Genomic DNA, 55,586 nt, shown 5'->3' on the forward strand with positions numbered 1-55,586 from the left:
GTGTTCAATGCAATCTCCTGGGAGAATACGATGTCAGGACTGTTCAGTGCACCCCCAAACCAACGAGAACGATGCATGTGGCTCATTACTGCTCCTCGATGGATCCTGCACATCTTGGGAAGCTGACTTCGAACAGGTGGAGCTGGTAAAAACCATCTCACAAGTGCCATGTAGTCAACTCCTCACCTGTGACGGGTCACAAACTGGGAAAGTGGTTAAAAAGAAGTTATTTTAGCCAATTAAATTTAATTTTTAAAATTATTTTGTATTTTTGGTTTTATCATTTATTTGAAGGAATAGAGCCCCTGGGTTCCAAAGGCACAGAGCTGTTGACTTCTCTGGTACAACACGTATTCACTGTGCACCTACCTTAAAATCTGAGGGAATATTAATCAAAATTAAGTAAAGATGCTGTGATTCCAGGAATGGATAGGTAAGGGAATACCACAGAGGAAATTAAAAGGTACTATAAACATTATTTATTTGCATCAGTCATCAGACAATATTAACTGAAAACAGAGTCTTGTTATTAGATGTAATTTACCATTCATAGTAAAAGAGAATTTCTGTCCAAAACCCTCACAATCTGAAGAGGTGAAAAAGGCAGAAAAAGAAAGTGACACAAGACAGGACACATAACTACTACAATAGAGAAAGGGTGTTGAAGAGATAAGAGAACTTGCTGCAGGTTGCAAGCAAAGTGCACAGCAGGTCCCACTCAGTCGCAAAAGCCAAGTTCTTTTCTGGATGAAATCAGTGTGGAGGGAAAAGCCCACCTGAGTTCTGCCAGAACCTGCCAAACCCAACACTGAACGCTCAGCTCCAACCTTGTGGTTAAGAAAAGTAAAAAACATCTTAAACTAATGTGTTTGAAGTTTAAGTAAGAAATTAAAATGTCAGGGGTAATTTATGACTGTGTCTAGTGCCTGACAAAGGAAAATACAACAGTCCTTCGACAGCAAAGTGTATCAGCTGGAAGTATCTCCAAAGTGCATGCACAAAGCATGAAAGACTGAATACCGATTGGCCATGTGTTTTTCTGAGAAGCCCAACCTCTGAGGGCATGAAGATAAAGGACTTTGTACGGAAAGTGAGGTGAGATGAGAGACCATGAGAAATGAGAGACCATCTGCACAGGTAGTTTCATGAGAAATAGAATTTATGATTACATCCTTAGTCTCGTGTTAACACCAGACCCAAATGCTTCAACACAGGTTTCCTAATTGCCCACATTACTCATACTTTGGTTGCTTCTAATCTTTGCAGGAGAGGGAAAGCTGGTTCTCCCATCAGAGAAGCACAGGCAGAAGGGGGAAAGGCTCCTACCTCCAATTTGCCATGTCTACCTTAGGCCTCATACCATGGCAATGGATGATGCTCACCACCATAAGCAAGGACAGCTCTGATGTGTCCCACATGGAGCTCCCCAGCCTTGGTTTCTAGTGTCTAAGGGAGTGGCTGAAGTGATGCTACCAATTTCCTGCCAGTGGAAATGCTTATTTTTGTCTCTCTTCTCTACCACATCGTCAGGAATTAACTTGAACACAAAACTTATCCATTAGGTGAAGTTTGAGGAAAGAATGAAATGAACACAATTTGTTATGGGGTGACTGACAGACACAGGGCACAGCCACCTTCACTTCACTGCCAGAGGAAACCAGGTTAAAAAAATAATCTTCACAGACAAAACATAAAGCAAGGTTTTGCTGTGCTCAGTACAACTTCTGTAATACTAGGAGTTGTATTTATTATTTCATTAAACTTCAATAACACAACTACAATAACACACATGCCATGACTTATTCTGTAACTTGATCACATGGGAAGAAGTCCACTATACTGTGGCATATCTGTGGATCATGCAGGGTCTATGTTTGTGGCACATTTGTCCCTAAACATTGAAAAAAAAATAAATTAAAAAATCAGCAGCCAATTGCTAAACAGGTTTAAAATGAAAGTGTCAATTAGGAATGGAATAAGAGTAAATTTTAGCTCCTTTCCATTCCTCAGTTGATGCTAATATTCATTTTCTGTTCTCCAGTAGATCCATTGGTGCTTGGGCTTTTTTCTGCTTCTTGCACCAGGGAAGTGTCAGCAGAGGTCATCTGTCACTGCTGTGAACAGGCTGCAGCACTCGGGTCCTGTGGGACCTGCTCTGCAGTGGGATGCCCTCGATCAAACAGATCCAAAACCCTTCTCCAAATATGTAAATATTGAAGAAAACTGGACTCAGCAGAGCCAAAGGCCATGATTCACCAGCTACCATAAGTAACTGATCCCCACTAACAGACTTCTTTTCACAGGGAGGCTGCCTCAGCTGACACGTATTTACAGTATCATCTTCTGTGAACATTTAAAAACATTCTTAACGACTTTGTCACTGATGAACTATTTAATGTCTGGAGATTGCTGATTACCTGTTATTTCTTCATTCTCAACCACAAGATTGCCACTACTCTCTCTTGTGGCACTGTCATACGAAGGAGGAAGGGATACTGAGGACAAAGTTTCAGACTTGTTAGGACTCCTACCATAGTTTGCAGCCATCATAGATGCAATAAGTCCCTCATTCTCTGGAGCAGCCTCTCCCAGAGTGTCAGCACTGCAAGTTCTACGGTGGTACAGGTAAGAAGCCTGTTTTAAGGAGCGTAGGAGCAGGTGACTCCTGTAGGCACGTTGGATGACTGTGGCACAGGCTTCCTCCTGTCTGTGCCTGAGTGTGGTGGATATTGGCTCATAGGACTGTTTTGATGGGTTGGCAGCCATGAACTTCTCCTCCATTTGTACTTTTAGAGTATCCAACTCCCCAGAATCTCCCAACACTCTCTTGGTAAATGCAAACAAGATATCCAAGCAGTGTATCTTGTCCCCACTGACCAGAGGCAGGTCCATGGCTGTGAGTTCAACTTTGTTTGGTTTTGGTACACGTAAAGGTTCAGCCAGAGCATCTGCGAAATCTGAAAGCGCAGAGAAAGTTATAAATTGAGTTGCCTCAGGATCAAACTTCTCCCAGATTTCATAAAAGATGTCAAAGTCATCTTCCCCTAAAGGCTCTGTACTTTCCTCAGTAGCAACATTGAAGTTCTCCAGAATAACAGCTATATACATGTTTACAACAATGAGAAATGATATAATGATGTAACTTACAAAATATATAATACCTGTGGCAGGTTTACCACATTCACCTACAGTACCATGTATGCTTGGATCACAGTATGGTGGCCCAGTGTTTAAAATAGGACTGAGAAGAAGATCCCAGCCAGCTGATGTGGTGATTTGGAAGAGACAGAGCATGCTGTTAGCGAAGGTTTGGAAGTTGAACATGTCATCAATGCCATCGTCCATCTTCACATAGGCAAAGTTAGCCATGCCAAAAATGGCATAGATGAACATGACCAAGAAAAGCAAGAGGCCAATGTTGAACAGAGCGGGCAGGGACATCATTAAGGCAAAAAGCAGAGTCCGAATTCCTCTGGCAGCCCGGATGAGTCTCAGTATTCGTCCAATCCGAGCCAAGCGAATGACCCTGAAGAGTGTGGGTGGTAAGATATGCTCAAATGCTCTGCCGATGCTAGAAAGCAGCAGGGCTAAAATGGAAAGGATAACAACTGGTTAGAACATCACATTTCTGCTTAAGTGGTAAGTGGGATGGAATGACAGTATCTCCACAGTTGGAAAATATCTGAGGTGTGCGTGCTGAGACCCTGCCAGAACAACCTTTACCAGCAGTTGAGTTGAAAATATAGTTGTAGAAATCAGCAATTGAGAACTACATTTCTCAGCCATCAGAAGATCCTTTGCACTAAGGATTGCAAGCACCTTTCTATGCACAACTTAAAATATCAGTTGATGCTTGATGACTGATGGTTTTCTTTGGCACTGATTGCATGAATACATCAGCAGGTGCAGGTTATGTTCTTACTTTCTATATTTGACTCCCAATACTGGCACTATACAGTTGAACTAAGAAAACAAGATATAATACAATGTCATGGTCATCATTTAGATAATATAGGCAAGATATGTATAAGCAAACACAGTGATGAACACAGAAGTTGTGCGTGCCACTCTACAATGGCTTTTAATTCATTCCAGGACATAGCTACACATGGATGTTATTTTTTTTCCTTGTTTGATTGAAAAAAATTACATCTAGTAGCACTAGAAGAGATTTGGCTTTTCTAGGTTTACCTGTTTTGGGTACATTTTTCTGGATTCCTTCTCAGAAACTTAATTTCTCAAGAAAGAGCCATAGTCTTACTGGAATTTTGCTTACCCAAAACATAAGTCATACTAAAGAAACAATTTCTTTTTCTTTCCCTAGATGCCTTCTGCTACTAGGCAGTACTGGCCTTAGGAATAAGTTAAATTGGCAGAAAGGTCAAATTGGCAAAAGAGCTCTTTTTCTTATTTGTCTATTGCAATTCCTTCAAATAAAAGCTAACACATTTTTGGTCATCTTTTCTGTGCTGTTTAACAGTATGAACCTTTGTTTTCAGTCAATGATGCCTGAGTTGGTAGAAACTGAATTCAATAGTCTATAATTTAATTCCAGTCTTCCTATTCTCTATATATTTCAGTTGTCTGCCACAAACAAACATGAAAAAAACCAGCAATTTGATCTACTTGAAGATTTCTTAGTTGGCATTAAGTCTGTATCAATGGAATTATCACATAATGTGATACTGCTATGGTGGGTTTTTCATTCTATCTTTCAGACTAGGGAGAAAAAACAACCTAAAGAACCATTATGAAAGATTTAGTGTAAGAGTTGTCTTTTATATATATATATATATGTAAAAAATAGGGGATGAGTGGGATTGGTTTTTTTTTCTTAAGTCTTTTCATTATGACTTACATTTTAATGTCCATTTGAAGTTGATAAATTTTACCTATTTTTTTCCGTAAGTAGTAATAATTGATTCAGTAAAGAATTTGCCAGACAATTTTACTTACCAACAAGTGACATAATAACAACCACTAAATCAAATATGTTCCAGGCATTTGAGAAATAGTATTGCCTCAGAGCCACCAATTTCAGGACACACTCTGCAGTAAAGATGACAACGAAGAGTATATTGATTTTGTTCAGGACAATCGTCTTCGTTTCACTTTGCTCATAGGTTTCCACCATCATCATGATCATATTAAGGCAGATGAGAACCATGATGACAACATCAAAGGTTTGGCATGTTACAATGTCAAAAAGGAACCCTTGGTATTTGTTCTAGAGGAAAAAAAAGATATATCTGACATCAGTTATGGAAGTAGGGAGTACTCATCTGTACAGGTTTCCAGCAGCTTCAGGTTTTATGTCACAAAGTCACTCAACTACAGTGAAGTCAGGAGAGATTTGAGAAAGGCAGAACATAAAAATGACATTAAAATTCCCTTTTCATCCTGAAGTTTAATCAGTTCCAAGGTGAATGTAAAACCTAACAATATTTATGCAGAGAACTTAATAAATATTTAACCTGTAAAATAATTCAGTCAACTTTTTGGTGTGGAATTGACTTTAGAGCACTGTGTGAGTATCAATGTAAAGACAGTATAAATAATTTACATGCAATATACGAACACATGCACTTTTCAGTGAATTAAATTGCACTTTTGCAGTACATTTTCCTTTTGAAGAACACTGTCTTACCAGTGGTCTCGGAATGGGTTTTTGAGGTTTCTTGGATCCCAACTTTTTCATTGCATTGTAGTATTTTTTCTGTTCTTCTGTCATAAAGATATCTTCCCCACCTAAGTATACAAAGAAATGTCACTGTTATTTGGTGAGAAAGCGGCACTATTGTTAGTTGCAAAGTCTAAAATTCAAAACACAACCAATATACTTATCTTTTTCTTTTGTTGGTTGAAGTTGTCAATAATAACACCAACAAAGAGGTTCAGGGTAAAAAAAGATCCAAAGACGATGAAGACCACAAAGTAGAGATACATGTACAGATTGTGCTCCATCTCTGGCTGGTCATCTTTCTGAAAGAATAAGAAGCAACTTGAAAAATAACCAATAACAACATGGGCCTAATTCAAAACAATCTTCATATTGCTGATCCTCTCTCAAATTGATTCCAGGAGGAACTACAATTTATAATCTTACTGCTAATTCTGATAAAATTGGTATGGTTTAAAACTACCAATAGTGCATAACACCAAATTTTACTTGTATATGACAGTTTTGAAAGGGGACAAAACTAACAATCATACTGTGACTACTGGATGAATCAGAATTCTAGGACCTTATAGGAACATTATTGCTCAGATGCTGACTACTACCCTGTTTGAATTCAACTTGAACTTTATGAAATCATACACCAAGCAAAACACCTGAGACGTAACTAACCAGAAAATACATCTGGAAATAATAGTACTACAAAGTGTTTTTGCTGTGAAAACTTGTTAACTTGACTTCTTTTACAGTGTTTGTTTATGTAGTTTCTGGCTAAAGCATTGTAGAACACAAAAATTTCATTATTATTGAATATATTTCCACTGAAAAAGTTGTAGAGCATGACCTAGTCTTTGATTAAGAGTAAATTAGGTTTACTTTCATTTATTTTCTATTTTCACAGAAACTAATTGTTGTGGATTTTGTTCTGTTTTCTTTTCAAACCTGACCTAAATTTCCACCACTTGCAATTGATTGAGGTCCTAATAAAAGCAGTAGAAAAAGTTACTGAATTAAATATTCTTGCCATAATTTTCACTAACATTTCAGAAGCTCCTTCCAATAAGAACAGGAGTTGTAAATTGCTCAGCACTTGAAAAATCAAGCGAACTATTTAGAAGTCAATTTCCAAGCTCTTGCCATTAAAAATCTTGTCCTAGTTATGTTGTTGGTTTTTTTCTTTCTTAGCCAAAACTTCTGTGATGGTTATTATGAATAAAAACAAAATCAGAAGAAAAATAAATTTTCATATTGAAGCACAAAGAAAAAAAAATTGAAACACAGCCAAAACCATTTTAATATATGGTTACTTTTAAAATTCTTTGATTCCTTTGAACTCATGATGAAATTAAAAATAGCCTCTTCATTTCAAATTCTTTGCTTCCAAAGACATATCACTTTCTTGTGTGTAACATTGGATGATACTTTTGATAAGACAACAAACATGTCTGGCAATATAAAAGGTAGGCAAAATAGTGCTATCGATGTCTCAGAATGTATTTCAAATGGCTGCTTAGCCACAATAGTTTGATCCTTGAGGAAGTTTGGGGTTGTGTTTTGAAGTGGACTTTAAACCATGTCAGTGTAAAACATTCAGGTTTACTCCAAGCTTGAGATTCATAAAAGATGTTTAAAAGTGGCTGGCAAGAAACTCAGCTCCCCTCTAGCTGATGGACATCCAGTTATTAGCAGAGTAAATGTAGCATAAAGTGGTGCTCATCTGAACAATATAAATATCCAAGGTGAGTTGAAATGTTCTCTAGATCCCTCTGAGCATATCAATTAGATCTCCATTTACCACACAGGGCAGTTGGAGAGGAACTTACACGGAAACTTTACACTAGAGGAACTATATTTAGGTGGTTGGATCTGAGCTGAAACCCTGCCCCCATTACAACAGAGGAGCTTTAGGATTCTGTGATTCATTTGCAGATTAAATGTTTACATCAACTGATAATAAATAATTACTGGAAAGATTTAGCACAGACAACCAGCAGTCGTAGAAGTGCAAAACTAATAATGCATTTGCAGGAAGCAGTGGCATCAACAAAAAACATGATTTGAGTACAATGACTGACCTCTCGTGAATCTACTGCTGCATACATGATGTCCATCCAACCTTTGAATGTTGCCTAGAGTGAGAGATTATGAAAAATGTGTTGAACCTTGACCACAAAAGTTTTCACATAATTTGCAATATCCAAATGATGCTGACTGGAGCATGAGCTTTTGGTATGATCACACACAAAGAGCACCGAGGTCAGGCCGCTGCTTTATGTGGGGCATTCTCAGCCTCATTAGGAGATGAAAGCTGGCAAGGGTGGGACAGAACATGGTGTTCTAGGATGCTGAGAGAGCAAAATGTCATTAGCATGGTACTAAAGGCCTTGCAACCCTCATTGCTGAACAAATCCATATTTCAACGGAACAGGTCAATATTTGCCCCAGATTTTCTTCTGAGATTGACTCCATTTCTCAGGATCGTGAACCTGCTGGAGGTTGAAACAGCCCTTGCCCACCAGATGCTTACTTTGTCATCTGCAAAATCACAGCAGGGTCTCATTTGTGCCCCTTTTCCCATTTGTGTGCCTGAACAGCCAGTTACATAGAAAGGGCAATCTGTATTATATTTCACTCCTTGCATCACCCACAGAGATAAATTAGGAGCTGACAGAAGGTCAAGCCCATCTGACATGGTGCTGGCTACTGAAGGCAAGCAGCACTTACCACCTGAAGAAGGGCCAGGTAGCCAGAGCCAACGTTATCAAAGTTGACTTTGACATTGACCCAGAATATTTTTCCCGTGTTATTGTAATTCTCACAGTCTGATTTGTTTTTGATCATGTCATTTAATGTGGAATCTTCTTCTGTCAGGTTGACACATTTCCCAAACTTCCCAGCAAAGAGGTTCACTCCCATGATGCTAAAGATGAGCCAGAAGATGAGGCAGACAAGCAGAACATTCATGATGGAAGGGATGGCTCCCAGGAGGGCATTGACAACCACCTTAGATGAAATGGGAGAGGAAAAAACATGCTTCAAAAAAGATGGGCTCAGGTATCAACGATAAGCAGTCAGTCATCTCTGCAAACAAAAACTGATGTTTGCCATGTCATTACTAGTCACAACTGGCAGGGGGATCTTGAACAGTGTCCATAGTACCTCTTAGGCTTTAAAATGGATAATTGACACTTTTTGGTTTGCTGTGAGCCCCTACTACGTAAGTATGCTAAAATGTGAGTCCATCCTCTTTTTTTTTTACTTTCCCTTGGTTCTGGAGTGGGGGATAGTCCATTGGCTTCTTTGTTTTAAACTTTAATAAGATTAAATTTCTGAAGTATTCATCCATAAGCACTAGTGCAAAGGACTGTATTATTAAGACTGTCAAAAGTAGTTTTTAAAAGGACCAGTAATAACTCTCCACTAGAATTTTGTTGCATCTATTATTTTTAGCGGATTAGGATTGTGTTTGGGATCTATAGTCATGGGCTAGGTACTTTTTCTGTGCTAGGTGCTGTACAACTACAGAAAATGTCCATGTAGATTTTAAAAGCAAGCTAGGATATGACAGATTGCTTTATAAAATAGGACAGTATAAGGAAATTATGAGAATATACATTTGAGTTACACAGTGAAGGCAGTGAACTCAGCTGTCAGGCAGCAAAGAACAACTTGATGGACCAGCAGAAAAATTAAAAAGCTTTGTGAAGGTTTTGGAGACCATGTCACACACATTCTGCATGGCAAGACAGAAAGTATGATGTCATCTGTTTCAAAATTGACTCCAGACATGGAAATTTTGATACTTTCTGTTAATTAATTTAATGCCATTTCTCTCTGTCTTTACAGTGACATGATTGCAAGAAGAAAGCTTTCAGTCTCACTTCCAGAAAATATCCAAAAGCAATATGACTCAGCTGCCTTGAGTCTGCATTCCATTGCATGGATTGGGCTGGAAGGCACCTTAAAGCCCATCCAGTCCCACCCCTCTGCCATGGGCAGGGACACCTTCCACTAGCCCAGGTTGCTCCAAGCCTCGTCCAACCTGTCCTTGAACACTTCCAGGGATGGGGCAGCCACAGCTTCTCTGGGCAACCTGTGCCAGGGCCTCACAGGAAACAACTGCTTCCTAAAATCTATTTTCAATCTCTGAGTTTAAAACCATTCCCTATGTACACGCGTGACAGTGATGCCATATGTATTTCTATCATCTGTTTTCATGTGCCAGAGCACATTCTGTAGACCAGACTTTTACCCTAAATACCACTGTGGTTGTCCTACTGTTTCCCATTGCAGTGTACAGATGTGTTTTATCATATGACAATGGGAATCCCTCTGCATTTGCACAATGGTAGATCTGTAAGCAAATGTAATTAATGTCCAGCAGCATCACACTGTTCCAGGTGCTCCTTTGATGGAAAAAAAACCCCATCAAATATTCTACATACTAGCACTTAATTTGTGAAACAAGTCTATTTGAAACAATAATTTGAGCAAAGCACCTTCTAATAGTCTTAAGTGTTTGTAAATCAATCCAGTAAAAACTTGTAGAAGGGAAGTGACTCTTTCCTCTGAGTTAGCTTTCCATCAGACTTCAGAAATGAGAATAGTGCTCATAGTTCTTTATCTCTACTTGATTTTTGCTTATCTTAGTAAGACAGGAACACAAGAATGACTAAGCAGCAATGGAACAAAATTCCATCTGGGCTAGTTTTAGTTTCAACAGGACTTAGGATCCATCACTCCAGAAAAGTGCATAAGGAACATCCAAGTACAGAAGAGCACAAGCAAGGGCCTCTTTAAAAATTCATTTTACAGTTCCTATATGGAACTCAGGGTAGACATGTGAACTTCATAAAGACACAGCCATGAGTAACAAACCTGTTGTGTTTGTTATCTGAAAAGCTCTGAAGGTCTAACTTTTAATCAGTCTTACCCTCATTCCCTCAAACCGTGACAATGCTCTTAAGGGTCTCAGAGCTCGGAGAGTCCTAAGAGATTTCATTGGGCCAAACGAACTGCCAAAGAGATTTATCAAAGAGACCTGAGTAGGAGGACAAAAGAAAATATTAACAATGTCCTGTCATCTGTTTCCTTTATTTTCAATTTAAAAAAAAAAACCCAACAAACAAAACCAAATCTCCCCGCAGTTTCCATGCTTGGAGTGCAATATCCTGACACCATCACTACAGGAAGTAAGAGTAGTGTCTGAAATTTACATCCAGAAAATAATCAGGCACCAAAAGCAAAACTTACATCTACAATAAGAAAGTCCAGCCAGCACCAGGCATTGGTGAAATACTTCTTGAAGCCATAAGCCACCCATTTCAGAAGCATCTCCAGAACAAAGATGTAAGTGAACATTTTGTCAAGAAATGCCAGTATCATTTGAATTCTGACTCTCTTTGGTAAATGGATGTCTTCAAATGCCTTAAATCATAATATATAGACAAATGGTAGAAGTCGGAAATGAACCTTATAGAATCAAAGTCAAGCAACATTAAGACCTCTTTATCATTCAATATGTTTCAACACAGATCTAAACACCATGTGTTAGTCATATGTCAGATGATAAAAGTATAATTCTCCATGCCCCTTCTCTTTCTTTTTCTCTGTATAGTACAACCCTGTGGATGCACCCATCATGCACAATGAAAGCCTGGGACAGTAAATATTTTTAGAAATTTAATAAAAAATTTATATGTTTAAGAGAACTAAGTACTTTTTTCCCCCCAAGTATTAAGAGTCACTTGTTTGTTTTAATGGTATGAAAACTCCTTAATATTTCACAAATGTGACATAACTTCCTGAGAAAAATCCAATATACAGCCAGAATAGAAACAGCTTCTGAGATTTATGTATTTTTAGCTTTGCTCATGCTCTCTTATAATTTTTAATAATATGAATAATAGATTTGCAATAATTAAAATAGTGAATGACTGCTGTTGAAGCCTCTTCTGTTTTCTCCTTATGAATTCAAAGATATTCACTGCATTTGTTACTAAAAACATCTCTGATTAAAGCCAGAAATCCTTCTAAATAGATACACGAGACTGAGCTGAAATGCACGAAACGTGAAACACTTACCAGGGCTCCACTGCTCAGAAGAATCATGAATATGATAAAGGATTCAAACCAAGAGTGTTCGACAATCTGGTAGCAGGTTTTCCTCAGGTTCCACCATTTTTCTCCTCCAAAGTTTGCAGCACTACCCACATAACAACGAAAGTGTCGAGCGCAACCTGAAAGTGAGACAGCAATGAGCATGTGGAAGGAATGTACATGAATGTGAAGGGTTGCTCAAGAAAACTTCTGTCAACAGCCACAGTAACTGCATCGTTGTTTGTTGTTTTCCCTGGTTTTCCATGAAAAGAAAAAAATTAGGAGATGTAGTTTAACTTGCCTTGTAGCTCCTACTTATACATCCATAAAGTAGGTGGAGCCTCTTTGGACAACTTCCCATTATTTCAAGATATTTCTGAGACACTGGACAGGCTCTCACTGATCTGCAGTTTGGGTACACAAAACTTCAGGGCCACAGGAAGAGTCTTGATGTTAAAAAAAGCCCCTCTCACTTTCTGCACACTGTTCGGAAAGCAGAGATGAGATGCCCCAGAACAAAAAGGATTGGAAACAGAGGGGGTAAACAGTTGTCTTCAATATTGCAGCCTTATACCATGCCTTGAGAGGTCTATTCATCTATTCATTTACTTCCAAATGTATGGAGTGGTTGATTTTATATAATATAACCTGCAAATATATGTTATATTCTAGCTGATACATAGGCTTCATAAAAGGACACCTCTCCTTTCCAGCTCACCAGATTCCTTCTCACAGCAGACAATGATGCCAGGGCCGCCTAATATTTCCTGATCACCTCTTTATAAAATCCTGGGTTTGATTACTTATTAGTTTTTCCAGGAATCTACTCACTTTGGCTAATTTTTTCCTTTCCGCATTCTCTGCATTAATTCATGTTTTCACTATGGCAAATGTCAGTCAGAAGGCTTCTGTCATTTCCAAACACAGTAAAAATAATATATACATGTGTCATATTTATATATAAAATCTTATACACATAGTCTTAACATCGCATATATAACTCATGTATATTATAGGCCATAATACACGTAAAAAATTCTGATTATTTTTATTTCAATAATCCCCAGTAATGTGGATCTGGAGTGTGAGATGAGGCAGGGAATAGCACTTGCACAAGATAAGGACTGTGGGGAGGGGTGAAATCTGTGTAAGGTTCAGACTTGCTGCACCTTCAGTTGACTTCTCTAGTGGTTTGGCCACTGCAGGCACATTCCAGCTGGGAACCTCAGAGGACAAAACAAGGCATTTCACATTTCTTCTCTGGAGCAGGGCAAGAAAATATAGAATCTTTATTTCTTTTTTTTTTTTCTAACAGGCATGATATTATGAAAGCTACATACAATTATGTGTTAGGGTAGGAAGAAATCATAAAAGTACTGAACACATCCAGTGCGAAGCGTGATGTTGTGTGATGATTTGAGAAGAGATTCTCAGTTTATTGAATGATCTTTAAGGACCCTTCCAACCCAAACCATTATTATCCCTGTGGCCACTGCCAGGTGAGACCTGATCACATACACTTCTCTTTCATTAAACCCCCAGAGTGACTCGGTTGCTGTCCAACAAAGTGAAATTCATCACACCTCACTATAATAATCCTATTTTTTGGAATGGAGTCTATGCCATTGTCCAAGTCCCCTTTGGAAGCAATTTGCTTTAAGGGGAAAGGGTTTTAGTTTTCAGGTCTCTCAATCACTGTGTTGAATAGAAAGGGACAACTATTTAACCACTTTCCAGATAACTAAAATTAACTAAAATTAAACAGGCTCAGCATCATTAGAGAAACATATTGGGTGTTAATCCTCCTCACTTTTCAGCAGTGAAGCCACAGGAATCTTACCTTCTGGAAAACATTGTTCTGGAGTCTTGAAGTCTTCAGAAAATTCTGGAATCTGCCTCAAAACATCCTCAGGATTTTTCAGATCCACTGTGCTGCCTTCAGAAGAGCTGACACTGTCAAACTACCAAACGAAGTAATATCAGATATTGTTTCTGTCTACGTTCAGCTTCAAATGAATAAATTCATCCATGAACAAATAAAACTCAGAATGAAAACCTGGCTATGTACTAATATTACAAGAAGTGTTGGTAATGGAATAAACTTTGTGATTTTAAAAGCATATGAGCTTAGAAGTACCAATAGGTGCATCTAAATAGAGGCCAAAGCTTTATAATTACAATATCTATCTACATGAACCAGAGGTAACTGCCTAATCAGCTGGTAAATTGAAAAGCTTTTAGATTGCATATTAGGGCATGGAGTCCTCAAAGCAGGATAAACTACTTGGACTGAACCCATGAAATCATAGAAAGATGCATTCAAACAGGAGAATCAGATAAACATATCTGCTATTGTGTCAGGCACTGAGCACCCAAGGCAGCATTTATGAAGTAGGAACCTGAAATCATACCCTATGTTTTCAGTTATAAAGCTTTTTACCATCCCATTATCTCATACACAATGTTTGATGAGCCAGCAGTTTGTTACAAATTACTTTATGCTTTTTTTCTTTCATGTTTGCATAATGCTGTTTTTTACCTCTTTGAATGTATTCTATATTCCAAATTACTCCAAAAATATTGTAAATTAATAACTACCATCTTCAATGACATAGAGAGAAACTCATTTCAATCATTATATTTCTGGAAACAGTTACTTAGGACACAGGTAGACTTGATGGAATTTCCCACTTGCAAGCTTATCTCTCTTTTAATACCTTTTTTTTTTTAAATCCTCGTCTTCTTTTTTTTGTGGACTCAGACTTTAATAAATGGAAAGTAGCAGAGAGAATGTTATAAATTATTTACAATTACTACAAAACAATTTTGCAGCTCAGAGTTGCTTCTGGCACTATTCTCCACTCCAGTAAATCCTTGAACAGGAACATTCCTGTGCTTGACCAGTATTGGAAAGTCAAGTTGAGAAACAATTTCTACCTCTTTTTCTTCTGGTGATGGTGGTTCACCCTTCCTGTCTTTTCCTGGGTAAAGCACACTGAACTCCTCAGAGGAAAATCCTGATCCTTTGCTCCAGCTGCCTGAATTTTTTGCTCTTTCTCCCCTTTGTCTCAGGTGATTTTCATCCTGAAAATAATCTGTGGATTAGAGGGAGTTTCTTTCCATTTTTAGGAGGGGGACAAGTCAGAGGGGAAAGAAAGATAAGATATGCATTGCTCTTAAAGTGGGACTCTCCAGACAAAAGTCATAATATAGGATCATTTTGAGTCTGATAGAGAAAGGGAAATTTTTCCCAACAGACATGCAGCAAATTAAGGAATTTTAGTGATCTATTCAGAAGTTAAGTGAGAATATTTGCATAGGAATTAAGATGGAAACTTAAGGTGGGAAATCTTGAGACCAGGATGGCAATTATGGTTAAAATAGAACTGAAAAATCCATAGAGCACAAAGAAATAGGGTAATACATGCTGTCATATCAGAAATATGACCTTAGTAGAATTACTCCATACTTAATCTTAGTAATTTCTGATAATTACTATACACAGCGAGGACAAATACCAAGTAAGGACCAGAGCTATAAATTAATATTATGAGTCCATGATCATGTTCTTTATGCAGAATATGTACTTTTGCTCTTTTATGTACATAATACCAAAACAGTTGACATTATTCACATAATTTTTTATATGAAAAAGTCCAAGTTCACCAAGGACTGCCACAATTACCTATGGGTTATGTAAGTACCTGTGTGCACCATAACATCGCTTAGGAATTGCTGCAGCACACTCAACAATTTATGCTCTTTATTTTAAGAACATGAAAGAATCTTGGTTTTTAAGAGGCTCCTAGTGGTGATTTACCCCCACTCTAAATATTTGTACTTTTGGTTCTAGTTCAAAATTTTGTAACTCTCTGGAAAAGGATTAACATATCCCACCCTGTTCTGCTAGAGACCATCTTCTACCATGTGTGCATCCCTCTTTCTCTGTATAGATATATATACACAATTCTACTGTTCCAACACAAATATAGGAATTCCTTACCTGTTTGCTGTATTCTGTGTCCGCAAATGAGCTCAGTTTATCATCATCCTCAAAACCCTCACTAGTGTTCTCCTCCTCAGCAATAGGGACACAAACAACTATGTTGGGATTGTTAACAAAATCTTCAGGACCTGAGCATTTGTCTCCATTTTTCTCAATCCATTCATTGTTGTAATTCTCTTTACGGTTTTTTATTTCTTCAGCCTTGAACCCAAGTGATTTCTGTGCAGTCAATTTGATTTTCTTCCTCTGTGCTTTCTTTAAATGCCTGAGCTTTGCACAACAGGTGTCCCACGTCTTGCTCTTGACAAAGTGAAATCCCTTGTGGATCCGAGCGAAGGCAATCCGGAGATTGTTCATCTCTCCATCATCCTCTGTTGTCTGGAGACTGTCAGCACTGAAGGAACTCAGCAGTAGGGCAATGAAAAGGTTGAGAACCTGAAAGTCATTAATTAAAAAAATTAAAATTCTGGAGAGTAGAATTCAGATTTCTGAATTCTAACTTTGAAGAACACAGATACTACCAAAGGTCAGTTATACTGAGCAAATCAAAACAAGGTCACAAGGAAATGACAATGACAGATCACACTGTGTTTGATGAAATCAAATTCTCTTTCAGAAATGTCAGTTCCCATGCCCCTCTTTCCCAAAAGAGTTATTTAACATACAAGAGAAAACAGATCTGTGCATGCCAAATGCATTATGTGGCCAAAGCAACTTTTCAAAGGTTAAAATAGTAACACAGACCATTGTTATGGCTTGTCAGCTTAATAACTGTTTCTTCATTCTTCAAATTCGAATTAAATCAGGCCTCTGTGGAGTTACTTAAAAATTATGTGGGATCCAGCTCAGGCCCAGAAGTTCCATCAAATCTGCCACACTATCACAAAAATCAAAACCAAGAGAAGCTTGAAGAGGCGTTTCCTTCCCATTTTTGAGTACACTTAAAGAGAAGAATTTATAAACCTCGGTTGGTTTTATGTTTGGTTTTAAGGGAATGTAAGAATTTAATTTTTTCCCTAATGTTCTTTATTTCCCTAATGTACCTTAATTTTTATCATTTCAGAGCTGGTAGATGGCACCCCTGAATTACCCAAAGACCACAGGCAGTGGAGGATATTAGCCCTTCAGAGATCAGTTCATCCCATCTGTCTTAGTTATCGACCTTAGGCTGGAATAAATTTCATTGTTGGATACCTTTCTGTTCCCTGGGACAAAAAAGACAGCCTAGACAAAAAGTGCAGGCTAAACAATTCATTGCTTCACACTTAACGTTATGTGGTATGAATATCACTCATTTCATCACCGATATCAATCCTTGCAGTGTGGAACACATGGGATATTAAACCCAGATATTTGTGATTCAGCCACAGAACAGATATTTCCCATAAAGGGCTGCCTAAAATTAATTATTTTTAGCAATTTTTTTTCTAATTAAGAGAATTTTGGTATATGATGATACTAAGAAGGACATGAAAAACAAAGCTGCTACAATAAGGTATTTATGATTTGGACATTAAGAAATTACAACAGGACCAGGAAGGCAGGCTGTCCCTCATGCCCCAGCACAGTGTGTGAGGCTGTGTAGGTTTGCCATAGCACAATCTAGCTCTTGGGTATAAACATACTTGGAAGTGACTAAGAAAATCCTGATTTCAGTGGTAGGAGTGTAGATTCTGCCACTTGCTGATAAAGAATTCAAGACTTGCATGAGCTCTTACTAAAAAAAAAATTAAAATTGATTTACAGAGGGGTTTAAGCACTTGGCTTAATTAATTCAAGCAGGTAAGCCATAAGCCTCACTGATTATTTACATCCAAATCCCAAGATGTGAAGAAACACATTATAGCCTGTATTATATTTACTGCAAAGATATTCCTCCTCACATTGCCACATGAAAAGGTCAAGTGATGCTGTGTGCAAAGCACACAAAATGGGAAAATATAGACAATGGCTCAAAGGTGAAAGGCAAAGGAGGCTTTTGCAGACTACAACACACAGGTAACTTTTACACCTGTGTTTAGGGAAGCTACCTTTTGTTGACAAAACAGCAGCTACGTAGATTCTACCATAAGCAGGATGAAGAGAAGAAAATACTGGAAAACTTACCACTAAATTTCCTATCACCATGACCAGCAGAAAGACAAAAAGACACAGTGGTGGTTCAGCAACCACCATGCAGCCCCACATGGTCTCAATCCATTCTCCACACAAAATTCGGAAAACGACGAGGAATGAGTGGAAAACGTCCATCATGTGCCAACGTGGCTTGCAATCTTCACTTATTCTAGTGCAGTTGAGCCTATAACTTTTCCCAAAAAGTTGCACCCCTACTATGGCAAAAATGAAAATGATGATTCCCAGGACGAGGGTCAGATTACTCAGCGCTCCCAGGGAGTTACAAATTATTTTGATTAGAGTGTTTAAAGTTGGCCAGGACTTTGCCAGTTTGAAGACCCTTAGCTGTGTAGCAACATAAAACATAGTGTTAGACATTGGTAGAGATAACCCATCATTACACCATGCAAATCCTGCAACGACCAAATTACAGGTATTCTGAAATATTCTAGCAGTGCAATATTTGTGGCAAATGTGACATTAATATTTCTAAAAAGCATTTATAGATCTTTTTTTTTCTACTGCGCAACAATGCAAACATAAATTAATCACCCCATAAAGGACCAGGCACACTTGAGTCCCTAATAAGTGTTTGGCCCACACAGGTAGGTGTCCATACAATGCTCTTGATGTAGAATATGGTGCCTAACTTACATGTAACAGAAAGGACTAAAAGTTGGGGGTCTGGCTGCTGTAGCACTATGAGTCTGTCTTTTGGTAAAGCAATTTAAATCCATCCATGGTACATGATATGGATACCTTAATATCCTTTCACATCTATCTTTGTATATTGGTTTTTTTCTATTTGTTCTCTTGACACTCTTTTCCTAATTTCTTACGCTTGTTTTAATATTTTTACAACAGTTTTATAACACATCCTCTCTGGAATACCTTTTCATTTGAGTATTTCTTAGTATATTCAAAAGAAGCACATATATCCTTAAACTCTGACTCTAACATCACAAGGAGTTTAAGAATGGGTTTCTTATTCTTCATGGCAAGAGAGAAAAAAAAATTAATTGTAAAAAAGTAAAATTCTTGTCTCCTAACTGCAGACAACAGAAAGTGTTCTCTATTAAATACACAAAATTAAGTGTCATACAAGTGAGCAAGTGTGAAGCATTACCAGTCTGAAGGATCGTAAAACTGACAGGGTTCCTCCTCTTCGCTTTTCCCTCTGGTTTTTGCTTCTGGGCAAACTCAGTTCAATTAAACTCAATGTGACAATTACACTGTCAAAAATATTCCAGGGCTGCTGAAAATAATAATAGGGATCTAGAGCGATGATTTTTAAGATCATTTCTGCCGTGAAGATTCCTGTAAAAACCTGTGACAAAGAAACAGCAGCATCAGCCTAAAAGTAGCCACGACTTTATCTTATCTTTAGTTTATTTTTCCCTCAAATAATATTCATGGATGGGTTAATAAAACCCATTTTTATGAAGTCCTAATGCGCTTTTAAGTAAAACGAGAGGGTTGTTTTCTGCCTTCTTGGGATCATGTCAAACTGCATAAATAAAAAAAATAAAATCAGGGAATTGTCTATATTAGAAACAAAGCTTATAAATGCAAAGTTTGCTAATTTTTACTGTTGCTCTTTAAGTCTCAAGGGAAAACAACCATCAATCAATTAATTAATCCTATAAAATGTTGCGTAGCTGAGAAATTACTTACCAAGTTGCCTACTTTAAGCATGAATTTAAAAGTATGTGACATATCATTGTGCTCCAGTGCCATGAACAAAGTGTTCATCACAATGCAAACAGTGATAGCGAGATCAAAAAAAGGATCCTTTATGAAAGCAGCCACTCTTTTCTTGATTCTCAACCAAAGTGGACAACAGTCCCAAATCAGATACTTTAAAGCAAGTTTCTTTAGGCGTGGTGGGCATCTCTGCTGAGCTTCTTCATGTTCTAAATGCAAAAGAAAACCCCACCATCATTAAATAGTTACCACTGAGCAAGATGGTGAAATAACAAAGCATTCAAAAGACCAGAGAAGAAGAAGTAAACCTCTCAACTCTCACAGAGCCCAGAGCTTCCCTGCACTTTCTGGCATTCATTTAATCACTACATCAGCTGATAAATGTGAAGATAAATATTCAGAGAAAATCGGATTCCAAATGCATTCATGAGCACTTCCTTCAAAAGCCTTTGGAAGGGGTTTTATTTGTCTTAGACTCAGACTGGTACTACAATCACCTGACTAAATGCAGACTTTTGTGATGCAGAGGCTTCTCACTCTCTTGTAGGTCAGTAGCGTGGCTACAGCACTTCCCACCTTGTCCTCACGGAGATGTCTGGGACATCAGCTGTGTCACACCCAACAACACTTTGTCTCCTTTGACTCTCGAGGGAGTTTTGAGAGTCTATGGCAGACAAAAGAATCCTGACTGTAGGTGAGGCAAATCCAAGCTATGGTGCCTGAAATTTGGCTTTAGGCCACTTCTGTAGGAAAGGTCACACTTACGATTTTCCACACCTCTCCGTTTTCCATAAATAAAACTTGGAACAGAAGCTGTTCTGTCCTTGTCACTTGCATCTTTTTGATCAAATATAAGTCTAATAGCCTTTCCTTCTTCATCATCAGTATTAACGAAGTCCTTCAAAACACTTTTGACCCTTAAGTCTTTTGCAAATTCATTGAAAAACTGGAGCTGATTTAATGCAAGCCCAGTAGGAATTAGTAATCCAGTTTTCAAGGACCTGAAAACTTTTCAGCTATCAAATGAACAGGATTTGACTGATATCCTTTTCTTAGTTTGACCTGTCCTTTTTTCTTCCCTCTGTTTAGTTTTCATTCCTTCTCTAGGCTCAAGTCCCAGATTCTACCCTACCCTGCTTATTCCAGTTTGATCACCTTTGCTCAGCCTTCACTCCAGGTCTAGCTCATCTTCCATTTTCCTGCATCACTTGACTTTTTCTTTATGAATACGTTGTGGATGCAGCAGAACTGGTGTTTAGGTCCCAGCAAAGATCCTTTCTGATGCCTGTTCTCAGGTTAATATGTAGCCACTTAGAGCTGTAAGTCCTGTTGCATCCCAGTTCACAGCTGAAACTGTGCAACAAAACCCAGATCTCTGGTGAATTACACTGCAAAGCAAAACTCAACTGGATGTGTTGCAGCTGTGATTCTCCTGAGAAAATGTTTTTAAAAAAATTAAGAAAAGAGACCTCCCTGCCACAGGGTACCCCCCTGCTAAATCCCATACTTGTGGTCCAAGAGCTGGTGGTAGAGCTCCTCAACAGGGACAAAACAGAACAAAACAAAACACCATCCTGATCAACTTGAACTGAAATTTTTCGGGAAGATCTGCAACAAAACCATCGGTCATCAAAATTACTGTCATTGATTAACCCCCTCCACAAAAAAAAAAAAAATCACATGGAAAGGTAAGTTAAAGGAATAAAAAAAATTGTGAGGTGAGACATTAGAAATTTGGGAATTGCCACAACTAATTTTAATTGCATAATCTTATTAATTTCTGGATTCTGTATGTCTGTGTGTTTGCTAGTGACACAGCAGAAATCACCGGAGGAAAAACTAGTGTCCCAGTCCTGCAGGTCAGATGCTAAACAAAATTCTTACACCTGCTCTCACTCCAACCCCCTTCACAGTCTGTCCTACAAAATGAACTTTTACTATGGGCAAAGGATATGTTCCAGTACATAAAGGCTGTGTGATAATGCACACTTTTTTCTGAAAAGGAGCCAGATTAACAATGAAATTCCTCACCACACGCCTACAGTTCTCTGTTAACCTTTAAGGAATATATTTTTTTCTTTCATGGCGGCATTACTTCAGGATTGAAATAAACGTTTTGAGGAACCACTTACCCTCCAAGACACTGGTAATTATGCTGACTACACTTGCTGCCCTCTGTCTCTGAAGAGCCTCATTAAAGTACTCCACTGACAGATGAGGAGGTAAATGCATCATGCTGCTCTCATCATGCACAGCTGGCTGCTCAAAGAAGTAAACATGATTAGGGAGATACCACAGGAATGAAATGAAGTAGGAGGTGATGATGGGTAACTATGAGAGTTAATAGGAACAATGACACACAGCCAAACAAATGTACCTTTTTACAAGATGTAATAAATGTTGAGAATGAAGGTCCTACTCTTCAGTCATAGAGGTGTAGTAAATGGATCCTGCAAGCGTGTAATGGCAACAGGGCAAGCACAGACCTTGGGAATAAGTGTATGAGGGGAAATAGGCCTAGGAAATATTCAAGAGACTAATGGAATAGGAGAGAGGTGAGGGACAAATGTTAGAAAAGCAACTCTGCCCACTTGGGGAACTTGCAGAAAAAGCTGCTGTGTGATGCTAAATGTGCTACGGAGAAAAAAGAAAAATCAAAGGTATTGCTCAAAGTGACACCCCTGGACAGAGTTTGGGTCAGAAAGACTCTTTGGTGACTTGTAATTTCAGCACTAGGAACCTTTAAAAATGTGTTAATACAATTAATGAATAGCAGAAACATAAACTTTATAACAGGAATGTCAAAGTCTGGTTTTCAGGAACTCATCAGACTATTAAAAACCAGTTTCTACTGACAACCTATAAACTCCTCACATCAACATACTTCAGTTCACATCACTGTTTGACATTGCAATGAAACTCCTAAGACAAGAAACCCCTGCCACTGATCAATAAACAGTAACATGGAGGATATATTTAAAATAATACGTTTTTCCTTACCAGATCTCCCTTTCCCGAGTCTTCCATTACTGGTGGAAGCACTAATCCTTCAGAAGACACTGGATCTTGACTGTGAACCCTGCTGCTTCCTCCTCCCAGCCCCAAAACCACACCATGGTAGTCATCCGTGCTCACCCACTTGCTCTGCACACAGTTCGGGGTAGGGGGGTGAGAGCTGTGGCTCATTTGGCTTTGCCAGCTGGAGCGTCTTCCAATCTGTGTGCCCGACAGGGAATGGCACCGGATTTTGTGTCCCCCAGCACTGTGGGTTTCCTCAGCACCGAAATCCGCCCTGGAATCAGCTTCTGCAGTGGGTATTTGGAAGTTGAACACGCTCCCGTGGCTAAGTCTGCGTCTCCCCTGGTTTGCATTGGGACCATACACCAGGCCAAGGAGAGACTAAAAGCCCAGGAAAAGCAATATAGAGAGAACACCATAACATCACACAGAAAATTTGGGGAAGCAGTAAATGTTTAGAGTTTCATAACATTAACTATCAATCACTGCAACTCTAAAACTCTTATTTGATTTACATTTTCTGGAAAGGATTATATTTAATTTTAAAAGGCAGATAATAAAATCCTATCAGCTATAGCAGCTATTTTTGTGGTAATCTTTATATTTATATTTTAAGCAAGACATTTTAATAGACAATGAGGGTATAAAAGCTAACTTCTAGTAATCATTCACTTTTTTTTGTTTCTCAGTGTTATAGAAAATGTGTTTTAACTATTACAGTTCTTCTTGCATCCTTCACTTATAACATTTCCTTTCCAAATTAATTTTTGCATCTAATTCTGCTTTATCCCAAAAAATTTTTTATTTTAGAGACCTAAGAGTGATCTGTGCTTGTAATGATATTTGGTTTATGCTTTCAAGCAATTAATTTTAGTATTAAAATTGGAAAAACTGTAAGAATCTCAGATTCAGACAATAGATTACCAACTTTCGTTGATTGTCTGTGGACTGTGACTTGGGGAATTCTTCTTCTTCTTCATTATCTTCTATCCCCAAGGACTTATTTCTCTTTTTCCTGTTGTTTCTTTCTTTGATTTCTTTGGCAGACAGAGAAGGGTCTTCCAAGGAGCTAAGTGACAGGATATCAATTCCTTTAATACCCAATGACTGAAATTAAAACAAAAACATGGATGATATTTTTGCTGGGTTCTTTGAATAAAAGCAGAAAGAAAACACTTCTGTGCTCATTATTATTATTTCCTGTTAACAATTTGTGTTTCACAAAGCTCATTAAAAATCTTCCAATATATGATAAGACTAAAAGAAAGAGCAGATAATTCCCCCAACATATGGAGCACTGAACAATTTGCTGTTTGCAGTATGTTACATGATTGCATGTACTGGGCCTGCCAGAGGCAAAGTAATCACATTATAGCTCCTACTCCACCATATGGCAGATTTGCTTACAATAAAAATACTCAGTTTGAAAACAATGTTGTGGAATATACCCTTTCCACAAAAGAAATGCTCAAACAGTATTAAAATTCCATCTTTTCACTGGGGATCCTTCAGACTGTATTCACCCCGTGGCTGACTTTTCTTCCCATCCTGAATTTAGGACAATATTTTCAAAACATGGGACTATCTTGTTCCAGAAGCTTCTAAGCAGTTTAAGTTACCAAGAGACTTTTCATTCAATTACAATAGGTTTTGGCTTAGATGTTAATGCAGTTGATTGGCAGAATTACTGTATAATTCTTTGCTCAGTCACCCACAATGGTGAAATAGAAGAAAAAAAAAAATTAAAACCAACTGCATTTTCTTTTGGAAGCTGCTGGTTGATGGAATTTTACATTTTCCAGATTTTAAAACACCGTTTTTCTAAAAGTAGCATCAGGCTTTAATGCTCTTTGTCTACAACAAAAGGCATTGTTTCACAGGAAAAATACACAGCTGAATAAGGAATTGTTCGGTAACTCTAGGATTCACTACTTTCAAAAGTTATCACTTGCTCCTGTTTTCATGAAGGATTACTATATAGAGCTGTACACAGAGAGCACTTTTTCTTATGTCTGGAGGGGGCTCTGAGCATCCTGGTCTAGTGGAAAGTTCCCTCTCCAAGGCAGGGGTTTGAAACAAGATGATCTTTAAGGTCCCTTCCAACCCAAACCACTCTGTGAGTCCACGTTCCTATGTGACCGACAACAGAACACAGAGACTAATGCTCGCGAGAGAATAATTTATATACCTCTTGCTCCTTCTGTAATAATTCCATGGCTTCCCGAAATTTCCTTTCCTTTGCCTCTGTTTCAGCAATGGTGGCCTTGTTCTGGTCTTCATATGCCATTGTTACTACAGCCAGAATCAAGTTGACTAGATAAAATGAGCCCAGAAAGATGACCATCATGAAGAAGACTATATACACCTTCCCAGAAGCTCTGAGGGTCTGTAAGCAACACACCCCAGGGATAAACATTACCATAAAAAGTACCAAATAGGCTTTCAGTGTGTCTCTGAAATTCTTTAGAAGCACTGAGCTTCCTAGACATGTGCTTTAGGCAGCTTAACTGGAATTAGACCTTCCTTGACCCTCCTTCCCCGGCCCTCCTTCCCCCTCTTTCTCCCTTTTCCTATACCCTCACCTACACCCCATGACGACAATCAACGAGGCATTTTTATATTTTTGAAGGACAGAACAAGACCCTTTTAGTATTTTTTTTAAGTCCCTAAGCCAGCAGGGTGATAGAGCTGAGAAACACTTCAGCATCCCTTTTCTGGGAGTCACAGCTTGTGGGAAGGCAGAACAGAAGATGTGGGCTCGATGACTTGCAGATACTGCTTTTATTTGAGGCTTCTTGTCCTCTCTACACATCTTCTGCTTCAACTATTGAAGATCAGTCCTGAACTATGCACAAAGCTGGTACCTGTTGGTACAGACGCTCCCAGTAGTCCTGGGTCATCAGGCGGAATAAGGAAAGAAAAGCCCAACCAAATGTATCAAAGCTGGTGAAACCATAATCAGGATTTGGACCAATTTTACAGCATTTGTAGCCTGGAGGACAGGCCCTAGAAGTAATAATAAAAAATGGAGTTCTTTTAGCCGTGCAGATTTCAAGGAAAACTTCAGTTTATTTATGAATTCTGATTATGATTCAGTTCTGCATTTTCATTAGATTGCAAACTAATTTTCTTCTCCAGGTAGTATTGGCTGGAAGGTGGGATGGAAAAAGCAGCATCCACAACACAGCAACAAACAAAGAAGACAGACTGGAGTTAGATCACCATTCCAGGACAGATCCCTCATAACCACTCCTCATCCCCTACCCTTCACTGCAAAGTAGTCACATCTCCCTCCTTGCCCAAAACTGCCCTCCAAAATTCATGTTTTGTTTTTCCAGTTTAACACTCATGAGCCTTCACAGAGAAGAGAGTGCCTGTCCTGTGCCATACCCCAGATCTTTCACATTTTCAGTTCTCTCATACATCCATTGGGAAGGGAAAGACAACACTCCTGGAAAGTCTAAACAGAATTTAGACCTGAATAAGCCAACTGCAGGTTCATACTTCCTTTCCTACAAGTATTACGTTATCTGACTGTTTACTATACTTTGTTTTCTGTGTTCCTGTTTCTGCATTCAGGGAAAGCTTGGAATTTCTCCTTTGGTCACACATGACTGAGTAAACATAGAAGTACTGAGGCAGAGAAAACTTCCAAAGAATAAATATTCTTAAGTGCACTTACCCAGCACCAGAACCACACAGCAAAATATCTAATGTGCCATTTTTCTTAGCAAAATCATCTAGAAGAAAAAAAAGAAAAAAATTTAAATGCAAAGCACTTTCTAGGCTGAATCCTCCATCATTGAATACGTGGTGATGAGTAACCAGTGACCTGTAAATGTGTGTGCACACACATAGAGGTTTCCCATGCTCACATTAACTGCACCAGATTGCAGGATGTCCTGGCCTCATTTATAAACATTCATATGGTTATGTACAAATTTCAGACTGAATGCAGTCCTTAAATAGAGAATTTGAAAACACGTTATCACTTTGGCTACATCTCCTTAAAGGAAGTGGAGAATTGGAGGTATAGGTTCAAACACAGTCATAGAATCTTAGAGTGGTTTGGGTTGGAAGGGACCATAAAGCTTATCTTGTTCCAACCTCCCTACCATGGTCAGGGAGACCTTCTACCAGACCAGGTTGCTCCAAGCCCCATCCAACTTGGCCTTAAACATTTCCAGGGATGGGACCTCCACAGTTCTCTGGGCAACGTGTTCCAGTGCCTCATCACTCTTCCTAACACCTAATTTAAATGTTAAACCAATCCATGGTTTGGTAACCATTAACACAAACTCTGGCACAGTTCTGGCCCACAGTATTTAGTCTTCTCCAGTACAAACATCACTTGGAGTAGCACAGACCACTTCTGTTCCCAATGAGCAATAAAAAACAAAGCCCTGTTTTGAGGAGAAACAAAAAGTATTTGGCTGTGTGGATATCCACCACTGCTGAGCCAAATAGCATCTCCTAACCCTGCTTCACTGAGAAATTAAGATTTCCCCATTAGGATGCTGGAGCTGTGCCATTTGAACTCTTACCCTATTTCTCTTAACATTAGTTACTCTGGTGCCTGAGCTATCCGCAGACTCAAAGTAAAAGCTTTAGTGCTAATAGCTAATTATCTCCATTAAGATGTGGGTTTCTTATCCCAGATATAAAGGAGCTCTCATGTATTCCTGGTGCTTCTCAAACCTCAGCTGTGCTCATCAGGTAAGTCAATGTGATTCAGAGCCAACAGGAACCATTAGTATCAGCTGAACTCTACTATGTAAATACTCTACAAAGGAATGAGTCACTGTCTAGGATACTTTCCACCCAAATTTTGCTCAGCTATGCTCCTGGCAACTGATAGAAAGGCTTTTTAAGAAGTCAGTGATTGAACTTCAGGGAATCATAACAGCATGTAATTCTCCATGTGGAGATGGGAACTTCCCTCAAAATTAGGACTAAAGCAGCCCATAAATATATATATATAAAATTTTATAGAAAACTGGGTTTATAGTGCTGTACATCCTAAATCATCTACCTTGCATTAAACCTGTCTGAGCCCTCCTATTCCTTTTGTTTCATATTCCTTTTGGCATAGAATTTGAGCAAGACAAAACTTGTGAAGCAACGTGGATTTTTAATTTCTCGAGCTCAACTTTCTCCAGGCCATTGCCTCTATACAGCTGCAATCATCTGCATTAAATAAATAATAAAATGTAGATACTTTTGCTCTCTGTTTCTTCAGCACGGAAAATCAGCATTATTAGCCAAACTGTCACATCCATGGTCTCTTGTGTGGTGTTCTAGTCACTGCCTGGTTTCTTTTCAAGTTTGCTTTCAATTACGATTTTTACAAAATTCTGTACATGTAAATAACTTTCTTCTTATGTATGGTTTTTTGGTAGGTACAAGAAAAAAGTTTTTCCTCAAAAGTCTTGTCTACAAACACTTTCTTCCTCTGGACTATGAAGTTATTGAAGAAACCCTGTCTGAACAAAACTCCCACACAACAAACAGCAATCCTGGGTGGCTTCTCATGTATTTCAACAGTTCCCCTGGGAGAATTCTCGTCTCCCCGTGTATCTGCTGCTATGTCTGAACTCGCTTGGGGAGATTTTCTTCAGTGATGAAGCTTTCTTCATATTTCTGGCACAGACATTCATCATTTTGAGTCTATTTTTTTCACATATATTGAGGCTTCTCCTTTAGCACAAGGCTCTTCCTTTCTGAATTGCCTCTTACAGTTGTTCCTCTTGAGAATGCTTTGATGTATTTTCAGATCTCTGCTCTGCAGTTCCATCACCAGCCTCAGTCAAGGTGTAACCATGGGTGATGTATATGGTATATATCTTGTATAAGACACAAAATAAGATACATATGATGTCAAGAAGAAAGTAATTTGACTTGTTAACAAATTCCTCTGTTTCAGGCTGAAGAGTTAATCTCACTGGGCAGGAAAATGAAGACGGACTCTTCAGCATGTAGTAAAAGGTGAACTTTAGGGAATTACAACAGAGAATGAGCTAATGAGTGTTTCAGTTATTGTTATATATTCAGGGAAACAGAGCTGGATGTTACTGGAAAATTTGGGAGTGCTTTTTCCTATAATGAAGGGAAGGAGAGCATTCCTGGATGCCTGCAAGCTGCTCTGGCAATAAAAAGCCAGATTACCAGATAGTTACCCATCAAAATATCAACCAAAACACCAACATAATTCTCAGCAGTGGTTATGCATGCATGCATAGTTGTCTATATCATCATCTAAAAAAGAACCAAGGAGAAAAATTACCTGAATCATTAAGAAACATTTCATAGGTTTCCCATGTTTTGTTACCACACTCTGTAGTGTTCTTGATACACTTTTGTCTGAGATTTCCCTTGAAAAGCTGGAGGCCAATGAGGGCAAAGACACTCAGGCAGAAAACAGTCAGGATCATCACATTAGCAAGTTTCTTAACAGACTGGATAAGTGCCCCTACAATGATCTTGAGTCCTTAGAAGGCAATATAAAAGGGAAAAACAGGATGAAAAACTCAGATTCAGACATCATACTTGATTACAGTTAAAACAATGTATAAAAACCAAAGTACAAAAATTACAGGATAATATGTGGTAAACATATTTGCAATAGAAGTATAGTTTGGATGAGAGTGACTAACACGAGAAAAATATTTTTTCCTCATTTCATTGACGCTAAAAATTTTCAGAAGACCGCTTAATCCCTACAAAATATTCATGCAAGGATGAGGACACAGAGATAGTCTAGTTTTCCTTATCCATAAAAAGTGATATGCGTAATTCAGTCGCAACACCGGTAGTTTGTGAAGATACTGTGAACTATAATGATTATGACAGAAAGAGAAGACAGGGGTAACTCACTCTTAATTTGTATTTCACTATGAGAAAGAATCCACTGGCTTTATAACTAAGGGAAGTCTGAAAAGGAAGCTGTTTTCCCTGGGATAGAATCACAGAATCATTAAGGTTGGAAAAGACCTCTAAGATTGGGTTCAACCATTAACTTAGCACTGCCACGTTCACCATTAAACCCCGTCCCCAAATGCCACATCCACATGTTTTTTGAACACTTTCAGGGATGATGATTACACCACTTTCCTGAGAAGCCCGTTCCAATGTCTGACTACCTTTTCAGATAATAAATTTTTCCTAATATCCAATCTAAACCTCCCCTGCCACAGACTGATGATGTGAGATGATTAACAGTAAAGTCCCTTCAATCTCCAAAGTTATTTCTGTTGAGGCATAACACACAGACCAGCTGAGACAACATTCTGTAAAACTGACATGGTAAAGTGTTAACGGTATCTTTAAAAGCATAATGAAAATAAACTACATGCAAGATCATTTCTAACACTTGATTTGTCCTGACTGGGACAGATGAACTGAGACACACTTTGTATCCACAAATTCAGTTTTCATGTCTGAAATCCATGAAAGATATAGAGGAAAAAAAAAAAAAGGGGGGGAAAAGCCAACATTTTGAATGAAACAAAGAATGAATTGTAACTAGCAGAAAGTAAGATTTCTTACCTGGGACTACTGAAATGGTTTTTAAAGCTCTCAGAACCCTGAAAGTCCGAAGGACTGACACACTTCCCCAGGTACTAAATGCTCCCACATACCTGTAAAGTCCGGATGTGATATGTCAAGTGGTTGAACAAGGTAAACAGGGCAACTGTAACAACAGTGGTCATTCTTGGATGTCAATCCTTCCAAGTTTCTTTTAAGTTCAAATAAACCTACATATCCAGGATTTGTCTGAAGATTTATACAATAGAAACCCATTTCTTGATTTTTAGTTTTCATCCGAGGTGGCTCTTGGCTTGTTCACAGCAGCTTTTTTGCCAGCATCTTAAATCATCCTTCATTTAATATATAAACAAAGATTTCTCTCAAAAATATTAATTTCAGGCTTAAACACTGGCTGAACTGGTTTCATCTCCCTTCTGTAGCTGCATTTTACCATTATAAAGACTTGCTAATCACCAGGAAATGAAGCTCAAACTATGATTTTTGGAGATAGAGCTCAAATTTAACCCACTGTCCTGATGTCTATACCCATCATTCTAATTGCAAAGTTATACTTTCATTCGTAGGAACAGTACGTCTGTATTTATGCCCAGCTATCACATTTCAGTGGTCTAAACACATCCTCTCATATCCACTGACCAGCTGGCTTATCTTGCTCTCCACCGCTCTATTCCCTTCTTGAAAGACTAAAATTTCATTGTAAAATAGTGAGTGGCAAACAAGGGGGAAAGTCAATGTTCCAGACAGTTTCAGGTGCAATTCAGAGCCACGTGTTGGTTTTTGTACCACAGACAAAGCCTTTTGCACCCCAGCAATGAGAACTTCAAACACAGAGAGCCAAGGCACACAATCCATATTTTATGTGTTCCCACTTACGCCATAACGATAACGCTGAAGTCCAACCAGTTCCAGGGATCTCGAAGGAAAGTGAATTCATTTAGACAGAATCCTCTTGCCAATATTTTTATCAATGATTCAAAAGTGTAAATGCCAGTGAAAGTAAATCTAGGGAAGGGAGAAAAGGAAAAGAGCAATACTAGCACTTAGCACGGAAGAGACACAGTCAGAATATTTAACGCCTAGGCCAGCAAACTGAGCCAATGCTGGAGAGAAGTAACTCAGACTGCTGTTGATTTCAGTGTATTCCATCAGTATCTGGTTCATATGGAGCTGGAGACAGTAGCTGACTGCAACCTGGACATGATTTAACCTGCAAGCTTTTTGGCACTCAACAATTTTTTTTCCAAACTCTTTCGTGTGAGTCTCCGTAATTTCAGAAACACAAAATTCCCAGCTACCAGCTAAAATAAAGATCAAAAATTTGTATCTTCCTCTGGTTTCAAGTGGCCAAGTGAATGTGTGATATGCGGTGTGTTATTTACTTCAGGCACGCAGCATCCCCTTCTGTGCAGAATATTAGAGACACTTAGAGGAATACAGGAGTAGAGGATTTTCAATTTAAGATGGCAATTATTCTTATTAATGGAAAATTATCAGTAAAAGCTCTTCTGGACTTAACTGAGTGCACTTACAATTTCAAGAAGGCAGTGATCTCCCTGCAGGATTCAAAAGGCATTCATTTGCTAGTCAGCAAATGCACTAAGAAATTATATGGATGTAGTGCTTCCCTTTTCATTTGGAAAGTATTCAGAAATTATTCTTGAAATGTTTTTGAATGGTAGTTGATGCCAACAGCAGATTCAACTCTGACGTAACCTTTAATTCTCTCATAGGTAAAGAAGTATCTCAGTATCTTCTGGAGATATGTATATCAATACCATGCAAAGCCTTGTTCCTGCTTGCATGATGATTTACCATTCCCAGTCGTTTCAGTGTCATGTAACATGAGATAGTAAAAAATAATTTTAGACCTCTTTTTAAAACTAAGTCTTTGGGAATCTTTTTCTTTGTGTTAGGTGTTAGAATTTTCAGTGTTCATATTTTAGAAGTTTTTTGACGAAGTGAAAAAGTGAGATCTGAAATATTCTTTTTTCAAAAATTAAAACCGAGGGATAATACATTTTAGGAAGGACTACAGAGGCACATATTTTTTGTGTTTTAACACTGCAAGTGTTGGCAACACTCAAGATAAGAACTTTACTTTCTAACAGAGTCCTGCAAGCCAAGAGCTTCTGACAGAACATTTTATTAGAGCAAAACTCAACATTTCAACATTATTAGAAAGAATTTTGAAAATCAGCAGCTTTCCATGTGCTTCATCAGCATCAGTAACAGTGGGAAATGCATCTTGATAGAGAGAAAATAATTACTGAGTAACTTCAGAAAGTGGCATAACAAACTGGAGCAGTAGAACAGACATGAAGCCAGTTCAACAGTGGAACTTAATTTGCACTTTTTCTCTCCTATAACGCCAAAATTATTGTAGATATTGAGTTTAAAGACAATAATACTCACATAAAATAAAAATACATACATATAAATCCTAACACAAGCAACTTTCCTTTTAATTCTCCCACAAGCTACCTTGAGTGAAGGAGGCAAGACAAGTCTCAATAATTCAATCTAATTATAGAATTAAGAAATGTACATATACATACCCACAGATACTTACTCAACATACTTGAGTAATTTCGATGGAGATGTAGTCTTTGAGGACTCAGTCAGAGCCATGAACACACAATTAGTTAGAATGGTGCACATGATAAACAAAGTGAATAATGTAAGTCACAGGAGTGAAGGCAAAGAATAAGACATTGGTTCAGAAATGTAACTAGATAGTCTATCAGTCTTAGATGTAGTACCTGGGTTTTTCCTTAAAGCAAATGTAAAAACAGCATAGAGGGGTATTTGGGAATTTTGAGTTACTACTGTTGTTATTCATGGACTTCTGTATGCTGCCCTAAGCATTGCAAACCTGGTAAAAGGATCCTCAGCCACTCCAAGAGCGGGAGGAAGGATGCAATTTTAATCTCATTTTATAGCATAGAAGTTAAAAACTTGCCCAAGGTCACATAGGTGGAGCCCAAACCACTTGCCCAAGGTCACATAGGTGGAGCCCAAACCTAACTCTAAACCAGCAAAGCTGTTTTCCTCTGAAGGGACAGCATGAAGTCTGCCAGGATATTCACAGGTGCCTCAGATGACTCTGGATGAACATGTTTAGCCAACTGTTGGGGCTGCCCAGCTGCTCTCTGGGACCTGCTGGCCCAGAGAATGGGAACTTGGGCAGCTTCCTCATGTGTAGATTCCTAAGCTCAAGCACCTGCCTCTGGAGCTGGACCTCATGCCTTGTGTCCTTTTGGAAATCCGGGAGGTAGAAGAGCAAGGGAAAGACATCTGGCTTTTCCATTATCCATCCTCTCCATCCACCCCCCCAAAAAAAAAATAATTCCTGACTTTAGCACTAGACATGGTTAAACTGTCCCAAGGATCTGGACCCACTGGTGTTGAAATGCCAACATCATCCTACTTCTGGGCAGGGAAAGCCTCAGAGGCATCACTCTTCCAAGGATGTCTGTACACTGCTGCAACAACAACTTCAGACCCATTGCAGCTACCTCAGCAGCACAGAGCCAGGAGATTGCTGGAAATCTGAAATCCACACAGCTCCAGGAAACAGCATTTTTGTTCAGGTCTCATTCCCCAGTGCCAAACTGGAGCAATGCACTACTGATTTCCATCCCTTAAATTTGACGTCTGAGGTGAGATCTCTATTACCTTTATATCCTAAAGGCATTCCCTGCAACAGCATCCATGGAAATATTTACTTTTACATGCCACAGGTATACTTTTTGAGTCTTATTTCCCAAAGAAAGTAAGTTTGCATGATTTTTCTTCCTGTGTTTTCCTATGCCTGCCTGTCTCAGCCTTTTCTCTTAAAACTGGCCAATGGCTGATCAGCTTTTGCATATGAGTTGAATTTAATTCCTACATTTGGGTAACCAGTAGATAAGAAGGAGGATAGAGATCTTATTAATCTTCTCGCTGGGAAAGGATCCAGCATGAGATACTTGTTTCTGAGACACCAGGAAATCAATATCAGAGCTCATTCTCAAAACACAAATCTGTAGAAAATCAGGATCATAAGCCCAATATTCACAAAACTATGTGTTTCTAAGTAGCACAAGAGCACCAAAGCATTAATAATATCAGAGGTAATTCATAATTAGAATCAATCTGTAGTGGAGAAAAGGTCAGATTCATTCAATGTTCTAAAATACAAAGGCATAGGATTACTTAGAGTTTTATAATCAAAAAAAAAAGAGTGAAGAAAGCCAATAAAAGGATATGAGTGTACTAAAATTTTAATTGCTGTTCTTCGTATTGGATGGAAGGGACTGAGGATCCACAGGGCACGTGTAGCAGTAAATCTGAAGATTGTTTTCTTTTTGTTTAGCACTATGAAAACCTTTTAAAAAATAAACAAACAATAATTTTTCAGGAAGTTGAACAGAGAACATATTTTTGTGCTATATCCTGTTGTATCAGTCATGAGTAAGAGCTTGAATGCCACTCTAGTCTGTTTGGTTAATTGGAAAGACTCTGTACTACTTTGCTATCCTTTCATCAGAAATTGATGGAAGAGTTAATATCCATTAACTCTCAGGCTGCAAAATATTCCTTAGCATGAACTTCTTTTTTATACCTTGGGATTTGCAAAGACCTGTGCACAGAACTAATCTTGCTTATGATTATTGTCTCGAAATAGAATGAACCTCTCGTTGTGTCAGGATATACAAAGGTGGAAGGAAGAACTGTAGCCTATTTACCATTGTTGACAGTGATCCTCTGGTTTAGACTGTAGAAATCAGTTCAAAGTTTTAACCATTTCTCAAGAAATAAGCAGAATTTCCAATGGATTAGTTCCTATTTCTTTGTTCATTGTTAAAAAATATATTCTCCAATATGTCATGACTAGAACATAGAGTTTGAATAAGTAGTTTTTAAGGATTAATCAGCAATAGTTTGAAAATAATTTTTATATTTAGTTATCATTTATTATACATGTAAATTGAGCATAACCATTGAGATAGAGTGAAACATATTGTTTCAAACTATGGAATTTAAGAAAATGTAAAAAATTATTATAGTTTCTTGTGGATCTGACTCAAAAGCCACTTTCCTTTCTTTATCCATTTTATTCTTTCTGCTTCCATTCTGATTCAAATGTTAATCAATTTCATATTATTGAATTCTTATAATTCAGAATTAAGCTTTCCCTTTAAAGATTGAAGCATGTCACTCAGCTGTGCCAGCTGCATGCATTATTTAAGCTAGAAAGGAATGATAGTTTTTCTAAAGGGGTGTAAGCAAAACTTTTTGATAAATCATTTGCATAAACTTTTCTTTTGCAATAAAATAAATTAAATTAAATTAAATCAAATTAAATTAATTAGTATTAAAATCCAGGCATGTTGGCTGGCTCTAACCTTATGATCTTTGTAGTAGGGGTCAAGATCTTCCAGTGGTTCCCCAATGAGCTCTGGAGGAGGATTTCCATAGAGAGCTGGTAACTTCTGGAAAGCTTTCAGGTCAAGCTGGGGACGTGGTTTCACCTCAGGTTTCTGCTCTATAGTATTTCTTCGACAATTCTTCTTGGCAGCAATTCTCTTTCTGATGGCAGCCAAGGATTCCTGAGTGAACTTGCGGAAGTTGTTGGTACCAGGTAGCAAGAATTCAGCCATTTTTCATTCCTCTCTTCCTGTCACTAATTCTGTCCAAATAACAGAGATAAGTATAAAGTAAATAACTCCAAAACAGGTAAGTTATGGAAATTAAATAGTTGGTTGTCCATGCATGGCTAATAACATCAACTTTCTGAGCCATCAGCTCCTAAAAATAATTTAAAAAAAGATATGATCAATATCTTTTTCAGGGAGAAGTCTGTTCATTTTTTTTTAATTATATGTAGTGATAGAATGTAAGCAGATTTCTAGAAACTTAAGAGTGTATTTAGAGCACTTCATTTGAAATACCTATTATCCTAAATGTTCTTGAGTTGTTGTTCAGGGGAAAAAAAACCAAACAAACAACCCCCACACACACACAAAAAAAATATATTGGTTTCATCAGATATTTGGAAATGAGATAGTAACCCTCATCAACCTGCCAGAACATCAAATATGTGGAAGCTGTTGGCAACAGGAGGACCAAGTATTACATTAATTAGTGCAGATGTAAATACTCAGGTGGAAAGCCCATCCTGGTGGAGTCAGCACAGGAACAAGCAGTGTCCCAGTGTCAGAAGATTTAATCTGTGACCCCTTGAGTCAGTACTGACTGACATGGTGGACAGAAATGCTTGATCTGACAAAGTTTATATTTTATGCCAACTTGTCAGAATAAAAAAAAAAGTGACATTATACTAGAAAAATACTTTGCATTTTTAATGAGAAATTCTGGTCAGGTTTTGAATAGAATCCATTCAGTAAACGCTACCTGAGTCCATACTCTGCAAGGAGATTTCTCTAAAATATTTTCTTTGATTGTGACCTCTGGGAGGACATTGTTGACTCAGTAAAGAGTCACGGAGCTACTGAGCCAGTGCAGCCCCACCTGCAGAATGTGCAGTGATCCCACCCACTCAAGGACTCTCCCTTGGATGGATCACTGCTGAGTCTGCATGGAGAAGGTCACATTAGAGATACACACAGCCAGCTCTTTCCATCCAGAAGCTGCCACCACCACTTCAAGTGTCCTTCAAAGTTAACTCCATAACTAGCACTCAGAGCTTAATCTTGAAAATTTCAAGCTGTCCTCCTGCCAGATAACCTGCTCTTCCACCTTTCCTTTCCAGACACTACACACAACATTCCAGGACAGCACAGTGTGAGTCAAGAGGCTTTGTTATAGTGGAAGCAATTTTACCCCCTGTGTGCTGGCTGTACCTCCCCCTGCCATGGAAAGCCTTTCCATTTCTCCCCAGATACAACATGATTTCAGCTGACCTCACACTGCTGAGCTGCAGGAAACCACTACTGTGAGAACAACAGCTGGAGGCCAGTGACAAACTAACTGTAGTGAAATCGCTTCATTTTTGCGGTCTGCCTGCCTCTCCCATTAGAGCAGCACACAAAATTATGAATATGAAAAATAACCCTTGCTCCCAGCACAAATTAGCGTCATTTCTGGAAGAGAAATATGACATTCAGGGAAGAATACTCATTATTTTACACTTTTCAACATTCAGGTTAACAACCTGGAATCTGTGCATAGTATCAGGGCAAAAATAAAATTGTAGCATCCACTCATAAATTTTCAAGTCTTCATCTGGACAAAGTGGTGTTTCTTTTGTTTCAGAGTAATTTAAATGTTGTGGTATCAGTAATGAGAGCTGTGGATGATGCATGAAAAGATGCAATTTCTGTGCAATGCACGGAGGGAATACAATAATTACTTTGCTCTGCTTTGTGCCAAATCATCCAAACATGCTCATCCCTCCACTTCCATAAAAGTTTACCTGATCTCAAAAGTTCACCATTGAAATTCTGCGTTCATTGCAGATTTCTTTGTGAGTTTCTCTCCCTCCCTTCCATGAAATCGTTTTGCAAATCCCAGAAAAGAAACTTTGATTGTCACACCATTCTCCCTCAAGACTACTAGAAGGCAGAGGAAAATTTAGGAAGACTAGAGGTTGTTGGCTAAAGCCAAGGATGGGGAGGTAGAAGGAAGCGTGAGGGCACGTACAGCCTGCAGGTCCTTGGTGAGAGCTGGAGAGAAGGCAGGGGAATCTCTCCTGGTGGTTTTATAAGTTGCTCCACAGGTGAACAAACGTTAAGGAAAGGAAATCAAGTCCTGAGCTTGCTGCCTCACACGTCAGCAGCAAAATTTCCACTGAGAGCAGCTTCAAGTGATGGAGTGAAAGGCTAAACTACACTTCTCATTTGTGGGGAATTCTGAACTACTCAGCCTAATGCTGAATAAAATCTAATGATTATCAAAAAGGGAGTAATCCAGAAAAAAAATGTTCTTGATTCATTCAAGCATCTTTAAAAATATTCCCAAAATAATTTCTGTTACTCATAGTCTCAGGGAGGATAGCATACAAAGTACAGGTGAGATGCATTTGGTTTTTTATGTGACCAGGTCTAGATGGAGCAATTTGACCTAAAGAAGAAAAAAATGTTAATGCAAAACCCTTTTTGCCATTTATGTAGCAGAAGAAACAAAGTACCATTTTGGCCTTTTCTCAAGAGTTGAAATACCTACTAAATAGTGTGCTATTTAATATCTCTTGAAAATTAAAATTTTCTTATCCTTTGACTGCCTGAACACCAGAAAACAATAATGAAATCACTATCATTGAAGAGTAATAATATAAATTAAAATCCAAAAACAAATAAAAATTGTTTATAATTTGTTCTTTCAGCTGTAAAATGTATTTTATATGAATTATTTCTCAAATACAAAAATATGTAGCAGATTTCCAAAGTGAGGCTGCTTTCTTCCAAATGTGTTTTCCTCTTTAGAAATACTCATTGTGAATAGACTGGGAAATAAGATTATTGTCAAAGATGTTTTCTCTCCTTTTGTTGCTGTTACAGTCACCCCAATTAAATCCCCATTAATGAATAAAGTTTTTCTCAATTATTTGCTTTTCTGGATTCATGATCTTTTACAAAAGGAGGTGAAAAATGTTGACTATTATTGTGTTCAGCCTGACCAAGGTAATTAGTATGATCAGAGTGGCCAGGATTACCTCATATTTTTTTTGGTTTCTTTGGCTTGGAAGATTGCAATTCTTGACTGTTGAAACTGCCCCTTTGATTTAAAAAGCTTTTTGTAACATGTACAGAAATTATCTCCTAAGTTACTGGAATAAAAGTTATTTGAATACTGCATGTGAAAATCCTTACCTTAAAGGAACAGCTGAATTTTTGTTATTATTGTCTTCAGTGAAGGCAATTTCTGCATACTTTTGCATGATATTCAGAGATAATATCCAGTGCTTGGAGGAGCAAAGTTAGGGACTCTAGACTGATCCAGATGTTTGTATATCCAGTACTTATTTCAGGAATCAAGAATATCGACATGGACCTTGGAAATCTGCACCAGCTGCAGCCCCCAAGGTACTATGGAACACTTGGACTGTGTTTCATCTTTCTACATCTGAATTTCCAGAAGACAAGACAAATCTTTGTAGATATGATTAAGGAAAGTTTTAGTTAACAGCAGTTCAAAGCTTCTCTAGAACTATTCTATTCTTTCCTCAAAAGCATTCCCATATTTTGAGGCAGATGCTTGAATCAAACTAAATTAACATTTTCTTAATGATCTTTGAGACATGTATGAATAAATTTTGTATATTAACACATGTAACTTTTTAATCATAGAAAAAATCAGGTTGAAAGGGAACTCAGGAGACCTCTCATTTAACCTATCCCTCAAAATAGGTCAGTCATGAGGTCAGGGCTGTATCCAGCCAAATCTCCATTGACAGAGTCAACACAGCTTCTTTGAGCAACTGTATTGGCAGGTAATACTTGACTGTCTCAATCCATTTGGACCCCTTGTTTTAGTTTATACGCTTTGCCTCTTGTCTTCCCACTATGCACCACTGTAATAATAAAAAATAAAGAAAATATTACATTCATAGAATCGTCAAATGGTTTTTGTTGCAAGAGACTTTAAGATCATCCAGTTCCAATCCCCTACCGTGGGTAGGGACATCTTTCACTACACCAGGTTGCTCAGAGCCCCAGCTAACCTGGCTTTGAACACTTCCAGGGATGGGGCATCCACAGTTTCTCTGGAGATCCTGTCCCAGGGCCTCACCACCCTCACAGGGAAGGAATTCTTCCTAATATCCAGTCTAAATCTGCCCTCTTTCAGTTTAAAGCCACGGTCCTATCACTCCATTTCCGTGTCAAAAGTCCCTCTCCAGCTGTCTTGTAGCCCCTTTAGGATCCTGAAAGGTGCTCTAAGGTCTCCCTGGAGCCATTGCTTCTCCAGGACAAACAACCCCAACCCACTCAGCCTGTCATTAACTGGAAAGGTAAAAGGCAACACCTAAAATGCATATGTCATACTTTCTTCAGCCCATTTAGTCTACCTGTCTAGCAGCCTACAAGAAACTTCTAGGTCTCATTTACACCATCCAGTGTAGCTCCACTGAGATTGCCTGGAGAGACAGACCCTAAATCCTCTTTGCAATCAACAAAACTGTTCACACAGAGGAGCTAATGATGAGTTAACAGAGATTAAGACACATGAAGAGTGCTAAAAATGCAGCTGATTTTTCTCGTTGCCTATAAAAGAAGACCTAGTGTAAGATAAATCCCATACTGGGATTTGCAGTTTACAGTTGCCAGTAATGGGGAGTGAAGGTAGCAAACAGTGTGGCCGTTCGCAAAACAATTTGCAAAGACCTGATTAAGCCACTTAGCATTCATCCAGGAAGGCATTTTGAGTGGGAATCACCTCACCTCAGGGCACATGTCTTGGAGTTGGACAGCTACATCTCCAGGAGCTCCACTGGTGCCTGCTGAGACCCCTTTTCATATTTATTTCAGGATTAAATGCCAGTTGACTATAATTGATGACCTGGGATGCCTCAAGCGAGACGACATAAATTCAGTTCTTTGCATTCATTACGCCTGTTCTTCTCACTGCCTCAACTAAAGGACAATTGCTAAACTTCCAAAGATTGGTAATTCTACAGTCAGGACTGGGCAAACATCATTAGTCACCAGCAGACTGTGAACACACAGAAATTCTAGGATTGTCTAATATTACATTGTGTCATTAATGACTACTTCCAGCACAAGCCTTCTTAGCAATTAGTGAAGCGTTAAGTCACATTTGCTTTTGCCTGGTAAGGGGGCACTAATTTTCAGCTACTTTGCTATCATAAATAATTTAAATCTGTGCAGAGATCACTTTCTGTAAGTGCTTGAGCAGTCAATTGACAAGTTGTCAAATGGCCAGTTGCAAGCACTGAGGAAGTGCAGAAACTCTGTGGCAGTACAAGAATGAATCTCAGAGAAAAGAGCTGAAAAGCTTTTAATGACCATGAACTAGTCCATTGCTGCAGGAGTTGGGATGAGTTAGATATGATCACCTTGTTATCAGCACAAGCCCATCAACTTTAACTGGTAGCTTTGGTGTGCCCAAGGAAACAGCCAAAGCTATGGGCTATCAGGAAGCACAAAAGTCATCAAAGGTGACCAGAACGAGATTGTAAATACCAACAGCAAATGTGAAAATGTGTGTTGAAGTGAGTAATCACCAAACAGGCATTCCCTACCCATCCCTGTCCCTAAGCACAGTGGGTGCAGAGAACAAAGAAACATTGGTGGGAAACTCCATGATCAAACACCAGGATGCAGGATCTCCAAACTCTGAGGAACCCAGGGAGTGGAGAAGACCCCAAGGAACTCCACAGCCCAGGACTATGCGTGACATGGTTGGAGCTGCCTTACAGGAAAGTCATATAACTTATAAAATTGCACATATTTATGATTAAAGTGTGATGATATCTGAGTCCATTGATCCTCCACATTACGGTCTTATAGGGTGACAATAGCACAGATAAACTCTAATAGCACTAATAAACTCTTTCCCGTGCTGTTACCAGGCAGACTGACCAGATCCTGGACAGATGACAGGGCAATTAACCTCAGGTGTGGAGTTTTACAAAACAAAAAGAAGAGACAGATCAGGACTCAGCCCTCTCCCAACTTAGAAGTACCACACCAAGAAATATCAGCTGGTCTGAGAGCAGATTTAAGAAATGTGGCTGGACAGTTTGAATTGCACATTTTGCAGCACCATTAAGTGGGGAAGAGGAGGAAGAAAAGGAGAAGGAGAAAGGAAAATTCATGCATTTCACCAAGATCTGCAGGCTGGGTCCTGCCAAAGGGACAACAGTAGAAGGAAGGAGAGCATGTGGGAGGCTACACTTGGCTACCAGGAGAGGGAAAAGTTGCAAGTTTTATCCATATATTTTCTATAGTGCCGTACTGAGCCATCTGCAGGTCTTATGGATATTTAAGTTTCCCGGAAAACAGGGAAAATCTGAATTGTCTCCACAAGGAGTTAAGGAATAAGAGTTATGCTGTCACTGCCTCTAATATGCAAGAGGTTAAGAACATCCATGTAAGAGTTGCTGCAGTTGTTAACTTGTGGGTCTTGTTGTTTGGTTTTTTTTCATTTAGGATTTAGGGCTTTAAAGGCCAGATTCAAAATATGACAGATTTTTTGTCTTGCTCCATGTAAGCAGTGTTTCAAATGTGGTTAATGTGATTAATGGTACTATAAACTTTCAGCTCACATTAATATGACTTGATTACAGCAAACGAAAGCTATAGAAACCCAGGGAAACATATGATTTGGATAAAACTTGGGATAAAACACAAAAGAAACATTTTCTCAAGATCGTAACAAAAATCAAATGGTCCATAAGATAAAAACCTGAAAGAAATTCCTCACCTGTAAATAAACTAGAATGAGAAAATTTTTAGCATGTAATTTCAAAAAAACCCCCAAAACCCACTTATCTTGAGTATACAATCTAAAATTTAACTTTGATTGTCAGAAGTTTAGTGGTTCCATAATTTAATGAAATTTTCAAATTACATGGTCTTTTGACAGTTTTCTACACAGAAATATTTTTCTAAATAAATTAAAATGTATCTAATCTGAAGATAGTTCAGAACAAACCATTTGCATTAGGGATGTGTCATTTGGTAATGACATACCCAACGTCATCATTAGGTTCCTCAGTTTTCATGATTAACTTCACCATTTGCCCTTTTCATCCTACAGAAAGAAATTCAAATTTCAAAGAACCTTTCTCCATAGATATGGCAAATAATCCCAGATCAAGTCAAATAATTACAAAGTAATCCAAAATGTAGTACAACAAAAAATGAAAACCTATGAGACATGGAAAAGGAACAACACCAGCACCACGGGAGGAACCTCCAGAGCAGCTGGTTCTCTTAGGTCTCTGTACTGGTCATCACCTCCACAGTTTATCATCCTAATAAAACACCTTCATATTGCACTTAAAACAGCTTAAACACCAATTCAATTCCACTTAAGATCATTTCTCTAGAGGTTTACCTGTTGTGTCTGTGGTGAGCTGAACACACATGAGCCACTCCTACCAGACAACACCTATTGCAGCTGCATCAAAAGCAAACCTGAAATGTTTCATCTCTTCTGCTTCCTCAAAAGCAAAGACACCTGTTTTTGTGAGTTTCAAGGACTGTCATCTTTTCTATTGCCAATTCACCACAGTAAAATTTATATTCTCCTCATTTGTTAATTTACTTCCCCATCAGTTATTAGTTTATTCTGCCCCACAGTTCATCATGATAAAAGCATTCACCAAACACAGTCTAGCATATTCCACAAATAAAACAGATTTAATTAAACCTTATTGACAAAAAAAAATATTTAATCTGTTTTTAAGTTTCAAAAACTAATGTTTATCTAACAGTGTTAATCAGAACAATATTACTAAGTATGCAGGAGGTAGTAATGTTATAAAATTTAAGGTTATTGAAATGTTTATGTATTTACTTTGAAATTAATATTATAACTAAAAAATCTGAACTTTGTATATAAAATGCATATAGCTGCAATTTTCATGCACAGAAGAAAAACTTCTTTATATGCCTATTCACTCTTCTAAGATTCTACTTTTGACTCTAGTTGACTTATTTCAGCAAAATAACAAGTCAATAACACTGGGAAAGCTCCTGTGCAAACATACTGCACTGGAGGAAATAAATATTCACTCCTCCTCACTTCCATTTTTTTACTTGCCAGTCAGGAAAAAAATTGTTTGTTAGGCAAATAAAAGGTCACTGAATCCTATAGAAGAGTCCACCACAAACCACTTTTTTTCTAAGAAGAGAAAGTGCAGTAAACCACAGGACTTACATTATTTTCCATCTCTCTAAGTGAAGATTCAAGGAGTCACTTCTTTCTGTGCAAGGGAAACATTATCTCAGCCCAGTTATCTCTCAAGAAATAGTTGGAAAAACCTCCTCACTGCCTTTATTATCTCTGTCCCCCCTTTCAGCAATCCCTCACCACTCTGGAGATACTTTTCCTCCAGGAACTGAGCTATTTGTACATGGGGGTGCTGAGGGAGTGTCTACTTAAGCCATCAAAATAACTGATGTGATTACACAAGGTCTCATGGGAAAGGCAGAAACCTCAGTAAGCAAGGCTGGGGAGGCTCCAAGCTGAGCATTTCTTTGCGATCTTGTTTCATCTCTGGATTTCTGAGTGTCTTTCACAGAAAATCAGGAGTGAAGCAGAACAAAGTGGATGGAAACATGAAGGAAAATGTGTTTTTCAACCTCACAGTGAGAACTGTCTGAACTATAAGAGATTGTTTATAAAAGGTGTTGGCCTTTATGTTTTATTTTAATATTTCAGTTTCAGTTCTGTTCTTTAGTGCAGTCCAAAACCACGTGAGGATGAATCTATAAATTAAACTGAAATACTGTGACTGAAGCTGGATAGAACTCTGGAAAACTGGTTGTTAGTACCTCTCTGTATCTGTGTGTGTATCCATGTGTATGTGCGTGCATGTATATGCACATATATATAAATAACATGCCAAAGTGTATATACAATTCATAGATATGGGCTTTTTACTGTATATATGGTTATTCCAGGGTTGTTCAGCCTGGAGAAGAGAAGGCTTTGGGGAGATCTTAAAGCACCTTCCAGAACCTAAAGGGTCCTACAGGAAGGCTGGAGAGGGACATTTTACAAGGGCCTGGAGTGATAGGACAAGGGGGAATGGCTTTAAACACACAAAGGTCAGGTTTAAATTAGATTTGATGTAGAAATTCTTCCCTGTGAGAGTGGTGAGGCTCTGGCACAGGTTGCCCAGAGAAGCTGTGGCTGCCCCATCCATGGAAGTGTTCAAGGCCAGGTTGGACAGGGCTTGGAGCAATCTGGGATAGTGGAAGGTGTTGGAACTGTTTTGACCCAGAAGATGTGAGTGTAGGATTCTTCCCTACGCTAAATACAGTCAGGATCAATACAATATTTTTTTACCCCATCTGCATTTAGTCCTTGGCAGCTTTGAGGTAGAGGTTGAGGTAGAAGAGAAAGGCAAGCAGTCCTGCAATATTCTGAGAAAAATTCTATTTTATTTTCTGTTGAATTTAGGTTGGTTGGCAGTGTCATCCCATCTTTAAAGTTGCCTTCTTTCAGAGCACGTAGGGCTGTGAGAAATGGGGGAAAGAATTCATGATGGAACACTGGATCTCTACCTTTGATGTGGAAAATTGCTGTCTTTTTGCAAGAGCTTTGGTTCATTGGGGTCTAAATTTAATGAATGTCACTGTAGAAAGTTAAGCTAAGTCTTGGGTGCTTTGGACAAGTTTGATTTCACTGGAAGACACACATGTGTAATGACCAGGAAGACTATCCACAAATTAAATTAGGAAATCTCATGGCAGGTTAAACAGATAAAAGATTTATTAATCCCTCTGACTTCAGAATTGTCACCACTATCACACTTCAAAGTAACACCACATACAGAAAGTAGCATGTTCAGATCAGTCACAATAATCTCAGACTTCAGGACATAAATTCAATTCGTATTATCTCTTGTTCCCTCCAAGCTATCTGTCTGTCATAGGTCCTATATAGGATTCATTTTAAACCATCTGACATTAATTTCATGAAGCTTGAGCTGTTTGAAGCTTAGGTATCCATTAAAGTGGGTAAAGTTCACCTCCTTTGTACAAATATCTGCACCTTGCATTCATATGTAAGGAACAGATGAATAATAAGGGTACATTTTAAAATATATTTATGTCTCCCAAAGAAATACATGGATGCCAAATAGGTTTTTAAGTACCTGAATGACATTGTAATCAATCTGACTTAAGCTTTCAAACACTTTTAAGAATGCCACAATGTCTCCAGCATCAGTTACGTAGGCATATTTCCTGTCCAACTACAGTGCTAATTTCAAATTAAACTTCACCTAAAGTTACTTACATTTCATCCAAAGTTAGAGATGAAAAGCAGACTTGAAAGAGCATCTGGTCTTGGCTTCTTCCCTATTAGTTATTCCCCTCTAGCTAGGGGTGTAGACAACCTGTAGTTTCTAGAGACAAGAAGGAATTAATGTCATCTATGTGTGAAGAAAGCAGGAATGGCATCTCATGTTTACCTCTGACTTTCCAGGTCCTTGTGCTAACCCTGAGATAGGCAAGTTACTTGTCAGCTCTGGCCCAGACTGAATCAGAGATAAGCTTAGCTCTAGGTAATTAAAAACATCTCAGAGAGTATCCATGAAAAATGCAGGAATGTTGAATTACATTAGCAAAAAAAAAAAAGTCACATTTAGTTGAAGGTGAGAGAAGCAGCACACTGGACTCCCCTGACTGTGCTGATGAAATCTCCCCTGAGTATAAAAATTAATTTAGATGTGTCCCCTTTAACCTCCTGTTAAATACTTGGGGAGAAAATAGACATTCCCTGCTGGACAGGGAAGGGTGAGGAACCTTTGGCTTGACTTTTCCTTGCCTTTCAAAAATTAAATCTCCTTTTGCCCACTGTACTCACAGCAGGGCTGTTTGAGTCCCCTCTGCTCCATCAGTAGGAAAAGCAAGGAGCCTCCTCCCCCAGCAAATTCAAGTCAATGAGAGCATCTGGAGGGACATAAACCTCAAAATAAAAGAAACTCTAAAAAGTAGAAATGCAAATGCTGCCATCACAGAATCTGAACCTTAATAAATGAAGAAGAAAATCAAAAAAGCATTCTCCATTTGTAAAAGAAAAAAAATAAATATGTAAATAGTCTATTAAAATCAAGGTATTTAAAGGGAAAATATGGAGAGGTATTAAAAAGCTGAGCAATATCTGCATTTGCAAATTATACAGAAATGGCTTAATGGAAGCAGGCAAATATTTGATATTAATGGATATTTGAGCTTAAGAAAAATTAATACTTAAAGAAAAGTGAAACATTCATGTGATATATGTTTGCTATTAGAGGAGAAGAATATTCATTAAATATGAAGTACTTTAATCTACAATAAAGCTGGTCAGCTTTAAGTGAGATTCAAATTGCCATTCAATTTTAACCTCCACAGCGTAGCAATAACTTTGAACTAGGGAATGGTTACTTAAAAACAATACAAAATAATTTCATCTCTTAATAGTTTTAAAAATAACCACGAACTTATTTCTGTGTGATTCCTGACAATGCTCTAATTGGGATGTCTGTGCACACCTTTCTGTTAAGAAAAATGATGCTATTTTACAGCCTTACCTTACAAAGGTAAATTGGGAAAAATTATATATCAGATGCAGCAATCAGTATCTCTCCAGGTTTCTACATAGATTCCATCACTACAGTAACAAGGACACTAGCAAATACAATGGCAGCTTTAATTGAGAGAAAGCAGATGAGTTGCACAAGTGCAATAATTTTTTAATATATTTCTGGAATCTCCAACATCACCAATTTAGTAAGGTTTAATTTCTGGTCTTTTCTGGGAAGTTAAATATGATTTGGAAATTTTAACTGGAAATTCCTTTTGCATTACACTGTCACTTTCTTTTAAGGACACAGAGTGGGGTTTCATTTGATAACTGATCCTCATTTTTCGTGTCATAAAGATGCATCAATCAGAACCATTTCAGCTGCATGATGTGGGAGAAAGGAGATGAAAACCAAAGAGGAAGTGTGTAAAATGTCTAGTGTGTAAAATAGACCTGAATTCTTCATCTGGGAAAGGAAAAGTGTCAGTGTTTTGATATCTTTTCTTCACTGTTGTCTATTACATATTGAAATTCTGTAACTGATTTCAGATGTGCAATGTAGTCATTAATCAAAAGAAACCTTAGACATTCTGAGCAACACACCTATAACTAAAATAATAAATGACAGCTTTTCAATTGGAAGCATTATGATTTCTAATGCCAACCAGCACAGACTGGAATGAATTAATTTTGCAACTTTGAGGCACGGAATATTTCAGTATAAAAATTACAGTTAATTTAGAATTGTTTAACTGACACTGTTTTAAACAGGTAAGTAAAAGACAATATTACCCATCTTATGCTTTTTCTTTCCCCAAAAGTAATCACCAGGATGGGATTTATATAATAAAATTTCCGTATTTTGGAGATGTATTGTTGATTTTATTCGGTCAATGAAATTGTGGTACGAAAACAAACCTCCCAAAAGTTGTTTGTCAGCTCAGGAGTTACCTGTGCAATGCCCCCGTGACCTTACAGAACTAGAAGCTTTTCAGTGCTTTGGGTTTTGGGGGTTTTTTTTATAACACTCTTAAACACAAAGGAAACTGAGACCTTCTGGTCAAGAGGGGAAACCCTCATAAATTGCTGTTTATGGAATGAGTGTTAATGTAGGTGGGATTTGTAGCCCAGCCTGAAACTGAGGGAATGGTGCTGTAGGGAGCTTCCAGTGATTTATGGAGGCCGTTTACTGCACAGAGATTAGCTTTTATAGAATAGTTTTTATAATACATTACATTGCTGCTTTATTTTAAAAGAATAGCTGAAGCCGTTTTCTGATCCACATAATAGGGAAGACTTAAACGGTATAAAGCAGCTAATTGGCATTTTTGTCAAAATAAAGACCTAGTATAAAGGAATCTCATTTCCTTTTATCGGAGAATGAAATTATATTTAAGAAAAAAATCACGGTGATGCAAAATTCAGACTCTTTTGAATGGATAATTGGTATTACAGAGTAACAGGAAATTGCTTTCTTTGTAAATGTGTATTAAAATCATTCCGTTACATACAGTAATCTTCATCTTTCTAAATGGTCTGATGCACATTTCAATCAGGAAAATTTGCTTATTATCTACTCAAATGGAAAAATATGGATTGCTCTTTTCTCTCTCCTCAGTGGTCTATCAAAATAATACCAAGAGAATTAGACTAGTGAAGGAAATCACGTTAGAAAATTTATATTCCTAATATTATTTCATCAAGGAGCATTAAGTATATCTGGGGATTTCTCTCACTATTTCAGACACTGGCTATCTGCATGTTGAGAAGCCCTTTTTATCCATTATATCTTTATTTTTATGAAGAAGCAAAGCATAAAAATCTGATTATCTGATGTAAATCAGAGGTAACTCTAGATAGCTGAAGATGTGACATCCTGGAATTAAGGTCCAGAAAGATCAGAATAAACTATAGCCTTCAGGAGCAGCTGATTTTAAGGACTTAAATTCAGAGTACAGTGGATGAGCTATTTAATACATAATAAGATGATTGACTAAAGCATCTGTTTGGCAGAGTATGGTGATTTAGAGACCTGTATTATTTATCAGACTGGAATAGCTGAAAAGAACTGAGTGTCAGATACTGTCTAGAAAATGAGGTCCTATTTTACAACTACAAAATAGTTGTAAAGGAAGATCTAAACTGAATAATCCCCAACAGCTCCATATGCCAGATGATGCTTTTGGGACTACATCCTTTATTCTTTCCACCTTATCTGGAACAGAGGAGCTCGTCACTGCCCACTGTCTTCAGCAGTTTTCTGCAGGAATTTTCACCTTTTCCCTTGATAAACTAATTCTGCATCTGTTAAATATTTCTGTGAGGTCTTTCTTCAGCATCTCCACTTCTAATTTTGTGGGTTCCTGTCCAACAACGACCTCACTGTCTCCTGTAGTCTGTGGTGGAAGAGAAGTACCCCTACTTCGAGATCATACAGCATTTTTTGAAGTATTTTTTTCTAATTTTTTTACATTTTCAGTTGATCTTAAACTTCTTGTGTAAGAGGAGTGGGGAAAGAGGCCAAATTCACAGCCAAGGCATCAGTTCATTACCATAAGACTTTCCAATCCAGTATCTCAAGACACTTGAAGTGTCCCAGTCCTGCTGATTTGAATTGAGCAGGTTCATTCCAGGTGGGATGTCTAAGTCCTCTAAATGAAGGCCCAAATTCCTGCTCTTTTTCATGGCCTACCATTACATCTGGGAACAGCAGCATAAATGATTTGGGGAAGGAAGACAAGTTTTGTATATAAGAAGCCACATTAATCATAGGATGACTATACAGGTATTTGCAAATTGAGAAGTTGTTGTGTCCTTTGAGCCAAAAAGCAATTTGATTTGATGATAAATATATGAGAAGGTTTTCTTCCATTACTTGGGTTTGGTTTGTTTGTTTTTTTGTTTGTTTGTTTTGAAGGCATGCTCATGTGGAAATTAAGACCTTTTTAAATATCAGTTATCAAGAACTTTCTTGAAAGAACAACAGGAAATGATTAATACAAATATACTGTGAAACCATTCTGTTATTTACACAAAGGAATCTTCCTCCAGCTCTTTAATGGACTAATGCATGCTGGATTGTAATGGGGCTAATTTGCTCAACACCTACTTAAGGAGAAGGCGCTGGGGTGCCTGATTTTTCCCCTCTCTTGGGTCTGAAAAAGCAATATATTGCCTACATGAAAGCATCTGTGACTCTTTGATAGATATGGTGAGCTGCAGCCAAAGCATAATTGGACAGTGCTAAGAGAAGTGTCTGAAATTGCCTCTCATAAGCCAGATTTTAAAAGTCTATCAAATTCAAAAAACAGGATGAAAATAAAATCTAGCATTTGTTTCATCACTCATCCCACCCTCATCTTTTAAAGCTAAAACCAGAGCTTTGAATCTGTGACAACGGGAACACACACTGGAAGGCAAAGGGATCTTCTCCTCCTATTGAAATGTCTAATATTGTAAGCATCTGTGCTTTGTCAGTCACAAGCATTCTGGTGTCAAAATAATATAAAGGCCAGAGGAAGTAATAATCTGAAATAATATCATTGTGTCATCCTAATATTTCTTGGAACGTGTGGGCTTCATTATCCTTCAGAAGGGAAAGTTCAAGCCATCTGCCTCCTGTAGTTGGCACTTGGTGTAAAATATAATGAAAACAAGCATATTTACAAACAAAATTGAATAAATCTGAGAGGTTTTTTTCCCAAGTAAATCAAATATCCTGAAGACGGGGTCACATTTTTGCATATTTTATAGGCACTTTCATTCTTATTTACTTTCAGGAATACAAGTGTTTTATGGGTAAATGAAAGACACATACCACAAGATTTTTTAGAGGTTGGTTTATTTCTTGTGTCTTATGTCTTCAGGCTTTTATCATGAAATTTCTTGCAGTACATAAAGTATAAAGAAATTAAAGTTTAAAAGGAAAAAAAAAGATGGGAAAAGGAAAAAAAAAAAAAGATGGGAAAAGGGGAGAGGGAAAGGGGAGGAAGTACTTGTATTTATCCACAAGTTTCATGCAACATCCTACTCATTACTGAACTTACTCAGTTCTACTGAAACTGGAATCAGTTTCTTTTTTCCACGAAGGAGGTTGACTTTTGACATAAATGATATTTTCTTTCACAAACAAAATGATCAATTCACAATGCCAGAGCTGGTGCACTGGGTAGAGATTACTTTCTAAGGTAGCAAAACCTGACATTTTTCACACACAAACACACACACATGTGCATGCTTGCACACAAAAAAAAAAAAAAAGAGGATTTATAGGAACCTTTATAGCAACATTGGTACGTTAAAACTTTTTTTTGTGAGGTGTTTGGCCCATCAACACTCTTTGGCTTTAAATTCAAGCAAAATCTAAAGGATAGTGTTAATAGGTGGGTTTCATTACCTCCCACAATCTTAAAATTTCCTGAGATTTATGGGAACATGCAAGCATGCTCTCACTCTTCACTTACAGCACTGGGCAGCCGAAGGACTGTCTTTGTTTATTTTTTGGGGTACATGATATTTAATCAAGCAATTCCTGCGTGTTTAGGAAGGTCAAACTTTTACAAGATTTATGGGGATTTACTTCTCTTCCTGGAGTCTGAGGGCAATTAAAGCCTTTCTTCCCCAGTGAGGTAAAAAACTTAAGAATTCAACTGTGGGTTTAGCAGAACTTACACCAGCAAAAGGCCATCAGCATCATAAACCCAGTAAATAACACTGTGCTTTTTCACACCATAGAAAGACGGAATAAGACAAAAGCCCTGCAAGAAGGAGGGAATGACATTTGGTTATGCAGGGAGGCAAGTTTACTAAATCACCTTCAGAAAGCCAAAGTCCCTCATGAGAAAATGGTATATTACTCCACAGACATTTACAGTGATCCTCTTTGCTTAAATCTGTGAGAGATGGGTACTGTGTAAGCAGTGGCCACAAAGACAGATTTGAACCTCTGTGTTTTCCAGTGAGAAATGGCTCATTGGAAAGTGTTCACTGCCCTAATATAAGTGGGGTGAAGAGGTGGCACTCGGAAATTAAAGCTTCTGTCAACCAAGCCTGTTGTTTTCCCTTCACTACAGCTGAGTACAATATTCAAATTCACTAATCTGCATCATCAAACTTGGGAATATGGAGATAGGTTTCACTGTACTTCTTATATATTATTCATGGCATGCAATGAAACATCATGAAGTTAATTTTATTGCACTGTAATTAAAATACCTGTTTCTGTATACATAGATAAACATGCAAAATTTAAAACCTTAAATAAAGGTGGCTGATGTCACTGTCTTTATAATCATTGAGTGAATAGATTCTATAATAATAGCTTTTACTTTTGCCATTGCCCCATCTTTAACAAATAGAAAAGCCTTTCTCCAAGTGTTTGTTCATTTGTATTCTTGATTTTGGATAATTTCAGAAAGAAGAACAGCCAGGCTTGGTTTGCAGAGTACAATAATCTCAGCAGATTCTTTCAGATATTCCATGTGTGGAGTTTGTGATGTTTAATGTCAAATTCATTTATTTCAATACATTTGATTTTACATAGGATTTTTGATTAAGCGGAATGATACATAAAATGCTGAAACCTGTGGTGGTACAACTGCTCCCCTCACAGCCCCACTCCCTCAGGCTGCACTATGACCTCAGAAATGCTTGTTAGGCCTTGATGAACAGCTCCTGGGCTTAGCTCCTCTTGAGTTTATTGGAAACATTGTCTGCTCCCAGGAACCTCTGCTGTCTAATGAGCGCCAGATTTTTAACAAACAGCCTTGGAAACTTATTTTTCTTGCCTGAATAACAACCCAAGTGGAACAGCATTTTTGTTATTGAACTTTCAAAGAAAGTTAACAACCCAAATTTTGTTCAGGATGGAAAATTTCTAAGGCCAACTCTCTTGCCTCCCTGTAAACAGCAGTCCCAAGTGAGATCCTTTGAGCTCTCCTGGACCACAGCAGGCTGCAACCAGCATTTCCCTCTGAGTGGGACACCTCTTGAGGTTGTGAACTCTCAGGTTTGCTGTACTCAGAGTACTTCACTGAACTCAAGCTGAATTCAAGGTATTCCTTTTGCATACTCCTTAGGTCTATGTGCATGACAGTGTAAATATGCTATAGCAAATGTGTTATGAATGCTACTCTCTTAATATTCTTAAGTATATTAGATTCCTAAGTAAGTTAGGCCTATAAGCGGGTTACTGTTGTGCTTATAGTACATTCTAAATATTCTTTTGTTAAATTGTTTAAATTTGGCTATCAATTAAGTTCTGTTAAGTTCAAGTGCTGTTAAAATCTTTGGCCTTAAACTGTTGGTCAAGGCTGGGGTAAAGTTTGGCAAGACTGTGCACTCTGAACCTTGTGACTTGATGGGAGAAACTCCCTTATTCCTTTTTATCCTTATGCTTTCCTAACCTTACCCTTTTTCCACTTCCAGACTCCACACAGATCATTTTATATTGATTTTATTTTTAGACTGATTGGTTTTAGATTTTAGTCCATTTTTTTTCTGTGTATTGTAACCACCCAGTAAGCAGTAGAGCAAATCTTGCCAATGAACTTAGCCACACTTTCACTTTTATACTAAACCTCCTTTTGCCAACACCTTTGCTGATGACTATTTGAGCACCTAAGCCACTCATTCGTGACAAAATCACAATACAAATGTGAGGTCACACTTAGCAAAATACAGCAACTGCAACATAGATTTCAGTCACAATACCTATGTGACCTCCACTGCCCTCTCTGTAATATAATCACCATCATGATGCTGGATGTCCCCAGTCACTGCGAAGAAGTATTGGGGTGAAGCAGCTCAACTCCATCACCCTTGTTGGAATTCTTCAGTTGGTTGCTCAGTTTTTATACTCTTTGTTGGGCTGAGCCTTGTATAACTCCCCTCATGCTGTGTCCCTAACTCAAAGAACCATTCTCTTTCACTGAGCTCAGGGAGAAATATTTACACAACAAACTGTCAATGTAATCTGTGGATCCACTCAAATGCTGATAGCTGCTTGTCTAAAACTAAGGCCACCCTCCAGTCCCCTTTGTGTTGAGATGCACTGGCTTTGTTTGCAACAGCTTGTGGTGAGTCACATCATATTTTTCTCCCTGAACTTCATGGGTGCATCACCCTTGCCCATCTCCTCTGAGCCTTTCCCCTTTGTGGAGTTTTATTGGTCAGTCATACAGGAGTACCATATACCTTTAGTCCAGAATAAAAATGTGGTAAATGTAGGAAATCGAGTTGGGCAGTGTCAGTATAACAAACAAGTTTCTCTTTTGGTAGCCAGGTATATCTGTGCACATCACCATGAGCATAATGAAAAAATATGACATAATTACACTGAGATTCTAATTAGACTGAAATGATTTTTTTATTTGATATGATATTTAGCTGAAGGAGCTACATTTTCGGTATTTGTCAGTTTAAGTATGTTTCAAGCTGAAACTGTAGGCTGTAGACCGATCAGAACATACAGTGCAGACATATTTTTAGATAGAGTACTCTCAAATAAACACCAACTAGTGTCGTGAGCAGCAGAATAACCAGTTTTTCTTATGCCTCTGCGTCTTGGTGGATTCTGAGGTCTATAAGAAAATGCAGCTTGCCCTGACTTACATTAATACTCTTTCTTTCACATCTGGATTTTTTGGGTGTTTGCCATTTGGATTATTGGCTGTTTGTTAAGGGGTGAGACCCAAACTGAGATAAAGTAGGAGACATCAACTGTTACCCATCATACTTGATGTTCTCATAGCCATCAGATAATCCATCTTGTGCAGAGCTGGCAGACAGAACAATTTATAGGAGGAAGCTGAAGTGGAGTGGACATAATGGACATAAACAGAAGTGTTATATTGAATGGGATGTCAGAGAGCCTGAGAAATGAGTGATAAGCACTACGTATGTTTAAGGAGGAAGTGTCATTCTCCACAGGTGCTGTAGTAGAGTCTTGTTGCTGCTGGTTTTATTAAAACTTTCTGTTATGTCATTGAAATGGGGAGGAATTTTCTATACATGCTGCTCAGGAGTGGGGAAAGCAACAGCTGCAAGTATTTGGATGAGTTTCTGTGCACAGATGTTGAAGAACCTGTCTTCTCATACAAGCACAGATTTCTGGCAGCAGCAGTTACAGGCATCACTAGTAGCAGCAGCAAAAACATACTAAGTGAAGAATACACAGATGAATTTTTATTTACCTCACCATGTATGTGTTAT

At 38.1% G+C, this 55,586-nt stretch overlaps 1 protein-coding gene across 1 annotated transcript; it reads right to left on the reverse strand.

Annotated features, from left to right (window-relative positions):
- Nucleotides 1-2,388: 2,388 nt before the first annotated feature.
- On the reverse strand, nt 2,389-35,809 carry LOC127461026 (sodium channel protein type 5 subunit alpha-like). Its single transcript, XM_051768248.1, has 27 exons — nt 35,555-35,809; nt 34,415-34,533; nt 32,737-32,844; nt 31,041-31,169; nt 30,165-30,256; nt 28,903-29,106; nt 26,302-26,359; nt 25,484-25,625; nt 24,808-25,005; nt 23,544-23,726; nt 22,602-23,000; nt 21,734-21,860; nt 19,572-19,810; nt 19,024-19,224; nt 17,889-18,242; nt 15,780-16,217; nt 14,714-14,860; nt 13,617-13,737; nt 11,762-11,916; nt 10,931-11,104; nt 10,611-10,718; nt 8,402-8,680; nt 7,753-7,806; nt 5,841-5,982; nt 5,648-5,748; nt 4,957-5,227; nt 2,389-3,587 (listed from the first exon to the last, which is right to left on the reverse strand). The coding sequence occupies exons 1-27, from the start codon at nt 35,807-35,809 to the stop codon at nt 2,389-2,391; spliced, it is 5,997 nt and encodes a 1,998-aa protein (XP_051624208.1).
- Nucleotides 35,810-55,586: the final 19,777 nt, after the last annotated feature.

The sequence above is a fragment of the Manacus candei genome, unplaced genomic scaffold (assembly GCF_025592945.1).
Source record: "Manacus candei isolate 608988 ecotype Guabito, Panama unplaced genomic scaffold, ASM2559294v1 h1tg000094l, whole genome shotgun sequence".
Classification (NCBI taxonomy): domain Eukaryota; kingdom Metazoa; phylum Chordata; class Aves; order Passeriformes; family Pipridae; genus Manacus; species Manacus candei.

Coding starts and splice junctions, on each gene's coding strand:
- LOC127461026 (XM_051768248.1), bottom strand. CDS start 35,809: ATGGCTGAATTCTTGCTACCTGGTACCAACAACTTCCGCAAGTTCACT. Junction 26,360..28,902: donor AATGTTTCTTAATGATTCAG/GTAATTTTTCTC, acceptor TTTTTCTTCTAG/ATGATTTTGCTAAGAAAAAT. Junction 3,588..4,956: donor TGTTATTATGTCACTTGTTG/GTAAGTAAAATT, acceptor TTTCCATTTTAG/CCCTGCTGCTTTCTAGCATC.